Source organism: Heterodontus francisci, chromosome 4 (assembly GCF_036365525.1).
Source record: "Heterodontus francisci isolate sHetFra1 chromosome 4, sHetFra1.hap1, whole genome shotgun sequence".
Taxonomy (NCBI): Eukaryota; Metazoa; Chordata; class Chondrichthyes; order Heterodontiformes; family Heterodontidae; genus Heterodontus; species Heterodontus francisci.
Genome location: NC_090374.1, coordinates 199,057,249 through 199,129,337, shown reverse-complemented (window position 1 = coordinate 199,129,337; position 72,089 = coordinate 199,057,249).

Below are 72,089 nucleotides of genomic sequence, written 5' to 3'. Positions count from 1 at the left end.
CTCAGTAAATGGCAGAACCCTTAGGAGTATTGACAGGCAGAGAGATCTGGGCAAACAGGTCCACATTTCACTGAAAGTGGCAACGCAGATGGATCAGCTAGTCAAGAAGGCATACGGCATGCTTGCCGTCATCGGTCGGGGCATAGAGTATAAAAATTGGCAAGTCATGCTGCAGCTGTACAGAACCTTAGTTAGGCCACACTTGGAATATTGCGTGCAATTCTGGTCACCACACTACCAGAAAGACGTGGAGGCTTTGGACAGGGTACAGAAGAGCTTTACCAGGATGTTGCCTGGTCTGGACGGTATTAGCTATGAGGAGAGGTTGGATAAACTCGGATTGTTTTCACTGGAACGACAGAGGTGGAGGGGCGACATGATAGAGGTTTACAAAGTTATGAGTGGCATGGACAGAGTGGATAGTCAGAAGCATTTTCCCAGGGTGGAAGAGTCAGTTACTAGGGGACATAGGTTTAAGGTGCGAGGGGCAAAGTTTAGAGGGGATGTGCGAGGCAAGTCTTTTACACAGAGGGTGCTGAGTGCCTGGAACTTGCTGCCGGGGAAGGTTATAGAAGCAGGTACGATAGCGACGTTTAAGAGGCATCTTGACAAATACATGAATAGGATGGGAATAGAGGGATACGGTCCCCGGAAGTGCAGAAGGTTTTAGTTTAGACAGGCATCAAGATCGGCGCAGGCTTGGAGGGCCGAATGGCCTGTTCCTGTGCTGTACTGTTCTTTGTTCTTTGTTTTTTTGACTCAGCACCATGATCACAGCCTCTCTCAATTTGATATCTACTGTCTAGAGAAGTAAAATGTCAAAGGAAGCCGACATCCATCTTAACTGTCAGTGCCTTCAGCAGAGGAGAAGAGGAAAGTTTGGTGAGTGGGAGGGATGTCGGGTGGAAGAAGTGTGACATCCCTTTTAAATGTAATATTCCCCAACTAGTTCTAGTATGGATTTACGTATGTGTGTGTGTGTGTGCACGCACGCGCATGTGTGTGTGTGTGTGTGTGAAATATGTACAGGAAATATACAAAATAGGGAAAAACATGGATTATTTCAATGCGTTCTCAATCATTTAATAAAAGCAAAATACTGCAGATGCTGGAAATCTGAAATAAAAACAAGAAATGCTGGAAATACTCAGTAGGTCTGGCAACATCTGTGGAGAGGGAAGCGGAGTTAACATTTCAGGTCTGTGACCATTCATCAATCATACCTGTGTCATGCTTACGAGAAGTGTGATGATGAAAAATTACGGACTAAAACGGAAGAGTTATAAACATTGACTTTGCCTTTTGGAGAAAAATGGGCAATGCTGCAAAAGATGGCCGCATATATATTCGAACATTGCCACACTGTCTGTTTAGAACAAAGAATACCTTCAAAGCTAAGAGGTGTCAATTGCACCCATCCTAAACCCATCCTGAAACATTCCTGAATTGAATGGTTTCTGCTGAAACAAAGGAGGTATGAAGTGCAAACGTCATAACCGGATTATTCTTACTCTGGGCTATTGTGTTATCATCATGGGGGAGAGACCAGAGCGTCTCATACCAGAAGATGATGGGACAAACTTTTTACCTTAAAAAGGCAGCCCTCGAATAGAGAAAGAGACAACGAGAAAGAAGCATCACCAAAGAGCTTTGCCAGCTAAGGGCTGGGAGAAGATCCAACAGACCATAATGGAGGCACCTTGCTGTAAAGTTCTACATTTTGAACTTATGCAGCAGTGAAATTGGAAGTAATCTCTGTCTTCAACTTGAACTTTTAAACAAGAGAGAAATTTACAATCACCTCAGGTCTGCAACCAATGAGAACTTGACTTTGGAGAGAATTCAACAGGTTTACTGTGAACCTTGAAACCCTACCTCACCTGAAAATTGCTTACCTCTTTTCTTCTCTATCTGTCTCTTCTTGTGTGCATGTGCGAGTGAATGCGTGAGTGGGTGCAGGTGTGACAATTTCGGGATATGGAGTATTGCTCAATAAATAATTGATCTTCTGTTTTAAACCTACAAGAAAACCTGTCGCTGTCTGTTTATTTAACAAATAAAACACCAAGGGGGTAAACCCGAATCACAAAAATCACTTGCTGTGGTCAGGTGGGAGTTGAACCGTGGGCATCATGTGGGAATCATGTAGCAGTAACACCTGCAACACAATAACTCATAGGGTTCAGGAGGAAAATTTCAGCTGCAAGTCTGAAATCCATTTGAATGCCCTGTTGTGATCTCTTGGCAACAGTGACTCAGTTCCTGGTCAAAACTGAGCAACATGCTCCGAGAACCCAAGCTGTAACTGGCCACGATTGAATGATACAGGATAGTTAGTGTAGTTCATGCTCTCCAAACTGGGGCTCAGATTGTTACCTTTACTTATGTCAAAGCTCACACTTTAATAGTTTGTAGTAATACAAAGCAACAGCAACATGAAGGTGTTCTTGGTGAGCCAAATGCATCAATGGAGCCTTCACTTTGTGTAAGCACACTGCCATGTCATGTGCAGATGACACCAGTCTTAAAATAGCTGCATTCAGTGCTTGCTTCAATCTTTGTATTTTACTTCTTGTTATCTTGGAGATAGATCAGTGAACATGTTAAGCAGCAGGTCTCACTATCACAAAGCAGCTTGTTTGACTACAAAGAAATGTGACACCCTATCTGCCCACAGAGACTGTGTCAAATCCTACTGGAGGCAAGCTTGTTTACCTTAAAGACCTCCCTGTTTGAACCATGGAACAATAAGGTCTGAGCAGCGATTATAAAGCAGCCAGGCTGACACTTCCTTTCTATCATATTCGTTGGAGGTGAAGTGTTCAAACTGTTTGCCACATCATGGGAAGGATACAGTTCACTGCTTTTTAATGAAGGTTATAGGTAACAAACCAGTTAGTTAACGTGCACAGTGGAATGCAATGCTTTAATGCTCACAACCGTGGAGCACCTTACCTCCCTCACTTTTCCCTTACTTAAGGAATCTACAGGCTTTTAAAGCCCAGGCTTGACCTCAGCTAATAAGTGTGTCTTGATTTACCAGGTTTGTCTCCTACTTCTGTCAACTATGGGTCTTCATTTTAATCTTCTCATAAAAGAAAATTAATCATTTTTTCACATTACAAAGTTATTTACTTTTGAAGTCAGTGTTGACATTTTTGAATGCATAAAGCATAGATTGCATATCTCTGTTGCCATGAATACAGTTTTTAATTTCCACCTGCACACAATTGCATCTTTCAGCAGCCACAATTGCATGGAGATCAGATGTTGTTGCCTGGGCTTTACAATATTGATCACCCTCTCTTGTGCTGTAATTTTGGTTGTCAACAGCAGAAAATGGATGAGTTTGGTGTGCCTGCATTTTGCCTTGTAGTTTCTCAGGGTGGGGCCAGTGACAGTGGAAGCACCCACCTCAAACATGTGAGTGTTGAATTAAATATTAATTTGGGGGCATGCCTGTCTGGTGTTCCATTTCCTGTCTACATTCATGCAGGATGTCAGATCTTAACCATGCATGTGTGGAATGGGCATAAGTACATGAAGGTCATGAAGACAATATCAGTAATATTAATATGCGTGTATTCAGCATTTTGCAACTACCTTCTTTCAGTTGTTTCTTTCCTGCTGCAGCACCATTACAAACATTTCTTTGCTGAGGAGTTTAGAAGAAGCGGACTGGTGAAGAAATACCAGGTAGTTCAGGTTGCATACTGCCTATGGTATCCAAACCACCGGCATTTGTTGACAGAGGTGAATGTATCTCACTTTGGCAAGGAATTAATGCTTTTCAGGTGCTGAGAAACAGCTAGGCATTTACAATCTCTAATTTTCTTTCAGCTTTTCAGCAACTTTTGTCCATCTCCATGCTGATGCCTGATCATTTTTAATATGATCTTTAAAAGTTAAAGATGCTTATGCCATCTCTTATTCAGGAGTACATTTTATGGCCTAATTTTATTCTGAACTGGTTTAAGCTTTTTCAAATTCTACTTGTTTAATGTGTTATGAAAGTGCTTCTATATTTTTTGTGAAGTGTATGTTTGTGAGGACTTATATTTAAATTGTGAAGATAGATTCATTCGAAGGCTGAAGATTTCATAAAAGTTGAACTTTGCTTTGTTGTTGACAGTTCATTGAAAGGACACGGAGATGTTATTTCAAAACAGCCTCGCTAGAAGTCATGTGGTTGAAGCAGTAAACAATAGAAACTTGGTGACCTGGGGAAGATGTTTACAGAGAAGTGCCAGGTCAAGATTTATAGGGGTCAGGAGGCTTGACTTTTGAGAAATTGTTTTAGTTTCCCTTTGGATGTTGCAGTTTGAACTGTTTTGAAAACAGTTGGAGAAAACCAGCCAAGAAAGCATCCACCGTCAGCTCACCCTCTTCCATCTCTTTGAGAACCTCCTGAGAATCAAGTGTAAAGAAATAAAGAAACTGATGCCGCATTTCACAATCACAATCTATTTTAGCATAAAAGTGCAAAGTACAATCTCAACATATCCAGAGATAGATTTTTACTTTTAAAGCCTTTTTGATATCTTATACTAATGATTTTACCATTTGAAACAATTTACTTTTTTTAAACTATTTCATTTTCCCTAGTGCATCTGGTTGTGGTTCCTACAATAATTATTTGTTAATCTGAGTGAAATTGCAATAACATAGTTTTGAGGCAATTAGTTTTGCATCTGTTACTTTGCATTTCATCAGATACTTTCCACAGGTTTGTAACCTATAGTATATCCTATTTGTTTAAGTAAATTAACTCAAGCATATCTCAGGATCTGCTTTCACTAAGCACAGAATCACATTTATATCTCACTATCCCAGACTGCACATCCCCCATGACCCCAGACTCTGAAACTGGAGAATAGTTTTAAATGAGATGCAGCCCTGAGGTATGGGGAAAACAGGTGAATTAAAGACCAACAGAGCTAATCATTCTCAGCTGACAGTTGAAGGCAAGACCTTTCTGCAGCATCCCTGAGAATATAATTACAGTAATATTAAGTTGGAACTGTCAGCAATTGAAATTGGCCAAACCAACAGAACCTTTTCAACATTTATTTCCATTTCATTTAACTGTTAGAACCCAACCTATTCAATTTTTCAAACCTTGCTTAAATTGCTTCTTTCACCTAAAACCATGATTAATGAGAATGGGTAACAACAAGGAGCAGTACATAGAAAGCAATATTATCTCAGAGCACTTCCCAATGTGGAGAGGTGGACACTGAGTGGGAAAAGGAGATATTTAAGGGTGGATGGAGAGGGAGAAGGAAGACTCAGTCAAAGGGTTTCTAAAGACCTTTTGAAGATAGAAAGGCAAGGAGCAATGTTTAATGATTTTGAGAGAAAATTCCAGAGGTCAAAGGAGTAGTCACCAAAAAATTGGAGTCCAAAGATGAGTGGATGTAGCTCAAGTTATAATGTAGAATTAGAGCAGGCAAAGAAGTGGACAGGTAGCTTTTTGTTATTATTCATTTTGAACATTACTGCCAAGACCAGCATTTCTTGCTCATCCCTACTTGCCCTGGGAGGGTGGTAGTGGGGCCTTTCTCTTGAGTGGCTGAACTTTTTCTTTGTAGCAGTTTGATACAACTGAATGGTTTACCAGGCCAGTTCAGAGGGCAATCAAAAGTCAATCATGTTTGTATGAGACTGGATTCACCTATAGGCCAGACATTGTAAGGACAGCACTTTTCCTTGCTGAAGGACAATAGTGAACCAGTTGGGTTTTTATGACACTCTCTCAGCTTCATGGTCACTATTACAGATACCATTTTTTATTGTAAGCTTTTTTAAAACCAAAGTTCAAACTGATGGCATGATAGCATTTGAACTCAGAAGCTCTGAGTTATTTGTGTAGGAGTTTTAAGTATTATACACCCATGCATGGCTCAAGAAGTGCACTGAGAAAGGATGGCACAAGACCTTACAGTAGTGATTCAAGAATATCATAAACATCTAGCTTTTTACATGACAATGAATTATTTTCAATAATATTTTTCTTCAAACATAACTACACGGATATGTGTGTCCTGAAAATAAAATAACAGCAACGCCTTCAGTGCTCGAAGGACTACTGAATTCAGAAATGTGTGCAAGATTTAGCGTTTTGGTTTGGAACCCTGACATCAGGGTCAAATGTGGTTCCCAACCCTGCACTGAGTCGAGAACAGTCACCCAGCAACGATTTTCCTATGATTGGCCAATTAGTGGCCAGAATTAGTGGGCCTGCTGTCCAATTAAGGTTGGCAGGCAGGTGCTCGAAGCTGGATGACCAATAGGAGACCCTCCAGCAGCAAAGGAGCTGCAGCCTGTCATTTCAGGTATGACAGAGCGAGAGGGTGCCTCCACCTTGAGTCTCCCTCTCAGCACTTTGAAAAAATCTGAGCTAAGAAATGGCCAAAGCTGCCAGGCCACTATTGTGGAGGAGAAATCCCTGTTGGTGTGTTGGTGGGTGGGGGCGCCGCAGGCTGACTGGAAAGCTGGATTTTTATGATATTTGTGAATTGTTACTGTAAGAGCTTGTTCCATTCTTTCTTAGTAAATTCCCAAGCCATACTGGTATAGTAGTGTCCTTGTTAAACTCCTTAATTAATAGTTCGCAGCTTCTGAGTTCAAATCCCACCATGTCCCTTTGAGAACGTGAACATTGTATTTATGCGCCTGCCCGCCTCTATTCTCACCCCCATACCAGAGCGAAAATTCTGCCTGGGGTCTCAAAACAGTTTTTGCAAGGGATTCCCAAAACTCTATTGTTGTACTGCAGGTTCCATACCAATGCTGTATGCTTTCTGAATCATATCAGTATCAAGGCTGCAGTATGACAAGGTGATAAGGTCATTGATCAGTGCACCAAATTCCAACTAGCAGTGTGAGGGTTTGTTAAACTTTATTTTTAAAACTTTTTTATTATTTGTGTGAGGAATTATGGTAGAGAATGCAATAGCTTCTCTCATGCTTTTCCGAGCTGTGATTACTGAAGAGTTGAACCTGGTATCTGTGTAAACAGGCATTGTGTTGACCTGCACTGCATCTGACCAGTGATTGGTAGATAGCCAGAAGTGTAATTCAGCACTGCACGTATTACAGAGAATATATTAAAACAATTCTCAAAATACCTATCTATATAAACCAATACGCTTCTAAACAGTTACTTCTAAATGGAATTTCACATTGATCTTATCATAATAACTTAATTCTACTGCCAAAACTGGCTTATGCTCAAAGATGAACACACAGAGAGCACACTCTATGATCATGTACAGAAAGAGAGCTGTAAATGTCGGAATGAATGAGAATGCAAACAATAATTAATGACTAGGAAAGGTAATTGAGTAGAGACTGAGCTACGTATGGAGACATAACAAATAAGGAACAGAGAGAATGGAGACGAATCAGGTAGTAAGACAGATGGGATCAAAAAGAGAGTGTACTGAAAGAGAACTAACACTGGAGAAAGACGTAAACAGGAAGAAACAGGTAAAAAGAGTGAAGAAGATTGAAGAAAAAAAAACAGCAAATAGTTCTAGTAAAATTAAAGGGTCACTGTCTTTATGAAGAATTGTCAACAATTTAAAGAATTCGGAACAGAAAACTAAGACTTTGCTTTGATCACAATGTCAGAGGAAATGATGCAATGGAAATTTTGATTCTTTTTAGAACATTGCATTGTTTTTAAAGTCACCACATTCTTTTTATCTTCACTTAATTTCCTTTACCTTTTTTTTTACCCCTTTCTTGAAGTTGATAACATTAGCAATGACCACTGTTTCTCTCTAGATGGACACTGACCACCAGTCCTGTATCATACTCCATTGACATTTACAATCACTGTTGTATCTCTCTCCATGGGGAATGACAACCATATCGGTACCTCTCTCCATGGGGAATGATAGTCACTCTTGTATCTCTCTCTCCAGGGGGAATGATAGTCACTCTTGTATCTCTCTCTCCATGGGGAATGATAGTCACTCTTGTATCTCTCTCTCCAGGGGGAATGACAACCATTCCTGTGCCTTATGCAGGTAGCCAATTTTCAAATGAACTCAATCAGAATGTGTTGACAGAATAGTCAACTATGATTAGCATTGCAACTGAAATTAATAAGGTCCAAAGTTAATTTTATTTTGCTTACATATACTATTTCAGGAAGAGTGTGTCGATTTAAAAAACGGTAAGTGGACCCAGGCAGGTGATTAGCAAAAAGTCTAAAGAGAAGCAAAAAGACACTCGATGTGGCAAAGGTAGGTGGGCGAATATGGGGCAGAGAAGTACAGCTTAAGAGGCACAATGGTTTGGCATTGATTCAGCCTGCTATTTTCCTGCTTTGCCTTTTCATATCTACACTCCTTCTTAAAGTAGATCGGAGATTTCTCTGTGTCATTCTGAACTTAAACTGTGTAGCATAGATCATTCTGCTGACTTTTTCTAATCCTCATTTGAGGCACTCAATGAGAAAATATGTTAGTTTGTGACCATTACTATTAATTAATAAAGGACAACCACTGGTTGTATTGACATTGGAACCTGCATTCTCTTGAAGGAAATTTAATGTCTTGCAGTTTGGGCCATATAAATATAAAAGTAGAACTGTAGCGTCAGTGCTGCAGATCTATTATGCAATACTGATTACTCCCTGAACATCTCTCCAATCTAATGAGCCATTACATGTAAGTAAACGTTATTTATGTAAGGGACAATAGACTATTGTCAAGAAAACATGCTATGCTGAATGATGACTTTTTAATTCATCGGTTGGAAACCTACATTAAACTTTTAAAAAGAAAAGCTGGGATCCTACATTTAGCTTTTAAAAAGCTGGGAGCCAAGATGGCCGTCACAATTTGCATTGAAATACCTCACATTCCAGGACATCGAATTGGAGACATATGTCTAACAAGACTCCCATCCAGGACAATGGCTTGGATAGCTGAGTAGATTATCCAGTATCGCCCTTGTTAACGGGACATTCAAAGCCATCTTGGAGCATTTACGAACAAAGACATACCTCCAGATGGTAAACACTGACACAATACAACCTGCGAGAGATTTTGTTTTCGACTTTGGACCACGTAACAGTCTTCCCAGTCTGTGTAAAACTTGGAGTTTTGTTACACACAGCAGACAAGCTTTGAGAGCTAACTGTGCAATACCCCAGTGGGCCTGTCTCTCTCTCTCTCTTTCTCCAGATATACTGCAAGCTGCAAATCGTGTCCAAGTCTTTCATCGCTACAGGCCCCGGGGAAGAAAGTCACCTACATCACTGTCTCCAAGAAAAACCTGAACCAGGTGGGCCAGCTGCAAAGTGCACTTCTACCAGCCAGTGACTTCAGGATCACAACCTCAGCCAGAAGGCAACTGAATTACCAGACCCCATAGACTGTATATTATTTTTATTTGCTCTAGACTCTAATCCAACCCATGATCAATTGGCAGATATCCATTCACCAAAATCAGGAATCAGGAGACATTCTGTGATCAACAACTGTTTTATTCTCAACCCACAGTTCAGTACAAATACCAATTTCCACTCTTCCCATCTGGACTAACTCCCTGTCCAGAAGTAACTCCCCTGACTGGGGAAAAACCCAGCCCTTAAGTACAAGCTGCAATGAGCATTAACTGCTCTCTATTAACTCTGAAGTAAGTCATGGTTAATTAAAGAGACCAGCATTTTCAACATTGTCAACCTAAACTGTTATTCATCACTTTGTAACCTATTTGTGTGTGTGTGATTCTCGTGTATGTGTGTGCTTGTGTGTGTATGTGAAAGTTGGAGTACAGTTTTACTATTTTTACCCAGATTGGGTTTAGATTTTCAATACAATAAACTAACCTATTTCTTGTTTAAACTCATGGAAACCTGTCCGATTGGTTCTTTTATGAAGATAGCACATAAGGGGTTAAACACTCACTGAATTGATAAGCACATCCATTGTTTAAAAGATATAAACCCTATTGCAGTCAAACAAGGAGAGGGACAAGAGGGGAGCCTTGAGACCTCTCCTCACCAGATTGTAACACCATACAGTGACAAACATGTTCATGCTGTCGTGTTGGTACAGACATACACTTGTGTTATGTGGGGTGTTTGTTTACAGTTTCATTTTATTTGGAAGAAATAAAAATTCAATTTCTGCTGTTGGTATGCAAATATAACGTTAATATTATTCGCTGTAACAGCATGATTGTGTTTGCCGCCAATCCCTGTGTTGGGGTGATATTTTAATATGGAGCATTGGGTTTCCCTCCAGAGTTGACTGGCATGCCTCCTCAACCCAAACACTATTGGTAATAACAAATTAGAGACTCCCCTCTTTGTCTTTGTCAACTTAGTAAAGGGCTTCCTCAACCTGATCTTGCCAATTCTGATGAAGGGTCTACACCCAAAGAGTAAATCTGTCTTTCTCATTACAGATAGAGACTAACCTGCCATGTACAGTCAGCATTTTCTATTTTTATTTCGGATTAATAGCATTCACTGTTTCCTTTTCATCTTTACTAACAGGAGAATTTGAGTCAGCCATTTGTCTCTGGTTCAGTGGTGTCAGTTATTCTCCTAAACGATTTGAAAATCTTACGTTTTGGGAGTTGACTCACATTGCTCTTCATCTAATTGTATGACAGTGTACATAACAGGCACATAACAATGGAATCCCCCAGTGATATGGGCAGGATATTTAAGTCTTTTGACGTATGCTTCTTCAATCTCTCAGAGGTGGAACAAGTGAACACTTGTTGAGATGAGCTCACTACAAATCATTAAGCTACTTTATTTCACAGCAAGGTAAACATGTAGAACAGTAATTATGATCGTACACACTTATTTCAAACTTACCTTCATATAATAATAAATACAGTAAAAAGCATGCAACATCTTACTTGTTCAAATGAGATGGCTTGTAACTATTCTGCAGCATTTCTAATCTTCTGGTCTCTGCAAAAACCATCACAGCTTTCTATTTAACAAACATGTCTGTTTTCATGGCCTTCTTATATCAATTATCTCCTCTGCTAGTCTGTGTCCAGTCTCTGTCTCAACTCCCTCTGTTCAGAGACAAAATTGGATCAAAGACTTCAATGCACAAGTTAGGAGATGTTTTACGGTTGGAGAAACAGTCTATCGAACTGTTTGTTATTTACCTTCGGTGGGAAAACAGCATCAACACTAGCTACTTAGCAACTTAACTACCTGTTGTCTCAACATTCCCTAAACTTATCTGAATATGCTATGCTTTTAAAAATTCAACAGTAAAATAACACTTTTTCCAAATCCTTTCTGTGGAAAAATCCTGAAACTGACATTAACCCATTCTCTCTTATTGAGGGAATAGCTTTTAAATATTTGTCAGCCTTTCCAAAAGCTGTACTGGGTAAAGAAGTGACAGGATAACAAAAAATGAAGCCAAAACATAAATAAGACATGAATTAGATGCCTAAAAATTGGATTGTGCAGGAATCGAGAAATCGGATCACTGTTTGTGAATTACCAGCAAGCTGCAGGCATTAGTTGTGGTTCCAAAGGCAGCTCACTGGTAAAGGGAGGCACTGAAGAGTCGGGAGGATGGAGAGGGAGGTAATCAGGAGAGAACTCTGTAGTAAGCAGCAGTGTTGGCCCATGGATTTAATATGGAGCCAGAAGAACACCACTCTTCACTGCTGCTCCACAATTAAGTAAAATAAGTAAGAACAACTGGTTTGGCTGCGATGTGCCTGAAGAAACTGACCACAACATGCACGCCATGCATGCTGCATGAGGTCATACATAATCCAGTTTATTTATTTATTTATTTTATTTAGAGATACAGCACTGAAACAGGCCCTTCGGCTCACCGAGTCTGTGCCGACCATCAACCACCCATTTATACTAATCCTACACTAATCCCATATTCCTGCCATATCCCCACCTGTCCCTATATTCCCCTACCACCTACCTATACTAGGGGCAATTTACCATGGCCAATTTACCTATCAACCTGCAAGTCTTTGGTGGTGAGAGGAAACCGGAGCACTCGGAGGAAACCCACGCAGACACAGGGAGAACTTGCAAACTCCGCACAGGGAGTACCCAGAATTGAACCCGGGTCCCTGGAGCTGTCAGGCTGCAGTGCTAATCACTGTGCCACTGTGCTGCCCAACAGAGCGCCTGAAATACATATTAGGCCTCATATTTGCATAGGCAAAGGTCCTAACACCAGCTTTAGGTGATTGACCATTCCTTTACTCCTTTTATCGATGTAGTTTTTTCTCTGCCCTCTGTAAAATATCTTAGGATGTTTTCTATTTTGAAGATTCACTGTCTGCCACTATGTGTGTTTTTCTTCATATTACAGCATTTCATGAAAACCTCTCTGCTATCACAACGATTCACATGGCACATACAATGGAGCAGGTGGAGAAGGTCTCAGGAATCATATGCCTTTGACTCCTTTGCTGATGATCACTCTGGACAGACCTGATTTTAAGAACGTGGAAATGGTATGAAAAGGTGACGCCAGCAGCTGCTCAAAGGCCAGGGGCTACAGTTACTCTGTTCAATGTCTTGTAGATACATACACACAAACACCACACAAACTATATTGTAAAGCAAGCCAATATTCTACAGGAATCACTTGCAGTCAACATTCTGACACTTTTTTGGTCATTTTAGGCTCAGAGATCAGCATTCCAACGTCACTAGTGCCCCAGAACGAGACAGCAACACACTTTCTGCATGCCGCACATCAGTATTTGCAAGTTTCAAAACCGTGACATACCTCTTGGAGGATGTGGCCAGTGAGCTTCAGGAGTTAGTATCAGGCAGGTTAAGGGAAGTAAGTGATGGAAGCAGGGGAAGAGCAGGAGCCTGCTGGCCAGGGGTCCACATATTGTTATCACTGATCTGCTGCACTTTCTCCAATGTAGTACATGATAGAATTGAATATCAATCCGTAACATTGCCGGTCTCCACCCAACCTCATCCTACTGGCTGCTGAAATCCTCATCCATACTTTCGTTATGACTATTCAAATGCTCTCCTGGCCAGACGACGATCTCAGAATCACAGGGCCTGATTTTATTCCAGTGACAGGGTTCCCAGCAGTGAGCCTAAAGGTGGGGAGAGAACCTGCCTCGGCCCTCTGTCAGACCCCTGGCGGAATCTAATGGCGAGCAGACAATTAACTGCTTGCCATCGGGGTGCTGCTTCTTTAAGGGACGAGCCCCCACCTCCAGAGCTGCCGGCCGATTGGAGGGCCAGCAGCTCTGCAGTACCAACAGTGCCACCTGGAGTGATGGCAACTGCCGGACCTGAAGACCGGAGGAGACCCTGGGAGAGGTAAGTGGGGTGGGGGTGTCTGGGGTCAGTCAGGCAGGCCCTGGTGACAGGGTGGGGGAGCGGGGATGGTTAGTGAGGGTGGGGTGGTCTTCCCAAGGGATGTCCATCGCTGCTGGTGGGGCCCTCACCTGGCAGCAGCTCCACATGACGGTGGGCTCCTCCGTCCCCCACAAAATTGCAGTGGAGGTGGGAAGAAGCCCTGAAGTGACCATTAATTGGCCATATAAGGGACCCAATTGGCCTAGGGGTCCAGGCAACATTGAGAATAGTACCCCTTGCCATTTTGTTTTCCCTCCACCTCTGTGCCCGTCTCCAAGGGCAGAATAAAATCTCGCCCACAGAATATTACAGTACAGCACAAATCCATCCTGTCCATTCTGCCTATGCTAGATATTTGAAAGGCATCCAATTAGACCCACTCCCCTGCATCCCATAGCCTTGAAACATTTTTCCTTTCAAGTTTATATTCAATTCCCTTTTGACAATTACTATTAAACCTGTTTTCAGCACCCTCTCAGGCAGACCATTCCAGATATAACAACTCACAACGTTAAAAAAATTCTCCACATCTCCCTTTTGGTTCCTTTATAAGTTTTCTTAAATTTGTCTCCTTTGGTTTTTGATCCTCCTCCCAGTGGAAACAGTATCTCCCTATCTACCCTTGAGGCATTAATATGATTAAAGGATTTGAAATGTTAAATGGAGAGAAGCTATTTCCTCTGGTGGCGTGAGACCAGAACCAGGAGGCATAACCTTAAAATTAGAGCTAGACCATTCAGGGATGATGTTAGGAAGCACTTCTTTCCACAAAGTGTACTGGAAATCTGGCATTCCTCCCTCAAAATGTTCGTTGAGGCTCGGTCGACTGAACATTTCAGAACAGATTGTTAGGCAAGGATATTAAGGGATATGGAACCAAGGTGGGTAAATGGGGTGAAGATACAGGTCAGACATGATCTAATTGAATGAATGGTGGAATGATCTACTCTTCCTTGCTCCCATTTTCCTATGTCCAATTCACCTGTTAAACTCAGCAGGAAACCCTTACTTACAGGTTTCCCTTTTGAAAATCCTCCTTTCCCTCTCTCTTCCCGGTTCTGAGTTAATGTTGGACTATATGCAATTCTATATAAAATGGGTTTGAAGTCAGGTGTGGTAGTGCAGTTAGGGCTACAGCATTACAGGCCTGACTGTCTAACACACACTCATCAGTGGTAAGGTTCCATACCAGGAATAGATCGAGCCTTGCAAAATGAGTATATTCATTTTGATTTTTAAACCTTCCATGTTTGGCTTGCAATTTTTCCTCACAGTGAACAAATATCTAATGGGTTTGATAAGGGCAACCACTACTCTGGCAATACATACTTAATTTATAAATTTTTTATTTAAATAGTTTTCCAGACAAGTTTAAACGAAGTTCCATTACCAGAATTTTTCCTCAATTATTTTCATGAATAATGCATAATTACACACTGTAGTTTTAGAAACTGTGGACTATATTTAGCAACTGTCTGAGGTTGAACACCACTGTTTGCAACCTTGGTGTCATCTTTGATCCAAGATCAGCAGATTTCCTCAGCTCACCTGCTGCTGAAACCCTCATGCATGTCTTTGTTACCTCTAGATTTGATTATTCCAATGCACTCCTGGCAGGCCTCACTCATTCTACCCTCCATAAACTTGAGGCCACCCAGAACTCTGCTGCCTGTGTCCTTATTCGTGCCAAATCCAATTCACCAATCACCCCTGTTCCCACTGACCTATGTTGGCTGCCAGTCAAGCAACACCTAAATTTTATAATAGTCCTCGGCTGAAGCTGGTTAAAGTGCGCATTGTGGTTGGCCTGCTTTTCTCAGTATTTTCTGGGAGGCAGAATTGTAGGTGGCTCTCTCCGCCTGGTCGCTGGCTGTAGCAGTTTGTAGGCTTGGAGGATCCACAGTTGCAGACAGTTTTTGAACTTGATGTTTTCTGGGGAGAAAGAGAGAGAGGGAAAGGGAAACAGCAGCCTCCTCTGCTGTTGCACACATAGTTACTGTTTGTCTTCTGTGAGTGAAACAAAACTCCTCTTTTTTCAGAGGTGGACAGGCGGTCACATGGTCTCTCAATCCCCTTTGTTTTTAATGAGGTACAAGGTTCAGAATTGGCTCCACAGGTTCCAAGATGCTAATATTTACATGTGGAGGGGTTTACTCTTTCAAAGTCAGTGGACGGCGGTGGATATGAATAATGGCTGTCTGCCTGTGCGGACCACCTGTCGTGGAGCTGCAGCGATATTAAACACGGCGGCTCATTTAAATGGCTGGGGCAGACCACCGCCCCCCCACCCCCGATGATGTGGAGGGAGCGGGCGGTCCATTCCCGGCCATGGTGTCAGGCACCATTGCGTAGGCACCAACGCCATTTTTAAAGGGCTTCGAGCTCTACACTGCAATTTAAAATTTAAAGGGACGTTGTTTTTAAAAAATTAAATAACTTGATCCTGACCCACTCCCATTCCCCCAAGAACCATAGAATTAAGTACCTGCTCTCTCCAAACCCCAAAACTCTTAGCACATGCGCATGACCTTCCCCCCTCAGTAAAGTTCATATACTTTAAACTTTACCCCTTTCCACCATCCCCCAGACCAATTAAATTACTCTGACGCTGCTCCCCCCACCACCCTGCACAGAGAAACGTTCCTGCTCCCCCCTCCCCACCAGTGTTCCACCTTTGGATCTCCGGACGGAGATCCGAAGACGTGGGAGTGCAGGCCATTGGCACCAATATTGGAGCGGGACGGATGGTGGGAGCTGGTAAGTAATTAATTCATTTATTTGCATTGTTTAAAATATGCAGATTTTGCTCCCGTCGCTGAGCAGCGGGTGGGGGGAGGGGTGCTGCCATGAGGCCTTGTTGCCACCGGCAATATCGGGCTGGACCTTCCCAGCATCGAGGCACGTGGTGGGCCTCTGCTGGAGGCATTTTCTGCCCCTCCCCACCCCTGATGTCAGGGGGGCTGCAAAATCCAGCCCAATGTGTCAGATGGCCTTGACTGCCATGTTAATGAAGCAATCCTAGGTAGCTCAATGACTTACAGCAAGCCATTTTTCTGGGTCCAGGGCTCCTCAGACTTCTGTCTGCAGTTGGGCCTTTGAATGCAAAGGTGTTTCAGATGCAAATTGAGGTGGCCGTCTTGGCTGCCAATTTGTTCTAAAAGTTACTGTAGGCGTTTTTCCATTAAAGGTCTAATTTAAATTTCCAACCGTTGAATTAATATGTCTCATTTGGCATATGGGGTTTTCTTGACACACACCCATTGTTTCTCTTTAGCTTTTCTCATGCCATTCTTCATAATGCAGAAGGCCACATGGCAGGTGGCAGGCAAAAATGGGCAAGAGGTGACAATGGAACAGTGCAATATATTTTATGGTGCATAACATGAAACAGAAGTGTGACATTGTAACACTGTGTTAAACATCCAACCTTTGTGCAGCTACAAATCCTTTAAGTTCCTTTTTCCACTATTCCTATGTGCTGCTACCCCTGTGGCTTCAGCAGTGCTAGAGGCAGGCTGCACATATCCCTGCTCTGCCCTGTTCAGATGCTCTTGGCTGACGTCCTCTGGGTTTTGAAGTCCGTGAGGGGCCCAATAAAGACTGCCATCGAGGCAGGAGACAATGTGTGGAGCATTGTCTAAGGGGGTAGCAAGGGTCATAAATGAAAGACCATCCAGCAGAGCCCCCACTTCCAAGTCCCCTTTCTCCATCTTCCTCCTCACTGCCCACCTGCAGTTGCCTGCTAGTCAGAGCTAGAGAACACTTTGCTGCACTTTAGTGAGGTGCTGAATGGCCAAGGCAAGGTTTTCCTCAATTCTGCTAAAGTTTGCATTCTCGGTGGTCAGGACCAACATGTGCTTGGTGGACTGCCGCATCTGCTGCCCCATGCAGGTGACCACTCTTTCCATGGATGTAGACATCAGTGCGAAGGTCTGAGACATCATGGCACTCAGGCTAGAGAGGGACTCCTCCAATCTCTCTCCAATCATGCACAGTGCAGCTGGAAATGTTGCGAGAACCTCACACATTTTCTGTTGCTGCTTCAGAATAGCCCTCTTCATGGATGCCTCCTGAGACTCAGCATCTGTGTCCAGCTGAACAGAGCCTGGAGAGTCCTGTGCCCTCTGACAGGGACTCTCCACCGCTGTCTCTGTCTCCACCACCCACTCCTGCTCACATGTGATGTACATTGCACCATGTGACAATCCAACTACCTGTCTTGATGGCCCCACCAAGGTGTGTGAATCTAAGATGGAGGAGAGTGCGCATGAATTGTATGACGATACACCATCAGAATTAGGGACCTCCCCTGACAAGCTTTCATCCTCTTCCAACACCATCTTCTGAGGGACACTTGAAGGATCTGTGGGAAATAAAAGACATGAATTAGAACTGACAAAGAAAGGGGATTCCAAGTCATCGCTCTAAGTCATAATTGTGACCATTATTTCATTTCCTGCTGATTGAGTGTTGTATGCCAGGTGATTGTGTAATAGTTAATTCTGTGACCAGGTAACTGGGAGGCCTTCCATCTCCAGTTGCCAGCCATGCCGAGACCTGGCTTATCTCCAGCGACTCCTCCTCTACAATTGTCAAAGTAGAGATGAATGGAGGGCCATCTCCACTTCTCTGCTTCTCTTTGTGCTCTATTCTTCTGCAAGGAGAGAAAGAAGAGACTTATGAGTGTGAGCTGTCAAATGTTTTGAGAGTGATGGAGGACAACATATTTGAAGGGTCACTGTGACATTGCAATAAGATGAGGGTGAGTTTCAGGGTTGGCTGATCAGATGAGGAGAAGGTGCCTCGACAGAGAGGGATGGGTAATCTGCAAGGTGTGTTGATTTGAGGAGTGATGTACAGGAGAAGATTTGGGAAGGCAAACTGAGGGGGTTTGTACTTGAACATGCCATGCAACTCACCTTTCCTTCTCTGGTTATTTCATTGACTCTCTTGTGACACTGGGTGGAATCTTACCAACTGTGCGGAGGTGACTATGGTGGTGGGCGGTGGAGGATATTTTGAGAATGGCATGTAGGGTATTCCCGCGGCAGCTGACCTTGTTGGAAGCAGGTGAGCAATGGAAGCAGCTAACTGCCCAGCAGTGGCAGGTAGCCAATTACTACCAATTATCTGGCCAATTGGGGCCAGATAGTGGATGCCGCTGGGATCTTACCAGTGGTGGATGGGCCCCACTCTGCGGGCGAAGGCCGGCAAGTCCCCAGACACAGCTTCCCGGCGGCAGGCCAAGGGGCCAGCGACGCCTCCTGTATTTAAACTCCCCCCCCCTCTCAGGCAGCTTCTGACCCTCCACAGTGTTGGCCTGGCAGCTGTGGCCATGAATCATTGTAAATAATTTGCACTTCCTCAGACGGAGCCTCCATCTTGAGGTGTCCTCGCATTCTCCTGCCTGCAGCAGCGCCCTGCCGGGAGCCGTCCCTCCTTACAACCCATGGCATCATGTCCAGAGATGCAGTAGTAAGACGTGGTGCTGCTTTGCCATGCTGAGCTTCCATTTCTGCAGCTTCTGTGTTCCTGACCTGCTGCCGCGGTTCTCCATCTGCAGGCAGGTCTGAAAGGAAAATTCAGCCCATCGGGTCAGATTTTACCTTCAAAATAACAATGAGTCTCATGGTGCTTACTGCCATTTATGAGTAAATTGTACAACACCTTCAGGTGAGGAGCAGATGCATGGTTAAACGCCAATATCCAAAAGTTGCTGTCCAAGTTGCACTGATCTGCCATTAACATTGTGAAAACAGCATTACACTGTCTGGTTCAACAAGAGCAGTAACATATATTTATATAGCAGCTTTACTGTAATTAAACAGCCCAAGGTGCTTCACCCGAGCATTATAAAGCAAAATAAGGAGATATTAGGTCAGATGATCAAAAACTTGGTCAAAAAGGTAGGTTTTAAGGGGGGAGCTCAGAGGAGGAAAGAGAGACAGAGAGGCGGAGAGGTGTAGGGAGGTATTCCAGAGCTTCGGGCCTAGACAACGAAGGTGCAGCCACATATGGTGGCGTGACTAAAATCAGAGATGCTCAAAAAGCCAGAATTAGAGAAGTGCAGATATCTTGAAGGGTTGTGAGGCTGGAGGAGATTACAGAGATAGGGAGGGATGAGGCCATGGAGGGATTTGAAAATAAGGATGAGAATTTTAAAATTGAAATGTTGTTTGATCATGAGCCAATGTAGGCCGGTGAGCACAGGGGTGATAGGGGAATGGGAGTTGGTGTGAGTTAAGACATGGGCAGCAGAATTTTGGATGCCCTCAAGTTTATGGAGGATACAATGTGGGAAACCAGCCAGGAGTCCGTTGGAATAATCAAGTCTAGAGATAAGGAAGGTATAACAGAGACAATGAAGATAATGATTGAGAGTTTCAGCAGAAGATAAGCTGAGACAGCATGAAGCTGGGCGATGTTATGGAGGTGGAAATAGGCAGACTTAGTGATGGCACAAATATGTGGTTGGAAACTCATCTCAGGGTCAAATATGACACCAAGGTTGAGAACAGTCCGTTTTAATCTCAGACTGTTGCCAGGGAGAGGGATGGAGTCAGTAGCTAGGGTGCAGAGTTTGGATTGGGCACCGAAAACAATGGCTTCAGTCTTCCCGATATTTAATTGGAGGAAATTTCAGCTCATTCAGCACTAGATAGCTGATAATTTAGCAACAGTGGAGGAGTCGAGAGAGGTGGTGGTGAGGTAGAGCTGAGTGTTGTCAGCATAAATGTGAAAAGTAATGCTATGCTTTTTGATGATGTCACTGAGGGGTAGCATGTAGATGAGATTTGGGGGGCTTGCAAGGATACACTCAGTGCAGGAGCAGGAAGAAAAGCCTGACTACAATTAGATAGATAAGAGTGGAACCAGGTAAGAGCTGTCCCACTGAGCTGGACAACAGTGGAGAGATCTTGGAGGAGGATGGTGTGGTCAACCATGTTAAGGCTGCAGACAGGTTGAGAAGAATGAAGAGGGAAAGGTTACCTTTGTCACAATCACATAGGATGTCATTTGTGACTTTGATAAGAGCTGTTTGGGTACTGTGGCAGGGGCGGAAACCTGATTGGAGGGATTCAAACGTGGAGTTCTGGGATAGATGGGAATGGATTTGGAGGTGACAACATGTTCAAGGACTTTGGAGAGGAGAAGGAGGTTGGAGATGCGACAGTAGTTTGCAAGGATGATGGGGTCAAGGTTTTTTTTGAGGAGGGGGTGATAATGGCAAGTTAAAAGGAGAGATGGATAACACGTGAAAAGAGAGAACCATTAACAATATCAGCTAACATGGGGACCAGGAAGAGATGTTGGGTGGTCAGCAGTTTAGTGGGAATGGGGTCGAGAGAGCAGGAGGTGGGTCTCATAGATAAGATGAGCTTGGAGAGGGCATGAGGGGAGATAGGAGAAAAACTGAAGAAAGATACGAATTCAGGGCTAGGGTGGTGGGGGGAGGAGCTTTAGAAGATGTTTGGCTGGTGGGCTAGAGGAAGGGAGGAACACAGCAGAGGCAGTTGATTGGATGGTCTTGATCTTAGTGACAAAGAAGTCCATGATCCTCACACTTACTGCCTCACCATTCACATGTATTGAATGTTGCAAAGCTGCTGTATTTAAATATGTAACTATTGGGAAGACTTCAGCCGTTGTTTTCAGTCCTCACTGCAAGCTCCGTTCCCGAGCTACCAACTCCATCCTTCTTCCCTTGCAACTATCTGAGACTAAATCAGACATTTAGAGCTTGTAATTACAAGTGTAAGTACCCTTTTAACAACTTGATAAGTGTTAATGACTGCCAATCCTCTTTGGCCCTGAAATGGAATTCACCCTCTTTAATTCCCTTTCCTTCTCAGATCTTTCGCTGTTGTTTTTTTCACTAATCCTTAAATCTCATTGGTTAAGGAGATACCCTGCTGGTTGCCTGCTCACTCAGGTCCCAGATGCCCCGTTTTCCTTGATGTGATGTTATCAACTCACATTTTCAGCAAATATAGTGGGCAAAATAGATTCACTGCATCTCCTGACACTGACTTGAAGGTGTCTTTGTGTGTGCACACATGTGCTGCGCATGTACATCTTTCCCCATCAGTTGGGTAAATGATATTAGTGCCAAGGGGCATTCAAGTTTAAGCAGAAATCAGATGCCAGATTTGATCAATTATTTGGAGTTAATCATTACATTACCACAAAAGGCACAGAATATGCCATTACATAATGGGATATGGGTTTCTGTCCAGCCCACATAAGGAAGTGCGCCCTCTGCAATTGCAGTGCCACCAAATGCAGCTAAATAAATTTGATCTGCAGAGTCCAGAGGCAAGTCCAACACACTGTTAGCTGCTCTGCTACAGCAAAATCTGGCAAAAATTAGCCAGTTTTCAGCAGGGTTAGATTTCAATTTTCTCTGGATAGCCAGGTTACGCAGCACAGCACTGAGTTTACACACTTCAGGTGATGCATTCTGCAAGTCAGCAACAAAGATCAATGTATCAACGTTAGTCCCAGAGAATCCAGAATGATCTATCAATAATGGATTGTGCTCATTTGTATTTTTTTTGAGTGCAGGAAGGGAGAGGTGATGCAGTAAGTCAAAGCCTCAGAAATTCACCACATCAGCCTTACGGACAATGGTCCTGCTTGAATAACCCAGGTCATAAGACTGGCTAACATTACTGTGGGGATCTTGTAGTCCGATAGAGCAAACTGTTCTTGGCACTGCACAAAATAATAGGGGGTGATTTTCAACTTTGGTGGGGCCACAAAACTCATGGTAATGGATCGGATAATCTGCCTGAACTTGTTTGACCCCATTAGCCCCTAAGTTTGTTTTTAGTATGCCACCAGACTGATCATCGCCCCCCCCCCCTCCATATTTTCATATGGGTATAGTCAATGACAACTTGTAGTCTTTGAAATACAGTCAGGACTAACAATCTTTGCTATATGTCTAGATGTTTTATTACGGTTCTGTACAAAATGCTAGTTAGGCCACAGCTGGAGTACTGTGTACAGTTCTGGTCGCCACACTGTAGGAAGGATGTAATTGTACTGAAGAGGGTGCAGAGGAAATTCACCAGGATGTTGCCTGGGCTGGAGCATTTCAGCGATGAAGCGAGACTGGATAGGCCAGGGTTATTTTCCTTAGAGCAGAGAAGGCTGAGGGGAGACCTGATTGAGGTATACAAAATTATGAGGGGCATTGATAGGGGAGATAGGACGAGACTTTTTCCCTTAGAGGAGGGGTCAATAACCAGGGGACATAGATTTAAGGTAAAGGGCAGGAGGTTTAGAGGGGATTTGAGGAAAAAAAATTTCACCCAGAGGTTGGTTGGAATCTGGAACATACTGCCTGAAGGGGTAGTAGAGGCAGGAACACTCACAACATTTAAGAAGTATTTAGATGAGCACTTGAAACGTCATAGCATACAAGGCTACAGGCCAAGTGCTGGAAAATGGGATTAGAATAAATAGGCTTGATGGCCAGCATGGACATGATGGGCCGAAGGGCCTGTTTCTGTGCTGTATAACTCTATGACTCTATGACACTCGAGCCATATACGATCTGACCTGCACTCCATCGCTGTTGCTGTGGGCTCCATGCAGCAGAGTCTAAGTGACAGGGGGATGAGGGACCTGGACTTCCCTCCAGGTGCTCCTTCCCCTCAGGGAGACAGGCAGGTGCCAGATGGGGGAGGAGCACGTGCCAGCTGCCCCAGGGCCTTTCTCTCAGGACATCCCCAGGAGAAGGGTCGTCTCGTCCTCCCTCCGTGACATTGACCCCCTTACCTCCAGCACACGCAGGATACTCAAGCAGCAGTGCTGCAGACCCCAGTAGAATGGAGCCATCAAGGCCCCGTTCCTCCAGAGGACGCCCGCCCCGGTCATCTACAGCAATAGGGCAGCGTACTGAGCAGACTGCCTCCACCTCAGCTGTCAATGTTGGGGTAGCACCTACACGTAGTGGGAGAAAAATGAAATTAAGATGGCATGGGTGCAGTACATATTGTGATAATGGAAAAGAATTATTAACATTGTTTTTTCATACAAAATTAGATCCACTCTCAGCAATGTTTTGCTTGGTTGCAGATGGATACAAAGGTTTTTGTTTAGAGGCCTATGGCAGGAATGGAATGATGTTTGCAAAGCATCTCAGCAAATGTCCAGTGTCCATATCTCATTGGAATTTGAGCCTTCACTCTTCAATGATGGCCGTTTTCCTATTGATGATTATTAACTTTTTCCAATAATGTCATGCCTTGCTTTTGTTTTTCACGGTAATAACGCTGCTTGCAGTGGTGTGCAGTTTCATTCATCATAGCCCATAATGATTTCAAATGCCAATCACATGAACATGTAGCAACGCTTCATTAAGATTGCAGCGATGAATAAGATCCCATACAAAAGGGAATTTCTGTGGGGAATTGTTATGTTTCTTCTCCCAACGTTCCTTGATAATGTGGTTTATTGTTGGCTGAAATGTGCATAAATGAGGTTCTCCCTGGTGTTCCTTGCATGTCTTTCCATGGCCCTCATATCAATAACAGCATGTTGTCATTGTTGTCCTCTTCCTCACCCTCTTCATAGTCATCCTCATCTGAGGACGACTGGTGTTCCTCCTGTTCCTCTGCCTGCGGAATGTTACTGCGTCTAATTGTCAATTGGTGCAAGACACAGCAGACAGCGATTATTCGTGACACCCTCTGTGGTGCGTACTGAAGAGCCCCTCCAGACCAGTCAAGACAACAAAATCATATTTTCAGCATGCCAATGACATGCGCTATGATGGCTCTGGTGGATCCATGTGCAGCATTGTACCTCTGTTCAGCAGCGCTTTGGGGATGACGCATGTATCATCAACCATGTACAAAGAGGGCAACCCTTGTCACCCGGGATCCATCCGCCACTTCAGCTGGTTCCTTGAAAACTGCTGGCAGCTGGGAGTTCCTCAAAATGTAGGAGTCATGACAGCTCCCTGGGAAATGTGCACAAACATGCATGATTCTCTGTATTCGCAAACCAGTTGCACGTTTAAAGAGTGGAAGCCTTTGTGATTGACAAAGACAGCAGGCTGGTCCCAGGGAGCTCTAATGGCCACATCAGTACAGTCAATCACACCTTGCAGTCTAGGAATCCCACGATGCACCAAAGGCCGCAGACCTTGCTGCCTAGTTTCCCTCGTCTACGGGTAAGTAGATGAAATCATTGGCACATTGAAAAAGGGCATTGGTCACCTCTTTGATGCACCCGTGGGTCGCAGACTGTGAAATGCCACATATATCACCTGTGGATCCATGGAAAGAGCAACTGGAACAAAAAATTGAGAGCAGCAGTCATCCTGAGGGCAACTGGCATGGGATTCCCACCGAAGCCGAGTGGCTGCAGGTCATGCTGCAGGATCCGACAAATTTCTGTGACCATTTCACGTGATATCCTTAGGTGTCTCTGGCATTTGAAGGTAATTTGTCCTTGTCCTGAGGATGTGATGACGTACCAGCGCCCGTCTTCGATAAGGATGCTCCTGGATGTTATCTTTCAGAGCATCCTCACCTTCCTGTTCTTCCTGCTCCTGGCACTCAGGCATCAGGAGTTGAGGAAAAAGCACCCTCCTTAGTTGCTCCCTTTGCTCTTCTTCCTGTGGTACTAGACAAATTGAGTGTACGAAACCCATGTTGTGGCGATTCAGCCCTCTGTTGACACTGAGCTGAAACATTGAGACAATGAACTGCTCCCTTTTTAACTGCCTTCAAATTACAGCCAGGTAGAAGGCACACCCACTCTTAGTTTCCCCCTCCCACTCTCCTTGCTCTCCTTGATGTCCACGTGGTTTCATTATAGTTGCGGAAAATAGTTTGTGTGGAATTCAGGGCAAGTCTACCCACTTTCCAACCTCCTCCAGCAATATTCCAGCTTGAACCCGCCACCCTCGCACCCTTGACCCATCCAATGTTACCGTTACCATTGAGTCTTCCCCCATTACCGTGCACACTGTAATCATCAGTGTATTCCTGCCATCCCTCCCTGCTGTTCCTACTCCCATTACTATCGACATACTGACTCTTATCCTTGAACCTCCTCACATCGAACTGACCATTGTTACCGAGTCCCATTCCCCTCCATATGAAGCTGTCAAATACCCACCCATTAGTCTTGACCTTCCCCCCTACAGAATTCATTTGCCCCCATTTACTGTGCCAATTCCCTCTGCTAGCCAGTACCCTTAATTTTCCCCACAGCTCCCTGACGTTGATAGCACTCATCCCTCCCTTTAGGCACTTGCCAAATATCAAATTCACCCACCACCCCCGCAGTCGACAAAATACATCTTCACCATCAACATCAACCATTCAACAACCTGAATGCTCCACTCCACCCTCCCCTGCTCCTCCATGTACCCAGTCACCCAACTCTTCCCTCCCCGACTACCCTGCGCTGTTCCTCCATGTAGCCACCGCCCATTCTTTTGCCACCATCCCCTGAGAATATTCACCCTTTCTGGTGCCGGGCCTGGAGGCAAACATCCATTCCAATGCTGGCATTAGTTTAGCGGATGAGGTAAAGAGAGAAGAGCACCGTCCTGAGACTCAACTGCACAATTCCGACTGCTGCACAACACAGTAAAACATTTGTGAACTGGGTGGCAGAGAATATCGCTTGCCGTTCACTTAATCTGGCAGGCAGGACTAAATTGTAACTATACCTATGGTAATGAGTATTCATGTTCTTTAAATGAATGCAAAGCTGCTATCTGCCACCGACCGCGCTGGGGGAATCCCGGAATGCCACAAACCTGCCACCAACTTAATTCCTCCAAAATATCCCACCTTTGGGAATCCGAATAAATCTTAATTCTATCACCTCGCATGCCACCAAATCTGTTGTGGTGGACAGCATAAAACTCCCCCCCCCCACCCCCGAGAGTCTACTGCACAGAAAGAAGCCATTTGGCCCAAATGGTCTTTGGTGGTGTTAATCTTCCACACATGCCTCATCCCACCTCTCCATCTATCAGTCTATTCTTCTTTTACTTTCTCCCTCATATGGTTATCTACCTTCCCCTTAAATGCATCTATGCTATTTGCCTTAACCACTCCTTGTTCCACATTGGATAAAGAAGTTTCTCCTGAATTCCTTCCTGGATTTATTGTTGACTATCACATTTATGGCCCCTAATTTTGGTCTTCCCACAAGTGGAAACATCTTCCCTATCAAATCCCTTCGTAATCTTAAAAACTTCTAATAGGCCATTCCTCAGCCTTCTCTTTTCTAGAGAAAGGAGCCCCAGCCTGTTTAGCTTTTCCTCTCAATTCTAATATAATCATTGTGAACCTTATTTGCACTTTCTCCAGTGCCTCCATATCCTTTTTTGTAATATGAACCCAGATTTGTACATAGTAGTCCAAGTGTGGTGAGCAGGCTCGAGGGTCCAAGTGGCCTACTCCTGCTCCTAATTTGTATGTTCATATGTATGTTCACATAAAATAACCTTTGCTTTTCGATTCTAGCCCTTGAGAAATGAACCCCAGTGCTTGATTTGCTTTTTTTTAATAGCCTTATTAACCTGCATTGCTTTTAGTGATTTGTGTATCTGTATTCCTAGACCCCCTCCACCTCATTTAGAGGGTGATTTTGCTAAATTGTTTAGGCGCTAAAGAGGTGGCCAAGATGGGATCTTAAACCAAAATGCTGGTTTAGCTTGTGTTTCGCACAAGATGTCATCTTGGTAAAGGTGTTGTAACTTGTGCTAGGAAGAGCCATCTAGAGTCTAATTAAACAGCTGATTGCCACGCAAAATGCCTGCTAGCACTCATTAAAGAGGTTGCATGACATTTCGGTGGCTAGAGCCTCAACCAACTCACTCTCCTAACAGTAACCAGCTGTTTGGGAGTAGACACAGTGTTGATGTTGATTTCTAGTGCTACTTATAGGAATATTCACCACTTAGAGGGATACTCACCATTTCTTGTTCACTTGCTGCTGGAGCTGTGAAGAGGATCTCTGAAACACATCTGGAGACTTTCTGGGACACTTTGTCAAGACTTCACCAACATTAAAGCAACACTTATTCGAGAAATTCTCTGAAGACTTCACCTAAAAAGAGTGTGATGTGCTACTCCACCATATTGGACACCACATAGGAGGCACCAGGCGAAAGGGAGCACTTGGTCATGGGTATCTTGCTAGGGGTTCCTCTTGGTCTGGATGAGGGATGGGAGGAGGACATAGGGCCAGACAGAACAGGACCAGCTGCTACACAAGACAGGGACACATGGGTGAAGTGTTATCCTTTCCTCCTGTGGGTACGGGATATTCCTCCTCCTCTGGAGATCCTCCACCAGAACCTTCAGTGCCATGTCTGAGAGCCTGGGTACCCTCTCCCTGGGCCCCTTAGACATCCTGCAACATGCTACTGTGTGCCAGCCAGTGTACTCCACACCTTCAATGGAAGTGGGTGCCTGGAGCCAACATACATTACTCCACATAAATTGCATGTGATCAGCACTTGAGTGCTGAACCTACACCTGTAGGCACATTCAAATCATGATAATCATCAATTAGCCGATGAATTACATACTAAATCAGACCTTCCAAATAGATGTTTCTGATTAGCATAAAACCCATTTAGTGCCTATTATCACTGTTTGTCTGCAATAACCCCCTTAGTCCCTTATTATCCAAGCAGTATGTGGCCTCCTTATTCTTCTTACCAAAATGTAACACCTCACACTTATCTATACTGAAATTAATTTGCCAATTACATGCTCATTCTGCAAGTTTATTAATATCTTCTTGTAATTTGTTGCATGCTTCCTTGGTATTAACTTTACCCCCCAATTTGGTGTTATCTGCAGATTTTGAAATTGTACTTCTGACTCTTGAGTCCAAATCATTTATGTTGTAGTCATATGAATGCCAGACTGGGTGAAGACGGCAGCTTTCCTTTCCTAAAGGACATCAGTGATCATCTGAATTTTTTCAACAATCTGATAACTTTATAGTCACTAACATTTTTAAAACAAGTACAAATTGGCAGACTTCCATGGTGGGATTTGAACTCATTAGCCACAATTTTAACTGCCCCTACCTGGCAATTGGACAAGGGGCGGGGGTTGGGGGTAGTTAAAAAAATGATAGTCATTTATCCCAACCTGTACCTCTTTCCTTCCACATATTCCCATATTAAGGTGCTCCTTTGAGCAGGTGAGCAGGACACCTGCAGGAAGGAAGTGGCGTCCTGTTTTAAATATGCAGATTGGGCCTGACGATGTAATCAGGAGCCAATCAGCAATTTTAACCAGAGGCCTGAGTATGGGGGGGGGGGGGGGGGGGGTGGGTGGTGGGGGGCAGTGTTGGCTTCCCCCATCAGGCAAAATCCAGAAGAGGCCCAGAACACCTTGCCCCGATCAAGACCAGCCCCTTCCCTGATCACAGTCAGGCACCCCCTCACCGATTGCCATGGACCGTACCCACAGGCCCCAGCTGCGACCTCCTGCTGCTTGTTTGTGCTCCCGTCCACTAGCTAGGCTGTCACTTTGGCCAGCTGTCAGGCAGGAATTTGCAGCAGGTTATTTCAATCTTGCTGGGTTTTTTCCATGCTGCATTGCTAACGTGATTCTCTGCACCCTCCTCACCTCGCCACATGATTTATGTCAGAGCCATGTTCTCTGGAATACTGGCCTAGTAACATAACCACCATGCTATGTGTAAAAACAATAACAGCTGCCATGATTTTTACAGTGATGGGCCATGACAGAACAAGTCTTATTATTGCCTCTAGACCTTTGTGCATATTGGTCAGTAAATACCACAAGGCAACTTATTTAAGACATTACAGTAAGTATCATTTTTTTTTGAACAGAACCTTTTCAAAATTATCTTTCTACTCTTTGCTGTATTCCACGTTGTTACGACCAGGTGAGAAATGTGTCTAGGGGTCTTTTGCTGTCTTCACCTGGTCTTATTGTAACAGGCTTTTATTTTTAAACACACTGTGTTTTGAGCTCCCCCTTTTGTGAGTCCTTGTTCACAGTTTTCCAATTATAAGACAAAGAAACCAATCCACACAGGTTTGAAGAAAGATGAAATTTTATTAAAACTTAAATTTAAACTCTAATACAGTTAACGCCTACGGATAGATGACGTGCCCACACTAGCATGCACACGCGATCTTTTGGGCCTCCTTATCTCGAGAGACAATGGATACGCGCCTGGAGGTGGTCAGTGGTTTGTGAAGCAGCACCTGGAGCGGCTATAAAGGCCAATTCTGGAGTGACAGGCTCTTCCACAGGTGCTGCAGAGAAATTTGTTTGTCGGGGCTGTTGCACAGTTGGCTCTCCCCTTGCGCCTCTGTCTTTTTTCCTGCCAACTACTAAGTCTCTTCGACTCGCCACAGTTTAGCTCTGTCTTTATGGCTGCCCGCCAGCTCTGGCGAACGCTGGCAACTGACTCCCACAACTTGTGATCAATGTCACAGGATTTGTATCGCACACGTGATATACACATACAAAAGGGACAGACAACAGGAGAGGAAAATAGAGGTTTGAGGCAATATCAGAAGAGTTTCTTGTTTACTGTGCTTCGAGCTCACTTGATTGTAGGTAGTCTTGCTGTTCGTTGTTCATGTAGGAGACTTTTCCCTCTTTGAGGTTCATGTATTTTCACAAGATTCAGTTCTGTGGGAAAGAGATGGAGGCAAGCAGGACTGGAGAGGAGGTTCTGTTCCAACTGGGGGCACACGGCTTTCTGAGTTCAAATTCTCTGTTGGAATTTCAAAATTCAAAACCTCCAACAGTCAGTCAATCATGTGACCAAAACTGGTCTGACCACTTCTTCTGTGTAATGGGGAAGTAACGACTGGGTTCCCATTGTTCCAACACTGTCGGTTGCTATGCAAATCTCTTTCCAGTCAGCGGCTTGCAATTTTAAGTTTTAATGTTCACGTGGTGAAATAATGTTTGCCTTGGCAGTCTTGGCAGGTGGGGAGGGTTTGCGTGACACACGTATTCATTATTTTGTTCCTCTGACACAGAAGCCAATACTCCCTACTGGAAGATATTGTTGAAATGGCTCATGCTACAGTCTTGCCTTATTGAATTAATTAAACTAGATCCTGGAAACTAGCAAACTTCCTGAAAGTATTGTTTGAAAATTGGTGCTCTGTTAATGAAAGGCAGTGGGGTACTATATCCTTCCCTTGCCTTCATTAATTCATCTCAGTTAGTCCAAAAACCTGTTTTATCAAAAGAGGTTTATTGCTGCTTCATGTACAGTCTTTGAAATTTGCAATCCCTCACCAACTTCAACCCAGAGACCTTACAGTTCAGATTTTAATTTTTTCATAACTAGCGACTTCTGGTTTACAACTGAGATTTATGCAAAGTCCTTTCATTTTTCTTTCCTCCACATTCCTCCATAGAATTAACCAGTGGAAAACATTGTTTCTCACATTCACCAAAATATAAAACATTCATTGCAACAAGAGAACAAAGATCCTTATCTGACTTTTGGCCTCACGCCCTAAACTTTTACTTAATACGAATAATGGAATTTGGATTCACTTCAACCAAGTATTGAGAGCTCGCAAAGTATCAAGAATATACTGGCAGCATTCCACACCTACCTGAAACTCTTGGAAACAGCTGAATGGGGAAGTATATCAGCGGAATTCCTGCACATCCTTAACTATTATAAACAGTACTTTGTGTTCGTACTGGTATCTTGCATCTTTTCCTTGTTCATGTGCATTAGGATTTAAACAGATAATATCTTCATAAAAGAGTGTTTTTCAAACTTTATGGCCCCGATATTAATGTAAAGCTGGATTATGAGCAGGGTTGAGGGAATGGGTTGCAATTGCCTGGCCAAAACCTGGAAATAAAGTCAGCAGGTCAGTTTGTCCAATTTCAGCTTGATTGAGGCAATACATTTTGACATAGAAACATAGCAAATTTACGGCACAAAAGGAGGCTATTCAGCCCATCATATCTGTGCTAGCTGAAAAAGAGTGAAAGCAATCCCACTTTCCAGCTCTTGGTCTACAGCCCTGAAGGTTACAGCATTCCAAATGCACACTCAAGCATTTTAAAAAAAATATGATGAGGATTTCTGCCTCTACAACACTTTCAGGCAGTGAGTTCCAGATCCCCACCATCTTCAGGGTGAAAGAAAATTCTGCTCTACTCCCCTCTAATCCTTCTACTTTAAATTTATGTCCCCTGATTATGGAACTCTCTGCTAAGGGAAATAGGTCCTTCCTACCCACTCTATCTAGACCCCTCATAATTTTGTACACCTCAATTACATCTCCATCAGCCTTTTCTGTTCAAAAGAAAACAATTCCAGCCTATCCAATCTTTTCTCCTAGCTAAAATTCTCCATTGCTGGCAACATCCTCGTAAATCTCCTCTGTACCCTCTCCAGAGTGATCACATAATTTCTGTAATGTATTGACCCGAACTGTAAGCAATACTCTAGCTGTGGCCTAACTAGTATTTTAGATGTTCTAGCATAACTTCCCTGCTTTTATATTCTACACCTCAGCTAATAAAGGAAAGTATCCCACATGCCTTCTTACCCAACTTAACTACCTGTCCTTAGAACATTAGAACATTAGAACATTACAGCGCAGTACAGGCCCTTCGGCCCTCGATGTTGCGCCGACCATCTGACCTACACTATTCCATTTTCATCCATATGTCTATCCAATGACCACTTAAATGCCCTGAAAGTTGGCGAGTCTACTACTGTTGCAGGCAGGGCGTTCCACGCCCCTACTACTCTCTGCGTAAAGAAACTACCTCTGACATCTGTCCTATATCTTTCACCCCTCAACTTAAAGCTATGTCCCCTCGTGTTTGCCATCATCATCCGAGGAAAAAGACTCTCACTATCCACCCTATCTAACCCTCTGATTATCTTGTATGTCTCTATTAAGTCACCTCTCCTCCTCCTTCTCTCTAACGAAAACAACCCCACGTCCCTCAGCCTTTCCTCGTAAGACCTTCCTTCCATACCAGGCAACATCCTAGTAAATCTCCTCTGCACCCTTTCCAAAGCTTCCACATCCTTCCTATAATGCGGTGACCAGAACTGCACGCAATACTCAAGGTGCGGCCTCACCAGAGTTTTGTACAGCTGCATCATGACCTCGTGGCTCCGAAACTCGATCCCCCTACTAATAAAAGCTAACACACCATATGCCTTCTTAACAGCCCTATTAACCTGGGTAGCAACTTTCAGGGATTTATGTACCTGGACACCAAGATCTCTCTGCTCATCTACACTACCAAGAATCTTCCCATTAGCCCAGTACTCTGCATTGCTGTTACTCCTTCCAAAGTGAATCACCTCACACTTCTCCGCATTAAACTCCATTTGCCATCTCTCAGCCCAGCTCTGCAGCCTATCTATGTCCCTCTGTACCCTACAACACCCTTCGACACTATCCACAACTCCACCGACCTTCGTGTCATCTGCAAATTTACTAACCCACCCTTCTACACCCTCATCCAGGTCATTTATAAAAATGACAAACAGCAGTGGCCCCAAAACAGATCCTTGCGGTACACCACTAGTAACTAAACTCCAGGATGAACATTTGCCATCAACCACCACCCTCTGTCTTCTTTCAGCTAGCCAATTTCTGATCCAAAGCTCTAAATCACCTTCAACCCCATACTTCCGTATTTTCTGCAATAGCCTACCGTGGGGAACCTTATCAAACGCCTTACTGAAATCCATATACACCACATCCACGGCTTTACCCTCATCCACCTGTTTGGTCACCTTCTCGAAAAACTCAATAAGGTTTGTGAGGCACGACCTACATTTTACAAAACCGTGCTGACTATCGCAAATGAACTTATTCTTTTCAAGATGATTATAAATCCTATCTCTTATAACCTTTTCCAACATTTTACCCACAACCGAAGTAAGGCTCACAGGTCTATAATTACCAGGGCTGTCTCTACTCCCCTTCTTGAACAAGGGGACAACATTTGCAATCCTCCAGTCTTCCGGCACTATTCCTGTCGACAATGACGACATAAAGATCAACAACAACGGCTCTGCAATCTCCTCCCTGGCTTCCCAGAGAATCCTAGGATAAATCCCATCTGGCCCAGGGGACTTATCTATTTTCACTCTTTCCAAAATTGCTAACACCTCCTCCTTGTGAACCTCAATCCCATCTAGCCTAGTAGGCTGTATCTCAGTAATCTCCTCGACAACATCCTGTCCTGTTGTCCTGTTACCTTTATGGTTCTATGGACATGCACTACACGTTCTCTCTGTTCCTCTACACTTCTCAGTAGTCTACCATTTATTGTGTATTCCCTTGCCTTGTTTGCCCTGCCCAAATGTATTACCTCAAACTGCTTTGGATTGAATTCCATTTGCCACTTTTCAACCCACCTGACCAGTCCATTGATATCTTCCTGCCATCTACATCTTTCGTCCCCAGCCAATTTTTGTATCATTTGCAAACTTCTTAATCATGCTCCCTACATTTAAGTTTAAATCTTGGATATATACCATGGACAGCTATTGCCTTATCCTATTCTGTACACTCTTTCACATCCAGAGGTGTCCAGATTTGGGCATCCCACCCTTTTATTTTGTGGGAACATATTTGTTCTGAATCCACTCTATCACCTCTTTGGATACCTCCCACTGCTCTGCCACTGATTTACCTTCAAGTAGCTGTTTCCAGTCCACTTTTGTAAAATCACAGCTCAGCTGAGTAATATTGGCCTGTGGAACCCCACTGGAAATATCCTTCCAGTCACAAAAACATCCATCAACAATTACCCTTCAACAATTTCTCCTACTGAGCCAATTTTGGATCCAACTTGTCACTTGCCTTTGGATTCCATGGGCTTTCACTCTTCTGACTAGTTTGTCAAAAGCCTTGCTAACATCAACGTGGACTACATCAAATGTGCTGTACTCATCTAACCTCCTTGTTACTTCCTCAAAAAATTAAATCAAGTTTGTCAGACATGACCTTCCCTCAAGAAATCCATGTTGACAGTCCTTAAATCCGTGCCTCTCTAAATAATGACTTCTTTTTCCAATAATATATATTTCATCTGGGCCTGGCGATTCATCCACTTTCAAAGATGCCAAACCCCTTAATATTTCCTCTCTCACTATTTTATACCATCCAATATTTCACATTCCTCCTTCTTAACTACAATGGCTGCATTGTTCCCCTCTTTTGTGAAAGTATTTAGGAAGAACCATGCCCACATCTTCCTCCTCCACAAACAAGTTACCTTTTTGGTCTCTATTCAGCCTAACTCTTTTGTTAGTTATCCTCTTACTCTTTATATATTTATAAAACATCTTTGGGATGTCTTTGATTTTACTAGCCTATATTTTTTCATGCCCTCTCCTTGCTTTCTTAATTTCCTTTTTAATTTCACCCTTGCACTTTCTTTACGCCTCTTGGTTTTCTGCAGTTGTCAGATCTCGCTAGCTAACACAAGTTGCCCTTTTTTGCCTTATCCTATTCTGTACACTCTTTGACATCCAGAGGTGTCCAGATTTGGGCATCCCACCCTTTTATTTTGTGGGAACATATTTGTTCTGAATCCACTCTATCATCTCTTTGGATACCTCCCACTGCTCTGCCGCTGATTTACCTTCAAGTAGCTGTTTCCAGTCCACTTTTGTCAAATCACAGCTCAGCTGAGTAATATTGGCCTTTCCCCAAGTTAAAACATTTACTCCTGACCTGTCTTTGTCCTTTTCCATAACTATGCTAAATCTAACTGAATTATGATCCCCCTTCTGATGAAAGTTTCTGATGAAGGGTCACTGACCTGAAACGTTAACTTTGCTTCTCTCTCCACAGATGCTGCCAGACCTGCTGAGTATTTCCAGCACTATTTGGTTTTATTTTATTATATATTATGATATTATGAAATTGAAATTAAAATAGAAGGTGGAAAATTAATGGATGAGTCTGGAAGACAGAGGAAACGAGGGTTAGAAAATAAAAAAGAGGGTTTGGCAGTATCCATTTCGATGCAAGGAGTATAGCAAATAAAGCAGATGAGCTGAGGGCACAGATAGACATGTGGCAGTATGATATCGTAGCTAATACAGAAACATGGCTTAAGGAAGGAGAGGAATGGCAGCTCAATGTTCCTGGTTAGAGGGTTTTTGGAGGTGATAGGGAGGGGATAAGAAAGGAGGAGGAGTGACAATTTTGGTCAATGAAACTGTTACAGCTGTGAGGAGGGATGATATGTTGGAAGGTTCATCAAATGAGGCCATATAATTGAGGTAAGGAACTAAAAAGTGGCAATCACACTGCTGGGAGTGTACAATAGACCCCCAAACAGTCAGAGGGAGATAGAAGAGCAGATATGTAGGCAAATCTCTGAGAAGTGCAAGAACAATAGGGCAGTAATAGTAGGGGATTTTAATTACCCCAGTATTAGAGTCATAGAGTTATACAGCACAGAATCAGGCTCTTTGGCCCATCATGTCTGTGCCAGCAATCAAGCACCTAACAATTCGAATCCCATTTTCGAGCACTTGGCCCATAGCCTTGTATGCTATGGCGTTTCAAGTGCTCATCCAAGTACTTCTTAAATGTTGCGAAGGTTCCTGCCTCTACTACCTCTTCAGGCAGTGTGTTCTAGATTCCAACAACCCTCTGGGTGAAAAAGGTTTTCCTCAAATCCCCTCTAAACCTCCTGCCCCTTACCTTAAATCTATGCCCCCTGGTTATTGACACCTCCGCTATGGGAAAAAGTTTCTTCCTATCTAACCTATCAATGCCCCTCATAATTTTGTATACCTCAATCAAGTACCCCCTCAGCCTTCTCTGCTCTAAGGAAAACAAGCCCTAGCCTTTTCAGTCTCTCTTCATAGCTGAAATGCTCCAGCCCAGACAACATCCTGGTGAATCTCCTCTGCATTCTCTCCAGTGCAATCACATCCTTCTTATAGTGTGGTGCCCAGAACTGTACTCCAGCTGTGGCCTAACTAGTGTTTTATACAGCTCAATCATAAGGTGAACCCAAAGATGTTTTATCAATACATTAAGAGTAAGAAGATAACTAAGGAGAGAGTAGGCCCCATAAAAGACTAAAAAGGTAACTTATGTGTAGGGGCGAAAGATGATGGTATGGTTCTTAATGAATACTTTGCATCTGTCTTCACAAACGAGGAGGACAATGTAGATATTGTACTTAAGGAGGAAGAGTGTAAAGTATTGGATGTGATAAACATAGGGAGAGAGGAAGTATTAATGGGATTAACATCCTTGCAAGTTGATGAATTACCAGGGCCAGATGAAATGTATCTTAGGCTGTTAAAAGAAGCAAGAGAAGAAAAAACAGAGTGTCTGACCATCATTTTCCAGTCCTCACTGGATACAGGTGTGGTGCCGAAGGATTGGAGAACTGCTAACATTGCACCTCTGTTTAAAAAGGGAGCGAAGGATCGACCAAATAATTACAGGTCAGTCTGTCTAACCTCAGTAGTGGGCAAATTATTGGAATCTATTCTGAGAGACAGGATAAACTGTCACTTAGAAAGGCACAGATTAATCAAAGACAGTCAGCATGGATTTGTTAAGGGAAGATCTTGTTTGACCAATTTGATAGAATTTTTTGAAGAAGTAATGAGGAAGATAGATGAGGGTAGTGCAGTTGATGTGGTCTACATGGATTTTAGCAAGGCTTTTGACAAGGTCCCACATGGCAGACTGGTCAAAAAAATAAAATCCCATGGGATCCAGGGAAATGGAGCAAGGTGGATACAAAATCGGCTCAGTGGCAGGAAACAAAGGGTAATTGTTGACGGCTGTTTTTGTGACTGGAGAGCTGTTTCCAGTGGCATTCCGCAAGGCTCAATACTGGGTCCCCTGCTTTTTGTGGTGTATATTAACGACTTGGATGTAAATGTAGGGGGGCATGATCAAGAAGTTTGCCAAAGACACAAAGATTGGCCGTGGTAGATAGAGAGGAGGATCGCTGTCGGCTGCAGGAAGATATTGATGGTCTGGTCAGATGGACAGAAAAGTGGCAAATGAAATTCAACCTGGAGAAGTGTGAGGTGATGCATTTGGGGAGGTCAAACAAGGCAAAGGAATACATGATTAATGGGAAAATACTGAGAAGTGTCGAGGAAGTAAGGGACCTTGGAGTGAATGTCCACAGATCCCCGAAGGTAGCAGGACAAGTCAACAAGGTGGCTAAGAAGGCAAATGGAATCCTTTCCTTTATTAGCCGAGGTATAGAATACAAGAGCAGAGAGATTATGCTGGAACTGTGTAACTCATTGGTTAGGCCACAACTTGAGTACTGTGTGCAGTTCTGGTCACTTCATTACAGAAAGGATGTAATTGCACTCAAGAGGGTACAGAGGAGATTTACGAGGATGTTGCCAGGACTGGAAAAATGCAGCTATGAGGAAAGATTAGATTGGCTGGGGTTGTTCTCCTTGGAACAGAGAAGGCTGAGGGGAGATCTGATTGAAATATACAAAATTTTGAGGGGCCTGGATAGAGTAGAGGTGAAGGGTCTATTCACCTTAGCAGAGAGGTCAGTGATGAGGGGGCATAGATTTAAAGTGATTGGTAGAAAAATTAGAGGGGAGATGAGGAAAAACTTTTTCACCCAGAGGGTGGTGATGGTCTGGAACTCACTGCCTGAAAGGGTAGTTGAGGCAGAAACCCTCAACTCATTCAAAAGGAGTCTGGATATGCACCTCAAGTGCCGTAATCTGCAGGGCTACGGACCAAATACTGGAAGGTGAGATTAGAATAGGTGGATCGTTTTTCGACTGGCACAGACACGATGGGCCAAGTGGCCTCTTTTTGTGCCTTAAAACTTCTATGATTCTATGATCTCCTGTCACTCTATCTTGCCAAACATACTCCATCACATCACTTCTCATACCCACTTGAGTTTCAGCTGCACATGTCTTTCAGTTTCTCTGTACACTTCTTCATCTCCCCATGTATCCATCCATTGCTGCCTCTCATCCCAGTTCTTATGCAATGTGATGAATCTGTCTGATAGTTACCTTCACCAAGTGCACTGCATCCATCAATTGAATACCTGACCTTCAGTTGTTTGCAGCTCTGTTCATTTGCCTCTTGCAGAAGAAGACAGCACAAAATGCAAGGGAGAGGGACAGGACTGGAGGTGGGCAGACACAAGCAGAGCAGCTCACAAATGCAGAGGAAGATTCCATTGCATGTCTGCAGCCTTCTCAGTCAGAGATGGAGAGACTGAGAACTTGCAGATGGCTGGTGACAGAATGAAAAATATCTCTGACACCCATATGCTAACTTTACTTCGTCAATGATTGGAGTATCAGAAGACTGAGTATGGTGATTGTAAAGATTATTACTTTCCCACAACTAATTCACCAATTTCAACAGGGGTAGTTGGAAGTGTGTAAGGCTAATTCCTCAGAGATCTCATTTTTCTCAGGACGAATCATCAAAGGACCTACTGCCATCTTCTTCTTCTTCTTTGGCCGCCTTGTCTCGAGAGACAATGGGTAAATGGCCACCTGGAGGTGGTCAGTGCTTTGTGGAGCAGCGCCTGGAGTGGCTATAAAGGCCAATTTGAGAGTGACAGACTCTTCCACAGGTGCTGCTGATAAAATTGGTTGTTGAGGCTGTTACACAGTTGGTTCTCTCCCTGCACTTCTGTCTTTTTTCCTGCCAACTGCTAAGTCTCTTCGACTCGCCATGCTAGCCTCGCCTTTATGGCTGTCTGCCAGCTCTGGCGATCACTGGCAACTGACTCCCATGACTAGTGATCAATGTCACAGGACTTCATGTCATGTTTGCAGACGTCTTTAAAGCAGAGACATGGACGGCCGGTGGGTCTGATACCAGTGATGAGCTCACTGTACAATGTGTCCTTGGGGATCCTGCCATCTTCCATGCGGCTCACATGGCCAAGCCATCTCAAGCACTCCTGGCTCAGTAGGGTGTATATGCTGGGGATGTTGGCCGCCTCGAGGACTTCTGCGTTGGAGATACAGTCCTGCCACTTGATGCCAAGGATTCTCCGGAGGCAGCGAAGATGGAATGAGTTGAGACGTCGCTCTTGGCTGATATACATTGTCCAAGCCTCACTGCCGTAGAGCAAGGTACTGAGGGCACAGGCTTTAAACACTCAGACTTTTGTGTTCCATGTCAGTGCGCCATTTTCCCACACTCTCTTGGCCAATCTGGACATAGCAGCGGACGCCTTTCTCATGCGCTTGTTGATTTCTGCATCGCAAGATAGGTTACTGGTGATAGTTGAGCCTAGGCAGGTGAACTCTTGAACCACTTCCAGAGCGTGGTCGCCAATATTGATGGGTGGAGCATTTCTGACGTCCTGTCCCATGATGTTCATTTTCTTGAGGCTGATGGTTAGGCCAAATTCGTTGCAGGCAGCCGCAATCCTGTCGATGAGTCTCTGCAGACACTCTTCAGTGTGAGATGTTAATGCAGCATCGTCAGCAAAGAGGAGTTCCCTGATGAGGACGTTCCGTACTTTGGTCTTTGCTCTAAGACGGGCAAGGTTGAACAACCTGCCATCTGATCTTATGTGGAGGAAAATTCCTTCTTCTGAAGACTTGAACGCATGTGAGAGCAGCAGTGAGAAGAAGATCCCAAACAGTGAAGGTACAAGAACACAGCCCTGTTTCACACGATAGGAAAAGGGTCTGATGAGGCACCGCTATGCTGAATTGTGCCTTTCATATTGTCATGGAATGAAGTGATGATACTTAGTAGCTTTGGTGGACATCCGATCTTTGCTAGTCTGAAGAGACCACATCTGCTGACGAGGTCATAGGCTTTGCTGAGATCTATGAAAGCAACGTAGAAGGGCATCTGTTGTTCGCGGCATTTCTCCTGTAGCTGGCAAAGGGAGAACAGCATGTCAATGGTGGATCTCTCTGCTCGAGAGCCGCACTGTGCCTCAGGGTAGACACGCTCAGCCAGCTTCTGGAGTCTGTTTAAAATGACTCAAGCGAAGACTTTCCCCACTATGCTGAGCAGGGAGATTCCACGGTAGTTGTTGCAGTCACCCTTGTTCTTATTGGCATCGCGCATGTCCTGTGGTACTGCTCCCTCATCCCAGCACAGGCAAAGCAGTGCATGGAGTGCTGAGAGGATAGCAGACTTGGCACTCTTGATTATTTCAGGGGTAATGCCGTCCTTCCCAGGAACATTTCCACTGGCTAGAGAAACAGTGGCATCACTGAGTCCCGATTTTGTTGGCTGTTTGTCCAGCTCATCCTTGACTGGCAGAGACAGTCATTGAGGGCGGTCTCAGTGACAACATTTTCCCTGGAGTACAGTTCTAGGTAGTGATCCACCCAGCGGTCCATTTGCTTGCGTTGGTCAGTGATCGTTTCTCCTGATTTAGACTTGAGGGGGGTGATTTATTTATTTATTTAGAGATACAGCACTGAAACATGCCCTTTGGCCCACCAAGTCTGTGCTGACCAACAACCACCCATTTATACTAATCCTACATTAACCCCATATTCCCTACCACATCCCCACCATTCTCCTACCACCTACCTACACTCGGGGCAATTTATAATGGCCAATTTACCTATCAACCTGCAAGTCTTTGGCTGTGGGAGGAAACTGGAGCACCCAGTGGAAACCCACACGGTCACAGGGAGAACTAGCAAATTCCGCAAAGGCAGTACCCAGAATTGAACCCAGGTCACTGGAGCTGTGAGGCTGTGTTGCTAACCACTGTGCCACTGTGCCGCCCCAATCTTCTTGATGATTGGCCCAAAACCTCTCTTAATGCGACTTCAGTCGGAGACCAGCTTAATACGACTGCACAGGAGTTGCCAGTAGTCATTTGCACAGCACCTGGCTGTTCTTTCTGCAGCACTTCTGGCTACTTTAAGTGCTAAGGATGTTAACTCGCTGGGGGCTTTCCTGTAGTTCAACAGTGCAGTGCACTTAGTCACGATGACAGGTTCCAGCTCTTCAAGGTGAGATTGAAACCAGTCTGCATTCTGCTTCTCACGTTTGTCAAAGGTGGTCATTGCTGAGTCATAGATGCTGTCTCTGATGTGGGCCCACTTCGTCTCTGCATCCTCTGCAGGAGTGTTTTGAATTGCTTTTCCAAGTGAATTTAGAAACCTATGTAACAGCTGTGGATAAAAAATTCTGTTAGTGTTGATGTCCGGGCGGCCCTTCTGCTTGGAATGATGCAGCTTCTTTGGTTTGAGTCTAACCTTGCTGCACACCAGGGAGTAGTCGGTGTCGCAGTCCGCACTGTGGAAGCTGCATGTGATTTGAACGCTGTTTAAAGAGCCTTGTGACGATGAGGTACAGCTGGTACCAACGACGTGATCTTGGGTGGCTCCATGAAACCTGGTGACAGGGTTTAGTGTGAAAGAATGAGTTGGTGATGCAGAGGTTATGATAGGTACACAACTCAAGCAGTCTCTGTCCATTCTCATTCATCCTTCCAATGCCATAGCGCCCAAGGCAGGAAGGCCATGAGTCATGGTCGGCCCCAACCCTGGCATTAAAGTCCCCCGGCAGGAACCAATGTTCGGTATTCGGAATGCTACTAATGATATTATGGAGTTCCTCATAGAACTGGTCTTTAACTTCAGGTGGGGAGCAGAGTGTTAGAGCATAAATGCTGAGTAGATGTACTGGACCAGAGGCGGTGAGCAGTCGGATGGACAGTATGCGTTCCAAGCCATTTGAAGGTGGCTCTATCATGCTGAGCAAAGAGTTTCTGATGGTGAACCCCACTCCATGCTGTCTTGGTTCTTCAGGATCCCTACCCTAACCTACCCCTGCTCAGGGATAGAAGCTAATAACCCCACTGCTTTGTGGGCATCTCGGGAGAGACCAAGGCTAAGGGAGTAAACCCTAACAGAAAATCCAGAGCAGAACCCCTCAGGCCATCAGAAACTCTTTGCTCAGCATGATAGAGCCACCTTCAAATGGCTCAGAAAGCATACTGGTGCAGGGAATTGTGGGAATGTTTGCCATGTGGTTGCCTTCATGAAGCCTCAAGCAGAGCTTCTATGCAGGCCATGACTATGGCCATGCAGAATTTGGATGCCAACATGTATGCCACCTTAAACATGGTGAAAGATAACTTAGCAGTTGCCTTATGATGTGTCACTGATCTTTACCTGGCTGGTCTGCACCAGTGTGATGGGAACGATGTGGCACTGGCTCAGGAGAAAGATGATGACAAAAGGCAGCGTGGAAGTGGTCACTCCACTCAAAATGCTCCCACCTCTTACCCATTGCACCCCCCTCTTGCACCCCCACTGCCTCCCCAGCCTTCTTTAGCCTGAACCTGACATCCTACTTGTCTCCCGATGGCCAAGTCTTGGTGCAGATGGAGCAGTCCTTAATCAGGGCCTTCAGGGGCTCCACAACCCAGAGGGAGTAGGCCGAACATATTTCTGCAGTCAGAGCAGGGATCAATAAAGCCTGGCTCAACCTCTGCTGAAGCCACATGAGATGCATTACATGGAGTATTGTGTCCAATTCTTGGCACCTTACTTTAGGAAGGATGTTGAAAACATTGGAGAGGAAGGAGAAAAGATTCACCAGAATGGTTGCAGGGATGACAGACATCAGTTACGGGAATAGATTGGTGATGCTGGGGCTATTCTCCTGAGGGATCTGGAGAGAGTGGATAGGGAGAAACTGTTCACGTTGACTGAAGGATCCAGAACCAGAGGACACCGATTTAAGTTGATTAGCAAAAGAAGCCAAAGCGACATGAGGAAAACCTTTCTCACTCAGCGAATGGTTAGGATCTGGAATGCACTGCCTGAGAGTGTGTGGAGGCAGATTCAATCGAGACCTTCAAAAGGGAATTGCATAATTATCTGAAGAGAAAAAAATTACAGGGCTATGGGAAAAAGGCAGGGGAGTGGGACTAGGTGAATTGCTCTCGCAGAGAGCTGGCACGGACACGATGGGCTGATAGGCCTCCTTCTGTGTTGTAAACGTTCTATGATTCTATGATTCTTGAAGCATGATTCTAGAACTGTGTTTGACGTTTTCTTAGTGATCTTTGAGGATGTAACCAACGGGGTGGATAAACGGGAACCAGTAGATGTCGTGCATTTGGATTTTCAAATGGCGTTCGATAAGGTGCCACATAAAAGGTTACTACACAAGATAAGATAACATGGCTTTGTGAAAGGGAAATCATGTTTAACCAATTTATTGGAGTTCTTTGAAGAAGTAATATTTACTGTGGTTAAAGGGGAACCGGTGGATGTATTGTACTTAGATTTCCAGAAGGCATTTGATAAGGTGCCACATCAAAGGTTATTGCAGAAAATAAAAGCTCATGGTGTAGGGGGGTAACATATTGGCATCTTTAGAAGATTGGCTATCTAACAGGAAACAGAGAGTAGGCATAAATGGGTCATTTTCTGGTTGGCAAGATGTAACAAGTGGTGTGCCACAGGGATCTGTGATGGGGCCTCAACTTTTTACAATTTATATAAATGACTTGGATGAAGGGACTGAAGGTATGGTTGCTAAATTTGCTGATGACACAAAGATAGGTCGGAAAGTAACTTGTGAAGAGGACATAAGGAGGCTACAAAGGGATATATATAGATTAAGTGAGTGGGCAAAGAGCTGGCAAATGGAGTATAATGTATGAAAGTGTGAAATTGTCCACTTCGGCAGGAAGAATAAAAAAGAAGCATATTATCTAAATGGTGAGATATTGCCGAGCTCTGAGATGCAGAGGGATCTGGGTGTCCTAGTCCATGAATCACAAAAAGTAATTAGGAAAGCTAATAGAATGTTATCATTTATCCTGAGGGGAATTGAATACAAAAGTAGGGAGGTTATGTTTCAGCTATACAGGGCATTGGTGAGACCACATCTGGAGTACTGTGTACAGTACTGTCTCCTTATTTAAGGAAGGATGTAAATGCATTGGAGGCAGTACAGAGAAGGTTTACGAGACTAATACCTGGAATGGGTGGGCTGTCTTATGAGTAAAGATTGGACAAGCTAGGCATGTATCCACTGGAATTTAGAAGAGTAAGAGGCAACTTGATTGAAACATATAAGATCCTGAGGGATCTTGACAGGGTGGATGTAGAAAGGATATTTTCCCTTGTGGGGGAATCTAGAACTAGGGGCCACTGTTTAAAAATAAGGGGTTGCCCATTTAAGACAGAGAAGAGGAGAATTTTTTCTTTCAGATGGTCGTCAGTCTTTGGAATTCTCTTCCTCAAAAGGCAGTGGAAGCAGAGTCTTTGAATATTTTTAAGGCAGAGGTAGATAGATTCTTGATAAGCAAGGGGGTGAAAGGTTATCGGGGGGTAGGTGGAAATGTGGAGTGATCAGTTCAGCCATGAACTTATTGAATGGCGGAGAAGGCTCGAGGGGTTGAATGGCCGACTCCTGCTCCTAATTCATCTGTTCGTATGTCAGAGCTCATGGTGTTGGGTGTAATATATTCGCTTGGATATGACTGGCTAACAAACAGGAAACAGAGAGTCGGAATACATGGGGCATTTTCAGGTTGGCAAACAGTAACTAGTGGAGTATCACAGGATCAGTGCTGGGGCCTCAACTATTTACAATCTATATTAATGACTTGGATGAAGGGACTGACTCTATTGTGTAAGGCAATTGGATATCTCTTGTATTTCTTTGTTATGCTGTGAGGCATTTGTTAATATCTCCTGTATTTCTATCCGTAAGTAAAATGTAACCAGTTGTGGTATGGACCTGCGTGTGGAGGTCACTGGGTAGTAAAAACGTGGTGATGAAGGAGACGAAGGGAGAAGAATTCTGACTGAAGACATCATCATCAGGAGTTTCGGTGGAGCAGGGACTGCTGGATAAGTAGAAACCTATATATTTGGGCTGTGTAAATTCTCTTACCTTTTCGTTGTGCAGCTTTTCCAGGAGCACAGGCATTGCGAGCGAGGAGTGAACAGCTGGGAAGTCAATTTCATCGGGAGATTCGGTGGAGCAGGGACTGCTGGGTAAGTAGAAACCTATATATTTGGGCTGTGTAAATTTTCTTACCTTTTCGTTGTGCAGCTTTTCCAGGAGCATAGGCATTGCGAGCGAGGAGTGAACAGCTGGGAAGTCAATTTCATCGGGAGTTTCGGTGGAGCAGGGACTGCTGGGTAAGTAGAAACCTATATATTTGGGCTGTTTCTGAACCCGAGACACTACTCTTGTAGTGTCTCCCACCCGCCCTCCTCCTCTTACCAAAAAAAAGGACTCGGTTGTGTGTAGGTAAGGTAAGGCTTTTTCTATTTCTCTTCTTGTTTTATCGTGTGATTGGTTAAAAACTTGGGAATTTAGAATAGTGGGAGGTTAAGGCAGTTGAATGTTCCTCCTGCAGAATGTGGGAGGTAAGGGTCGCCAAGGGTGTCCCTGCTGACTGCATCTGCGGGAAGTGCACCCAGCTCCAGCTCCTCGAGGACCGCGTTAGGGAGCTGGAGCTGGAGGAACTTCGGATCATTCGGGAGGCGGAGGGGATTATTGAGAGGAGTTATCGGGAGGCAGTCACATCTCAGGTAAAAGAAGAAGGTAGATGGGTTACCGTCAGGGGAAGGAGAGGGAACCAGCAGGCAGTGCAGGGATCCCCTGTGGCCGTTTCCCTCAACAACAGGTATACCGTTTTGGATACTGTTGGGGGAGACGACTTACCAGGGGTAGGCAATGGGACACAGGTCTCTGGCGCAGAGTCTGTCCCTGTTGCTCAGAAGGGAAGGGGTAAGAGGAGCAGAGCATTAGTCATTGGGGACTCCATAGTTAGGGGAACAGATAGGAGGTTTTGTGGGAACGAGAGAGACTCACGGTTGGTGTGTTGCCTCCCAGGTGCCAGGGTACGTGATGTCTCGGATCGTGTTTTTGGGATCCTCAAAGGGGAGGGGGAGCAGCCCCAAGTCGTGGTACACATAGGCACCAACGACATAGGTAGGAAGACAGATGGGGATTTAAGGCAGAAATTCAGGGAGCTAGGGTGGAAGCTTAGAGCGAGAACAAACAGAGTTGTTATCTCTGGGTTGTTGCCCGTGCCACGTGCTAGTGAAGTGAGGAATAGGGAGAGAGAGGAGTTGAACACGTGGCTGCAGGGATGGTGTAGGAGGGAGGGTTATGGTTTCCTGGATAATTGGGGCTCTTTCTGGGGTAGGTGGGACCTCTACAAACAGGATGGTCTTCACCTGAACCAGAGGGGTACCAATATCCTGGGGGCAGATTTGCTAGTGCTCTTCGGGGGGGTTTAAACTAATTCAGCAGGGGGATGGGAACCTAAATTGCAGTTCCAGTGTGCAGGATGTTGAGAGTAGTGAGGTCAGGGATAAGGTTACAAGGACACAAGAGGGCACTGGCAAGCAAGAGCTTGGTTTAAAATGTGTCTACTTCAACGCCAGGAGCATCCGGAATAAGGTGGGTGAGCTTGCAGCATGGGTTGGTACCTGGGATCTCGATGTTGTGGCCATTTCAGAGACATGGGTAGAGCAGGGACAGGAATGGATGTTGTGGGTTCCGGGATTTAGATGTTTCACTAAGAACAGAGAAGAAGGTAAAAGAGGGGGGGGGTGTGGCATTGTTAATCAGTGGCAGAAAGGACGTTTGAGGACTCGTCTACTGAGGTAGTCTGGGCCGAGGTTAGAAACAGGAGAGGAGAGGTCACCCTGTTGGGAGTTTTCTATGGACCTCCAAATAGTTCCAGAGATGTAGAGGAAAGGATAGCAAAGATGATTCTTGACAGGAGCGAGAGTAACAGGGTAGTGGTTATGGGGGACTTTAACTTTCCAAATATTTACTGGAAATACTATAGTTCGAGTACTTTAGATGGGTCTGTTTTTGTCCAGTGTGTGCAGGAGGGTTTTCTGACACAGTATGTAGACAGGCCAACCAGGGGCGATGCCATATTGGATTTGGTACTGGGTAATGAACCCGGCCAGGTGTTAGATTTAGAAGTTGGTGAGCACTTTGGTGATAGTGATCACAATTCGGTTAGGTTTACCTTAGCGATGGGCAGGGACAGGCATATACAGCAGGGCAAGAATTATAGATGGGGGAAAGGAAATTATGATGCGATTAGGCATGATTTAGGATGCGTAGGATGGGGAAGGAAACTGCAGGGGATGGGCACAATCGAAATGTGGAGCTTATTCAAGGAGCAGCTACTGCGTGTCCTTGATAAGTATGTACCTGTCAGGCAGGGAGGAAGTTGTCGAGCGAGGGAGCCGTGGTTTACTAAAGAAGTTGAAGAGCTTGTCAAGAGGAAGAAGAAGGCTTATGTTAGGATGAGACGTGAAGGCTCAGTTAGGGCGCTTGAGAGTTACAAGCTAGCCAGGAAGGATCTAAAGGGAGAGATAAGAAGAGCAAGGAGAGGACATGAGAAGTTATTGGCGGATAGGATCGAAGAAAACCCTAAGGCTTTCTATAGGTATATCAGGAATAAAAGAATGACTAGAGTTAGATTAGGGCCAATCAAGGATAGTAGTGGGAAGTTGTGTGTGGAATCGGAGCAGATAGGGCAAGTGTTAAATGAATATTTTTCATCAGTATTTACAGTAGAGAAAGAAAATGTTGTCGAGGAGAATACTGAGATACAGACTACTAGGCTAGATGGGATTGAGGTTCACAAGGAGGAGGTGTTAGCAATTTTGGAAAGTGTGAAAATAGATAAGTCCCCTGGGCCAGATGGGATTTATCCTAGGATTCTCTGGGAAGCCAGGGAGGAGATTGCAGAGCCTTTGTCCTCGATTTTTATGTCGTCATTGTCGACAGGAATAGTGCCGGAAGACTGGAGGATAGCAAATGTTGTCCCCTTGTTCAAGAAGGGGAGTAGAGACAGCCCTGGTAATTATAGACCTGTGAGCCTTACTTCGGTTGTGGGAAAAATGTTGGAAAAGGTTATAAGAGATAGGATTTATAATCATCTTGAAAAGAATAAGTTCATTAGAGATAGTCAGCACGGTTTTGTGAAGGGTAGGTCGTGCCTCACAAACCTTATTGAGTTTTTTGACAAGGTGACCAAACAGGTGGATGAGGGTAAAGCCGTGGATGTGGTCTACATGGATTTCAGTAAGGTGTTTGATAAGGTTCCCCACGGTAGGCTGTTGCAGAAAATACAGAAGTATGGGATTGAAGGTGAATTAGTGCTTTGGATCAGAAATTGGCTAGCTGAAAGAAGACAGAGGGTGGTGGTTGATGGTAAATGTTCATCCTGGAGTATAGTTTCTAGTGGTGTACCGCAAGGATCTGTTTTGGGGCCACTGCTGTTTGTCATTTTTATAAATGACCTGGATGAGGGTGCAGAAGGGTGGGTTAGTAAATTTGCGGATGACACGAAGGTCGGTGGAGTTGTGGATAGTGCCGAAGGATGTTGTAGGTTACAGAGGGACATAGATAGGCTGCAGAGCTGGGCTGAGAGATGGCAAATGGAGTTTAATGCGGAAAAGTGTGAGGTGATTCACTTTGGAAGGAGTAACAGGATTGCAGAATACTGGGCTAATGGGAAGATTCTTGGTAGTGTAGATGAGCAGAGAGATCTTGGTGTCCAGGTACATAAATCCCTGAAAGTTGCCACCCAGGTTAATAGAGCTGTTAAGAAGGCATATGGTGTGTTAGCTTTTATTAGTAGGGGGATCGAGTTTAGGAGCCACGAGGTCATGCTGCAGCTGTACAGAACTCTGGTGCGGCCGCACCTGGAGTATTGCGTGCAGTTCTGGTCACCGCATTATAGGAAGGATGTGGAAGCTTTGGAAAAGGTGCAGAGGAGATTTACTAGGATGTTGCCTGGTATGGAGGGAAGGTCTTACGAGGAAAGGCTGAGGGACTTGAGGTTGTTTTCGTTAGAGAGAAGGAGGAGAAGGGGTGACTTAATAGAGACATATAAGATAATCAGAGGGTTGGACAGGGTGGATAGTGAGAGCCTTTTTCCTAGGATGGTGATGGCAAACACGAGGGGACATAGCTTTAAGTTGAGGGGTGATAGATATAGGACAGATGTTAGAGGTAGTTTGTTTACACAGAGAGTAGTAGAGGCGTGGAACGCCCTGCCTGCAACAGTAGTAGACTCGCCAACTTTAAGGGCATTTAAGTGGTCATTGGATAGACATATGGATGAAAATGGAATAGTGTAGGTCAGATGGTTTCACAGGTCGGCGCAACATCGAGGGCTGAAGGGCCTGTACTGCACTGTAATGTTCTATGTTCTATCAGTGGGGGTCATATTGGACTTTATAAAAATAAAAGACAGCATAAGTGAACAAGGACCACTTCATACACACACACACAGATAGACAAGTCAGGATGTGCCATTGATATGGTAGCCTGGGCTGTTAGAACATCAAACAGCCTGTCTACAACCACTCTCATGGACAATAGCCTTTTGAAATATGTGTGAATGGTTTCCTTATTGCCTTATCAAGATGCAGATATCACATCCATGGGTGGTTTGCACCTAAGACTGCCCTCCACACCCTGCTGAGAGCAGGTTATGACCACATGCAGGTGGTCTTGCATAGCCAGGGTGGGATTGATAATGCATTGAAACCCAATTGGATGACCCAAATCAAAACATTACCTTATATGTCAAGGGGCCAGGGTCAGAAAGGGGAATAAAGCCACAGCTCACAAAGACATTGGTGCTGCAGCTGAGAAGTGTGACTTGGTCAGTCACAGGAAGTCGTGCGGGAGAAGTCATTCAGCGGACCTGACCAACTGGGAACGAGCTCCTGTATGCGGGTCGACTAAGCAACTGGTGTATATACTATTGCTTGGTGAGATAATAAAGATGTTCCACATAAAGTGGAAATTATATCCAAAGTCTGTTTCATGCGATTGATACTCGGTACAGGTCAGGACCATCGAGGGAACTGAGACCCCCTTTTTCAGAGTTTTATAATCGTAGCCAAATTTGCGGACAATACAAAGATAAAACAAGTTGTGAGGCGAGCACCAAATGTCTGCAAACACTGGCAGATGAAGTATAATGTGGGAAAATGTGAAGCTATCCACTTTGGCGGGAATAGAAAAGCAGAATATTAATTAAATGGAGAGAGACTACAGAATGCTGCAGTACAGAGGGATCTGGCTGTCCTTGTACATAAATCACAAAAAGTCAGCATGCAGGTACAGCAAGTAATTCAGAAGGCAAATGGAATGTTGGAATTTACTGCAAGGTGGATAGAGTATAAAAGTAGGGAAGTCTTGCTGCAACTGTACAGGGCATTGGTGAGACCGCACTTAGAGTACTGTGCACAGTTTTGGTCTCCTTACTTAAGGAGGAATATATTTACATTGGAGGCAGTTCAGAGAAGGTTCACAAGGCTGATTCCTGGGATGAAGGGGTTGTCTTATGTGGACAGGTTAGGCCTATACTCATTGGAATTTAGAAGAATGAGAGGTGATCTTATTAAAACATAAGATCCTGAGGGGGTTTGACAGGGTAGATGCTGACAGGATGCTTCCCCAGTGAGCAGTAGAGGCTGGGTCCTTGAATATATTCAAGGCTGAGTTAGACAGATTTTTGATTAACAAGGGAGTCAAGGGTTATGGGGGACAGACGGTAAAGTTCAGTTAAGGCCACAATCAGATCAATCACGATCTTATTCAATGGTGCAGTAGGCTCAAGGGGCAGAATGGCCTACTCCTGCTCCTATTTCTTATTTTTCATGTTCTTATGTAAAGCAATTGTAATTTATGAAGGGTACGCACATGGGTTTTTTGGCAAAAAGCTACATTGTACAATGTGGTGCAGGACGCATCACAGCCACTATCATTCTGGACACGCTGGTGAGTACTGAAGGATGCCTCCAGACTAGGCACATGAAGTGTCTCTTCAGCATTCCAGTAGCTTGCTCTATGACACATCTGGTGTTCATGTGGTTCTTGTTGTCGCACTCCTGCAGCTCATTGGTGAGGTTCTTCATAGGTGTCATGAACCAAGTTTGAAAGGCGTAGCTCTTGTCTCCTACAAGCCAGTCCTGAAGTCGACTTCCAGGAATGAGAAGGCCTGGAATGTTGGACTGCCTCAGTATGAAAGCATCATGACAGCTCTGGCACACACCTACATGAACTTCTTCTTGTGATTCCACACCAACTGCACATTGATGGATGAATATCCCTTGTGTTTACAAAATCCCGTGGTAGCTTTGGCAGTGCACAGAGTACCACGTGTGTGCAGGTGATGGAACCCTATACCTCTGGGAAGCCAGTCAGAGAGGCAGATGTGAGTGCTTGATCATTCTGACTATTGTCATCACAGGGGAAGTTTGCATAATGCTGTGCCTTGGCAAACAATCCATCCATCACTGCCTTCTGCATTCATGTGAAGCAGACTACAAGACCTTCGAAATGTCTGCACTAGTGCCCTAGAAGCAACTAAAGGCAAAACAATGAGGAGAATGGTGACTTTCACAGCCACTAGTAATGCATTGGTGTGAGTTCAGTGGGTAGCAGGTCTTTTTCTAGTAGGCTGCACATGTCTGTGACCACCTGATGTGATGCCTCAGCCTGTGGAAGCATTGCTGTTCTGAAAACTCAAGGACATCTGTGCACCCTGTTTTGTGTGTAGTGCCTCCTGTAGTGATGAGGTGGGGATGGGGGTGCAAAAATGGCTGTTTCACAGGTGGAAAGGGAGAAGTCAAGGGTAGCAGAGGCCCAATCTTCCCTCGTGGAGCCTGGAGGAACAGTCTTTCTCCTCCTAGCCTGTCTTCCTCCTGACTCAGTCGGCTGTTAAAATTCTATTGAAGTCTTATGGATATCATGAGGTCCTGATCAGCATATATTAATGAAGCTACTGCCTGAGCCGGGCAGGGATCTCATCCACCTGAAAAAAAGCGCCCAGTTGAGATGGCAGCAGGTGAAAATCCAACAGGAACAAGGTGATGAGCCTTTGTATGTCTATTTTAATTCCATTGCGACTGGCCAGGTGGGGTAAAATGCCTTCTTTTGTATCAATACATTTTTCCGTGGCAACTTAAATGAGGACACTGTGGCATTGAAAGCACATCCATTCAGGAATATAAAGTAAAGTAGGTGTGCAGATGACCGGAAAGAAAACCCCTCCACTGCAACTGCAATACAAGTCGGTTAGTATCAGAAAGAAAATGAAAAGACCATTCATCAGAACAAAAGAGAGCTGAAAATGGAGAAAACGATTAATGAAAGATGGACATTTAAAAAGTAGAGAGGGGTTTATCCTGCCCCTGGAGACAGGTGGGTGGGGCACACAAATGGCAATGGGTGGCATCGGGTTGCGTGCCCGACATTGTCCTGCCCCCATGCCATTTTTTACAGGGAAGGCTAAGGATGGCCTCCCCACCTGAGGTCAATTGAGGCTCTTAATGGTCACTTAAGGGCAGCTTCCTGCCTCCACTCCCATTTTATTGAAGTTGGAGGGGCCTGCCACCGCACGGAGATTTTTTCTTTCATTTGTTCATGGGATGTGGGCGTTGCTGACTAGGCCAGCATTTATTGCCCATCCTTAATTGCCTTTGAGAACGTGGTGGTGAGCTGCCTTCCTGAACCGCTGCAGACCATGTGGCATAGGTGCACCCACAGGGCTGTTAGGAAGGGAGTTCCAGGATTTTGACCCAGCGACAGTAAAGGAACAGCAATATAGTTCCATGTCAGGATGGTGCATAGCTTGGAGGGAAACTGGCAGATGTTGCTGTTCCCATGCATCTGCTGTCCTTGTCCTTCTAGGTGGTAGTGGTCGCAGCTTTGGAAAGTTCTGTCTAAGGAGCCTTAGTGCATTGCTGCAGTGCATCTTGTAGATGGTACACACTGCTGCCACTGTGTGTCAGTGGTGGAGGGAGTGAATGTTTGTGGATGGGGTGCCAATAAAGTGGACTGCTTTGTCCTGGATGGTGTCATACTTCTTGAGTGTTGTTGGAGCTGCACCCATCCAGGCAAGTGGAGAGTATTCCATCACACTCCTGACTTGTGCCTTGTAGGTGGTGGACAGGCTTTGGGAAGTCAGGAGGTGAGTTACTTGCCACAGGATTCCAAGCCTCTGACCTGCTCTTGTAACCATGGTATTTATATGGCTACTCCAGCTCAGTTTCTGGTAAATGGTAGCCCCTAGGATGTTGATACTGGGGGATTCAACAATTGTAATGCCATCGAATGTCAAGGGAAGATGGTTAGATTCTCTCTTGTTGGAGATGGTCATTGCCTGGCACTTGTGTGGTGCAAATGTTACTTGCCACTTCTCAGCCCAAGCCTGGATATTGTCCAGGTCTTGCTGCATTTCTACACGGACTACTTCAATATCTGCGGAGTCGTGAATGGTGCTGAACATTGTGCAATCATCAGCGAACATCCCCATTTATGACCTTATGATTGAAGGAAGGTCATTGATGAAGCAGTTGAAGATGGTTGGGTCTAGGACATTACCCTGACGAACTCCTGCAGTGATGCCCTGGAGCTGAGATGATTGACCTCCAACAACCACAACCATCTTCCCTTGCGGAGACCTGATGGCCTCCGAGCGGGCTCAGGGGGAGGGGTGGTGGTGGTGTCCCTCCTCTGGGGGAAATCCATGGCCACTAGAGGGCCCCCATCATGGTAATGGCTGCCCCTGTGGCAAGACCCACCCCCACCCTCACCAACACCTCCCACCCTTTCGCTGGAGCATGCCTGACTAGCACCGGCAACTCCGACCCCACTTACCTGCATCCTGGGGTCTCCAGTATCGTGGCCACTGCAGGCCTCCTGAAATACCGGCAGTGGCCACCATTCCTGGTGGCACTGTTGGTACTGCAGAGCTCCCAGCCAGCCCTCTGATTGGCCGGCAGCTGTGGAGGTGGGAGCCTGCCCCTTAAAGGGATACCGTCCCTAATGGCAAGCAGTTAAAAGGTCGCACACTGTGAAATTCCTCTTGGGGGTCTGACAGAGGGCCAAGGTGGGGTCTACCCCACCTCCTTCTTTCCCGCTGTTGGGCCCCGTCACCAGGATAAAGTCCGACCCTATATGCTGGTGACCATGTAGTAGATCAATAGTCTGTTGGAAAATGGGACTAGATATTGAAACAAAAATGAGCAGCTGATTCAGTCAATTACATGGTTGACTTTTGGAAAATACACAGAAACTCTCTCTTCTTATTCAAAGGGCAAAATCATAGGAACAATATCACTGCACAGTAGGGCTCAGTAACTCAGTATTTTCAATGGAATACATGGATCTGTGCTTCACAGAAAAAGCTTGTTCACAAATTCAAGAATTTGCTCACTGCAAGGTAGCTGTAAAATAATAGTCCCTCATATCAAGCCTACATATAAAGAGCCTGTAATTATACATTGCTCATGGAACATACAATTTGTGGCGAGCCTTGACATGTCTTTGGTTATGTATGATTACATGTTTCTACATTTGCTTCCAATTTAAATTTTGCTTTATTACACAGTGTGTGATCAGAAGAAGGAAAGCTAATGAGCCCTGATTTTGTGAGAATGGCAAAACTAGAATTGAGCTCATCTATGGTGAAGGCTAACCTGAAAATCATGATGGTAATTTCCATGCCGGTAATTTCCCCCACCCCACCCCTGCCGTACTAAATCTGAACAACCAATTAGTACATGAAAAGATTGACTGTAGAGCTTGACTTGTAGTCTGCTTATTTCCAAAGTATAAAATCTGATAAGGAAGCAACACTTTAAGGGCTGCAGTTCACGATTAAAGGAAAAGTTGTGGTGCTCGTGGCAGGATTGCTCACAATGGCAGAGGGAAGATATATAAGCAACACTGTTCCTGTTGTTATGACCGCTCAGGGCAAAGCCCCTAATTAAAATATATGATTCTGATTGCGGTGGGAGCAACGCACTGTCAATTCAGTCCCGTCACTCCACAGGTCGCATTATATTTCTTTAAGCTTTCCAAATTGAAGAAAGCAGCAGTCGAATTGATTCAATCCAGTAACCCCCAAATGAGGCGAACCAAACCAGATATCTTTAGATATCAACAAATTAATTGTTTATTAAAAAACTGAAATCTTAAAAACTACTAAGATAAACCAATATCTAAAGACCTTATAACTTCTTATTTGAAAACACTAACTCCTGCATTTGTATACAAATACTCAAACTAACAGTAGTTTGGTTTTTAATTAGCTGCCCGAAAAGATAGAAAAAACAATAAAGTCTTTGCAGATTACACTTCCGATGAATGGTCTTCAAATTCAACACAGTCCAAGTTCACTTGCAGTCTTCCAAGGTCCGATGAGAAAAGGATCCTTCCAAAGATAGGAATTCAACAGTTCAGCCCGGCAGTTGCAGTATTAAACTCTTCTTTTTTCCAGCAATGAACACAGATCAATAATTTGTTATTTGTTTAAGGAATTAATTTGGCCTGAAGCTTTTTAGAATTTTGAGAGAGTATGATAAATCAGTTTCTCTTTCTTCAGTTTAAATTGTCTCTCAGAGAGCTCTCCTCCCTTCACTTGCTGGCACAGCTGTCAACTGTATCTGTCTGTCTCTGTAAAACCAGTTTTTGCCAGCCAGTTTCAAAGTCAAACTTGATACATTGAATGTCTGTTCTCCGTCTCTGTGTGGCTGTTGCTTAGCAACCAGAATGCACCTTGGTTCTCTGAGCTTCTGAAGAGATCTCTTAAAGATACATTGATCTCCTTACACTCTTAAAGGTGCACTGCAATATTTACGGGAAGGAAAAAAAACACAGGACCGTGACACTATTATGTTGGAGAGTTGAAAATTCCTGCAACAGTCAGTGCACCAAAAGTAGGTGGTCCTACTTAGGGTTGAAAGTTACCCTCCATTAAAGATGCTGGTGCAAACTGCATGGAGGGAAGTCAATGACTGAGTCAATGCAGCCACTCAGGTCCTTTACACCTGCCTATAAGTGAAGAAGAGTTCGCTGATTTCAGGAGAACATTTATACATTTCACATGATGCCAATTAAGCATGATACAAACTTAAATTGTGAATTACCATTTCCTCTTAGATGTACTACGTACAGCAATATTCACAACCATTGTTCTTTTGCGCACATTCTTTCATTGTGCCAAAGCTGGATGGCACACTATGCTTGCTGGTGGAGGTGACATATATGGAATAACAAAGCACTGCTGAGGCTGCTGGCTTTCCACTCTCATCCGTTGTAAAGGGGTTTTTCAGTGAGGTCAGAAGCCATGGGTGCAGAGACTTGTCCTGGTTTCCTAAAAGTCATAGTTCTTCTCCTTCCAAGAAATGTGGGTACAATGAACTATGTTGCAATGAACTATGGGTTCTTTTTTTATATTGAAGGTATATTGGGAAATTGGCATTGGCATTCATAGTGATGCTTCTGTAGTAGAATATCACCTGAACATTCGTTGAGCTCAAGTCCTTGCTGTTCTTACAGATTATGGGGTTAATCTGAGGACCACTGATGATTACTTTGGTGCCATCTACAATACCTTACATTCAGGGGATCCTTGGCACAAGTGACAGTTTTGCTTTGTTGATTTTATGCTTCCCTTCCATGGAGAAAATGATAAAGATGTTGCTCCTTGCAAACAGTGCATTTGTCACTTGCTTGATAGATGTACAGGCTGCCTGATGTAGCAGATATCCTATTGAATGGCTTGGAAAGACGCTATACCATGAAATGTTCATGCAATGGTGAACCTAACGCTTCTTTGTCTGCAGGCCACTCTGCAGCAGCTGGCATGTCTGTGTGACGCCTTGGCTTGTGGAACGGAAACAGCCAAAGCAGAGCTTCTCTGACATGCCCAGATAGCAGGGTGGGGTCTATAAACATAGGTCCTGGAGCAATGACAGATGTGGACAAAACACAGCAGGTCAAGTGTTTCGCCATGAGCAATTGGGAGGGGGAGAAAGAGGACCAGGCAATCGGAATTGCTCTTGTTCCTCTCCTCTGTCCTGCTTTAGAGTGGCATTGGCAGAGTCTCAAATTTAACCTCTCAACATGAGTGGTCTGGTCGTAGGTGAGACTACAGAAATAGAAGGAAGATAATAAATGCAAGAGAAAACCTTTCTAAAAATATTAAGCAAGGTTTTCATTTTCTAGAAGTGAATGACATTAGGTTGTCAGAAACTGGGAATGTGGTATACAGTAGAGACTGATAAAACCATGTAATTTCCTACATTCACTGTTTAGGGTTCAAATGATTAGTACTTACAGCTTTCAGCCCCAAATAGGGCTACCCTCCTTTGGTTCACCTCCTTCAGCAGGTAATGAAACTATTCAATATCAAAGAGAGCAATGTTACATATCTTTGCCACTGTGAACAATTCGTCTGCCATTCTGCCACCACAACAACTTCCCCTTTAATAGCAAGATGCAGCCCAGTTTAATCTGCTGCTTCATCAAATTTTATATCCTTTCCTTTGTTACCCCTCCAGTGCGGCCAGTGGGGAACTAAAGAAAACCTTTCATAGAAAATTTATGTCCGTGTATTTGTAGCAAACTAAACCAGTAAAATATGGGAGCATCATAACAGACTGTTAAACATCAGGAATCTGATTTTAATTTGCAATTATGCACTGCAAAATGACAGCTTGAATGTAGGGAAGACAATGTTGCCTTTATGAAACAGAAAGGACATCCTGAACTGTACCTGAAAGTGGAATCCCCAAGAGACTCAGATTTCTATAAATTAAAATGGAAAATTTATTTAATTATATGATGAAAGTTTATCTGCTTCCATCGTAAAGGAAGTTTGGGAGGCAGTATAATTATTACAGTAGATTGAAATCTTGTTACCCAGCATAAAGACCCTTCCCATTAATGTATGCTCACATTGCATGTTGAGCATACCTGTTGGGGGAGGGTCATTAAAGGATCACTAACAAGCAATGACAGATGTTTGGATACTATGGAACATCCTACATGCATGGGCACACTTTCAAAAAAGCAGCTGCACCATCTGTCTCAGAAAATGTCACAGAAGCCTTCCTGACTATAACAATAGTGAGCTTTAAATTCTCTTTTCCATCGACATATACCTAAGGTTATGTTGAGTTAATCAAATTCAGAGTGAAATTAAATTAACTAATAACAAGAACCATCCTGATAACTAGAGAACCTTTCTTGAGACTGGACAAACAAAATAATGGACTGTAGGATTATAAAGCCATTTTTAAGTAGACGATTGAGACACTTGAAAGACTCACAATAACAAAGCTACTAGCCTTTTCTCATGCAGTCCTGAATTCACAGCCTATCTCAGTCCTGGAGACAACTGGATTCAACAATGATTCACAGAATTAATATAACTTTTCCAGCTTTATAATGGCATATAAAGAAAGAAAAATAAAAAATACATGGTAGGTATTTCATAGAAATAATGCCCTGCACTTATATGTGACCATCGAAAATAAATCTGTCAACTAATTATTATGCATTAATCTCACATTGTGGTGTTATCAGAAATATAATGCTGCACCATAAGAGACCATTGAAATGTTATAAACTGTGTTTGGTACAGCTCTGCATTACTACAATATTTTGAGTAAATCTGATCTTTTCCCAAAGGCCTTCGTTAAGTAACCTGTAATGAAGCTGGAGTTTACAGTAGGATAAAATTGTTAATATCATTTAACTGCTTACCAAATACACAATATAAATTTCTTTCAAGTCATCTAATTGAAGCAAAGTTGTTGATAAAAATAGATTTTTTTCAGAATGCAGTTGAAAATTCTGTTTATACCAATTTGTTGCTCATTTGTGGAGGATTGCATCTAAAAGCATTGTCTTTTAATTGATTGATGTCAGATGTGTCAAGTGATTAGACATTATTACATTACTTAGAAAGATAGAGTGGCACTGGATGCATATGGAACACTGACACAAGTGTCGAATTGTTTTTATTTATCCTGTTCTGGCAGTCACTGGCATTGAAAATTGCTGACTTCTGATCTTTTGTAAGCATGAACTTTAACCAACTGCATGTACGCTCTGAAGTCTTCTTTAATAAGTGTCACTATTTTCTACAAGCAATATCCAGATGTATTTCATTGCAATTTATAGGGTACAACAAATCTGTCATTCATTTTTATTTTGATATTACTGTGTCCAATTTCCTAAACCACTGTGACATGCAGGCCCTCACCTGCCAAGAATGAGGCACATTGGTTTTTGTCATATGAACATTGATTTTTAACTGTTTCTGGAGCGAGGAAATTACTTGTTGAACAGATCAGCCGTGGCTGGAAAAAATATTTGCATACTAACAGATGGTGCTTGTGTAGACAAAGGACCATTCCCTCACACATTCAACCCACAATGGATGTTGATCACTGGGCAGTGAGGGGGTGGGGAAGTGCATTCCAGGGCCTGCTGGGGTGATGCAATTGACAGGGGCCAGAACTGGTTGGACCAGCTGGTTGGACCAGCTGGTCACATGACTAACTGGCTGTTCCAGGGTTTTTTGAACTAGCCACAGAGAGTTTGAACTCAGAGACAGTCTGTTTGCTCCTGGACTGAGATCTCTCCTATCTGCTCCCATCTGTTTCTCACAAGCCTCTGAATTGACTGAAGACACATGAACCCCAAGAGAGAAAAGACTCCTACAGCGAACAAGGTTTAAGAAGAATACTGGACCCCAACGAAATGCAGGATCTACCTACAACCAAGGATTCTACAGTGAGCTTGAAGAACTGTAACAAAACCTCTTCAGATATTGCCTCAAACATTTCTGCTAAAAAGTGTGTTTAAAAATAAAACCCTGTTATGGTAAGATCAGGTGAAGGCTGAAAGGGACCCCTGGACACCTTTCTCACCTGTTTGTAACAACTGTCATTGACCTGAACAGTCTTTTCTCTCACTTTCCTTTTTAAAAATTACTAAGACACTCTGGGCTAGATTTCCTGATGTCCTGTTTTGATGGGGCTGTGAGATTTAAAGACCTGTAGCAGCTGAAAGGAGGAGTGGCATAGATGGAGCATAAGAGAGGGGATGAGAAGTGAAGGCAGCCAGAAGACTTGCATCAAGCTTCATTTATGCTACATTGGCAGCTCCCTGGGAAGCAATGGAGACAGGGTGAGCAGGACTCTGGTACACAGTAGAAGAGACCATCTGGTGCCGCAATAAAGGCACAGTGGGAGGGAGGCAGCTGCATCAGCTAGTTCCACCTCCACAATCCCCAGATCAGCAAGTCAGTGCCAGAAAAAAGTTAACAAATTAACCAGGATGGACAAAGTAAGTGACTCATTCATTCCATTAGAATTCTACCATATACCACGTTATATACTGTCCATTTGGTGGAATCAATATGTCAGATTTGCATGTGCTACCAGTAAAGACAAAGTAAAGTTGCCACTCTAGCCACACCCATGATAGATTATACATAATCGCCAGTACCCTGCAGGCTTTCCATTTAAACTATTACTGCCAGGGGTTGTATAAGGGGAGCAGTTTACAAAATTATGTCATCTCTGATCGGACAGATCAGATTCTTCAGATTTTGGCTGAGCAACTTTCGGACACAGATTTCACAGGCCCTGCTTTCAGATATAAGATGTTCGTGAAGCATCAAACCCATGTGCAGTCACTGCTGAAAGTCTCCAACAATGTGAAGCATCTGTTAGCCCTGCTGCAAGAGTCTGTCACCAGCATGCAGAGCACCATTACCTGGAGAGAGTTGCAATTCCGAGGAAATGTGCAAAGGTTTCCCTGTGAATGTGAGCTCTGGAGTAATATCTTCTTCCCGAGAAGCACTGCTGCCTTGGGGGCCTTGTGTGCCAGAATCTCTGACTGAAACCATTTGATCTGCTTTTTAGCCTATCACTGGCTGCTTGGAAAATGTGCCCATTGCCAGTGGCCTGCCAGCCAGCCAACCAGCACTTTAGAGGGTCTAGCTTTCACCAGGTCTAACCCAGATGCAACAGAATATAGGTTGCCATGTTGTTTGATTTGGAAATGAAACCAGCAGCTTGTCCTTCTCAAGACGGTGCCATGAGTCTTAGATACAGACACACAGCAGCCAGTCATTCCTTCCTTCAGTCACTTAGGTGGCACCTGGTATTTGTTCGCAGTTAGCAATGGTAGTATAACACCTATAGGAAGCATTAAGGTGAAGTTTGAGGAAGTTCCATGGTGTATTACACATGCTAGTTAATAAGTTGCAGTCACACTATTTTTCTGCTCAGTCTTAAGGGAAAGTGGGAAAAGGGCACTGGGAAATTCTAAGAGATTGTAAAACTGGGCCTGAAATGTCCTGTGTTGTCTCTGTTAATACATATATATCTATTACTTATTTTCATAAGAGCATGTACCCTATCAGAGCAACTCTGACATTTTTTAATATTCATTCATGGGATGAGGGCATTGCTGGCTAGGCCAGCATTTATTATCCATCCCTAATTGCCCTTAAGAAGGAGGTGGTGAGCTGCATTCTTGAACAGCTGTAGTCCTTGGGGTGTAATACACCAACAGTGCTGTTAGGAAGGGAGTTCCAGGATTTTGAGCCAGTGACAGTGAAGGAACGGCAATATAGTTCCAAGACAGGATGGCGTGTGGCTTGGAGGGGAACTTGCAGGTGGTGGTGTTCCCATATATCTGCTGCCCTTGACCTTCTAGGTGGTAATGGTCGCTGGTTTGGAAGGTGCTGTCTAAGGAGATTTGGTGAGCTGCTGCAATGCATCTGCTGCCACTGTACGTCAGTGGTGAAGGGAGTGAATGTTAGTGAATGGGGTGCTTTATCCTGGATGGTGTCATACTTCCTGAGTGTTGTTGGAGCTGCACCCATCCAAGCAAGTGGAGAGTATTCCATCACACTCCTGACTTGTGCCTTGAAGATGGTGGAAAGGCAGTGGGGAGTCAGGAGGTGAGTTACTCGCCACAGAATTCCCAGCCTCTGACCTGTTCTTGTAGCCTCAGTATTTATGTGGCTGGTCCAGTTCAGTTTCTGGTCAATGGTAACCCCCAGGATTTTGATGGTGGGGGATTCAGTGATGGTAATGCCATTGAACATCAATGGGAAATGGTTGGATTCTGTCTTGTTTGAGGTGGTCATTGCCTAGCACTTATGTGGCGTGAATGTTTCTTGTCACTTATCAGCCCAAACTTTCTTGGGCCAAGCACAAGGTAAGCCTTTGGGCTGCTGTTATCAGCTTATCAGTATCTCTTTCCACATCCTCCTCACTTTCTGTCGTGGTTTCTTCTCTGACAATTGGGTTTCTCTCTTTAGTACATCATTTTGGAGGATGCAGCCGGTGATAACTATCCTCGATGCTGGAATTGTGTTTTTAGCATTTCAAAGCGGTGCTCTTTAATCTGGTGACTCATGGCCCTCATTATACTTGTCCTCGACGTTGCTCTGAGGAATCCTGACTAAGCAGCCTGGTTTTGAGAGGTTAATCTTGTTCTCCAAGAAGCCATCCAATTGACTTGCTTTTGACGAGTAAAAAGGTACCTCCTTATAAATGCATCATGGCAACTGTTAGGCGGATGTGCAGGATTTTATGCCTGTAATCACATACCACCTGCACATTTCGGGAATGCCTTCCCATTCTGTTAATATAGTCCATTGTATATTCTATGAGTGCCATCCACAGCCCTTTGTATCCTTAGGAAGACTTGCACTCTGAAAAAAAGTTACTCCTCGTGTTGAGAAGCTGCATTCATGGGGTATTCCTGGAAGATGGCTCCAGATGTGGTTTATGGATCCTGCATAATTCTGAGTCATATCAGGCACTGCTCTTCAGACAGCTCTATGTTAGAGTTCCTTGCTCTCTGCAGTCTTAGTCACTGGGTAAATCTTTGCTGTTCCCAATCTCCTTAGATGCAAACAGAAACTTCTTTGGCCCTATTGCTTCTGCCCTTCCTGGATGAAGGAAGGCCAGACACAAAGTAGTATCCAGAGGTAAGATTGTCCTCACTGACACCGCAAAGTGAATTCCTCTTTAAGAGGCTGCACAGACTCTTTAAAAACTCTCCCACACCAAATTCACAGCTTCAGGCCTCAGTAATCATAGGCTAAGTTAAAATGCTTAAGCTGACAGCAGTAACAAAATTATCACCTCAGATAAAACCTTTCCTTACAATAGGACAAAATCACGGGCTTAATTTTCAAAACGGGGCCAGGAACTAGACGCCTGGATAGCTTCTGGGTCCTGAGACTGCACTGCAACTGCATCACTCACACAATGCTATCTTCAATTGCAAATTCCCTAATTGGGCTGGCAGTGACTTGCTGCCTAATTATTGGCGTTGAGCATAACCAGGAGGCAGGAGATGCCTGCAAGCAGCAAAGGCTGATGGTAGCCAGGATGGGGCCTGCCACCGCCTTGCAGAAGAGATTAGGCAGTATCTCGGAGGGCTAGCAGCCTCACCAAGCACAAAAGTGACCAAACGGCCAAATGGAAGGTAGAGTGCAAGATCGGGTACAAAATCCCCAGCTCTGGAAATTTTTCAATATCATAAAAAGCTTTTCCGTCTACCCACTTTAAACCTGACAGCGGTGCACTAACGTGCACCAGACTCCTTGGGTTTGGTGATTTGAACTTTGAAAGCTTCCTTCTGGTCCTCCCCGGCCCATTTACAAGCTCCTCAAGCATCCTAATGGGCTGTTAATTGGAGGCAAGCGGGTTTCCCATTCCTGCCGTGGGACAATCTTAAGAGGACCACCTTAAGAAGCTGTAAGTGAAGGTCACCAGAGGAAGTGATGTCCTGTTACACATGACCAGTGAGTTTTGGGCGTAGCATAACAGAGTGAGTCATGTTTATATGTGGCTTGTGCAGTAACTGTTTTATATGTATATTCTAGTTGAGTTATAATAAAAACCCACATTGTCTTTGGACATTACTTATAGTCCTGTGAATCTTACAATAGTTCACATATCAAAGGAACAAGTAATATTAAAGGGTGGCAATGTTTGGGATTTATTTTTCTGAAGACCACCAAATATTACATTGTGGCAACATTTATTTTTTTCTGGAGAATACACTAAGAGAGAACAAAGAACAGAATATTGCTTACCTGGAGTGGCTAAGGATCCTGGAGGGCAGCTGTCAGGAGACTCCACAACCATGTAGTAAGTTGGGACCACAGACAGGACTGTGGGAGGTGTTGAAAATCTGTGAATACAGTAGTCAATTTGCTAGGAGATCGGAGCTTTCAGTTATTCTGGCAGTGAGTTGAAAAATTTGAACAGCAGTAGCTGAAGCCAATATCGTTTAAGTTTTCTTTTTTTTCACTTTGTGTGTGGGGCCTAATCTGAAAAAAGAGTGAAAAACTCAACAGTACCGCTGGAGGTCCACAGCATAGTGAGAAAGGCTGGTTGTGGCAGCTGCCAGTACTGCAATGTGAACTGGCTGCAGATTTAAAAAAAAGATCTGAGCAAACGGAAAGCAGCTGTAGTGTCTCACTCTTAAAGGGCCAGGCCTGCAGAAAATGAATCTGTCTATACAAAAAAACGTGCCTGCGAGAAATAAAACCTATAGGAAGTCCTATATTTATCTTTTTTTTAAAAACGGATTATTAAGACAATGGCTTTCAAATATCCAGTTATAGATTGGAAGGGCTGTTATGGCATCTGAATTTCCACTGTTCCGACAATGAAGGGAATTGTGTTTCCTGGATTAAGAAGTGAGCGAACCAGAGAAACAAGCTATCAAGATTAAGATCACACTGGGCAACGAGGGCCTGCGATAGATTAATACATCAAGGTTGTCAGCTGAGGATCAGAAGAATGCTAGGGACATTCCTGGAGTAGCAATTCAAGGTGAATGTAAATTTCTGAGTACATAGGCTTGAGCTGATGACCTACCAGTAAAGGCAAAATGAGTCCATTGGCCAGTTTGTTGCAAGGTGCCAAGACAATGATCAGGAATGTGACTTCACAGATATTGAATTGTCGGACACAGGTTATAGAGCTAGTAATCATGCCTACCCCACTGGAGGCTTTTCAAAAAGACCTGCTGGAAAAGAAGAAAGGACACACTATTGATACACTGCTCAATGATGGAAGGAAAGTTCAAGCCACCATGGCTGGCCGCCAACAGTTAAAAGCCTTAGGGATGGCTACGACAATTGATATGGTAACCAGGGCTCAGATGTCTGTTAAGCCTTGTGGCAAATATGGCCTGACTCACCCAGTTCGCAATTGTCCGGCATACTAGGAGCAGTCCAAAGCTTGTGGCATGCAAGGACATTGGGCAAGGCAGTGCAGAAGGCCGAGTTCAGATACTGCACACAGGAATAGTGGCAGATCACATGCAGAGAGAAAGTTTGCAAGACAGGATGGCAAACACAACAAATGTTATGCCAACACCCAAAAGCCCAAGCAGATATGTCAGGTCAGCAGAGAGACAGATTGCCATGAGGACACAGACGAAGAATACACTCGAGCGAACAGTGAATAAGTATTTCACATAATTAATTTGGATCAACATGTCAATGCTGAAGATGAACCTGAGGCACTCACCATGATCAAGATTATATGTCCGCAGAAGAGTGGCAAGCATAAGCTCAGAGTAAAAATTAGCACCGAAGCAAGTGCAAATATTCTGCCGATTCACCTGCTGAGGATATGTATTTAAAGAAATGGGAATCTATGGTACAACCCACCATGGCTAGGCTGGCTGCCTACAATGGTTCTCCAATCAAGTGCATTGGAAAGATAACCTTACAATACAGCTATGAGAGCTCCAAATGGCTACCACAAATACTTTATATTGTAGACACAACTGGACCAGCTGTCGCACGACTTCTAGAATGCCGAGCTCTACAAATTATCACAATACATGGAGTCAGTAACGCCCTGAAGATGGTAGAAAATACCCAGGTTGAATGTATTGGGTCGGTCCATGTAAAGGATGACGCAAAGGCTGGAGATCTTAACATGAAGAGACGTTATGACCGGGAGTCTCTCCCCGGGCTTCATTTCGTTGCAGCAAGTACCCGGAGGCCAGAGGGATTGCCGGTGTTTGGTGATGTTGCCAGTCATCATTTTTCTAAGCTTTCTTAACAAGGGAAGATGAAGGAATCATATGACAGGCAAGGAGGACCACAGTTAGCTCAATTGTGAGTAGGACAAAAGGTCAGAGTCCTCAATCATGCATCGGGAATTTGGTATCCTGCAAAGGTTGCGAGGATATGCAACCAGCCCAGATCGTACGAGGTCCAGACATGCAATGGTGTGATTCTCAGATGAAACTGAAGTCAACTCAGACAACTGTATGACAACACTACATGTGACAACACTGTGGCATCGTGGATACGTTCAAGACAAAGTCTGAAGATGAATGTACAGAGGCTACGAGCACAGAGGAAGAACATGCTAACCGGAGTTCTGAATCACCAGAGTCTCAGAGGAGTCATCAGACGAGCTCATCTCTGGGAAGAGGTTGATGATAACAAGATTGGGACAAATAAGCAAACCTCCTTTATGTTTGAGAGTGTTAAACATGCTTACCTGTAAATAACATTTTGTTTTAATCATGTATAGATAATCCAAACCTCAACATCATTGTATATTGTACCTATATTTTTATCTTCGGAAAAAAGAGGGATCTTGTGGGACAACCTTAAGAGTGGACCACCTTAAGAAGTTGTAAATGAAGGTCACCAGAGGAAGTGATGTCATGTCACACATGACCAGGGAGTTATGAGTGCAGCCCAACAGATTGAGATGTGTTTAGATGTGGCTTGTGCAGTAACGGTTTGTAAATGTATGTTCTAGTTACGCTATAATAAAAATCCGCGTTTTCTTTGGATATTTCTTCTAGTCCTGTGAGTCTTACAATATTTCACATAACAAAGGAAGGGGTAATATTACAGTTCCCCCCCCCCCCCCACCACCCGCCCTCCCTTTGAAAATTGCATCGTGTTTGAAAGTGGCAGGATCCGGTGCACACACCCCTTCCCGATCCCACTGGCATTGAAAATATTTTGCATTCTTCATCACAACCTTTCCACATTTTTTTTGTATAATTAAAAGCATAATTATTTTTTAACTTAAATTCCAGTAGATGCGATGACATTGGTTCAGTGATCAGAAGAGGTGTTTGAATCTAGCCTAGTTCTTTAGGGGTTAATAAACCAACATTCACACAGAGGCACTGTTTTTCTGCTGAATATATTTCTCGAGAGTTAGCTGAACAAACATTAGCTTTTCACAGTGAGTTGCTGTTTTTCCTGTCGCTAAGCAACTTGGTAGAGTGCGCTTGGTGCCATTATAATGTGATGCCGTGAAAGGGTTAGTGCCTATTTCTGGAGAATCAAACACAAAATGCGTATACAAATAAGCCATATACAAGTAACTAAATTAATAATTTACCTGGCTTGCCAAGAATGTGGTAAATAGTTACAGAAAAGTGTATTGATTCAGTGATGCTTAGTACCTTCCGTCATAGAATCATAGAACAGTTCAAGCTCAGAACGAGGTCATTCAGCCCCTTAAGACTTTGTTGCCTCTTTAGAAGAGCAGTCCAGTTAGTTCTGCTCCCCTGATCTTTTCTCACATCCTGCAATTTTTTCTCCTTCAAGTATTTATCCAATTCCCTTTTGAAGGCTATTATTGAATCTGTAGCCACTGCCCACTAAGGCAGTGTATTCCAAATCCTAACCACACATTGTGTAAAACAGATTTTCAGCAGGTTGACTCTTTTTGTTTGTTAATAACCTTAAATCTGTGTCTTATGGTTCTGGACCCTTTAGCCGCTGGAAACAGTTTCTCTTCATTTACTGTGCCACAACCCTTCATGATTTTAAACACCTCCAATAAATCTCCTCTTAATCTCTGTTCTGCAGAGAACAAACCCAGCTTCTCCGGTTTATCATAAATGTAATCCACATCCCTGGAACCATTCTTTTTTTTTATTCATTCACAGGATGTGGGCGTCACTGGCTAGGCCAGCATTTATTGCCTATCCCTAATTGCCCTTGAGGTGGTGGTGAGCTGCCTTCTTGAACCACTGCAGTCCATGTTAGGAAGGGAGTTCGAGGACTTTGACCCAGTGACAGTGAAGGAACAGCGATATAGTTCCAAGTCAGGATGGTGTGTGACTTGGAGGGGAACTTTCAGGTGGTGATATTCCCATGCATTTGCTGCCCTTATTCTTCTAGTTAGTAGAGGTCGCGGGTTTGGAAGGTGCTGTTTAAGGAGCCTTGGTGCATTGCTGCAGTGCATCTTGTAGATGGTACACACTGCTACCACTGTGTGTTGGTGGTGGAGGGAGTGAATGTTTGTGGATGGGGTGCCAATCAAGTGGGCTGCTCTATCCTGGATGGTGTCGAGCTTCTTGAGTGTTGTTGGAGCGGCATCCATCCAGACAATTGGAGAGTATTCCATCACACTCCTGACTAGTGCCTTGTAGATGGTGGATAGGCTTTGGGGAGTCAGGAGGTGAGTTACTCACCGCAGGATTCCAAGCCTCTGACCTGCTCTTATAGCCACGGTATTTATATGGCAACTCCAGTTCAGTTGCTGGTCAATGGTAACCCCTAGGATGTTGGGGGATTCAGTGATGGTAATGCTGTTGAATGTCAAGGGGAGATGGTTAGATTCTCTCTTGTTGGAGATGGTCATTGTCTGGCACTTGTGTGGCACGAATGTTACTTGCCGCTTATCAGCCCAAGCCTGGATATTGTCCAGGTCTTGCTGCATTTCTACACGGACTGCTTCAGTATCTGAGGAGTCGCGAATGGTGCTGAACATCGTGCAATCATCAGCGAACATCCCCACTTCTGACCTTATGATGGAAGGAAGGTCATTGATGAAGCAGCTGAAGATGGTTGGGCCTGAGACACTACCCTAAAGAACTCCTGCAATGATGTCCTGAAGCTCAGATGATTGACCTGCAACCACCACAGCCATCTTCCTTTGCGCTCAGTATGACTCTTCGTCTAGGTATGTCTTTGCACTAGTAAATCTCTTCCATACCCTCTCTAAAGGCTTCATCTCCTTCCTAAAGAGTTGTGCCCAGAATTGGACATAATACTCCAGCTGGGGCCGAACAAGTACTTCTCTAGGTTTCGCATAACTTCCTGACTTCTGTACTCTGGCGGGAATTTTACCAAAGCCCCGGTTGTCCTGCCACCAGGATTGAAAGCAGGACCTGACCCTGTGTGGACAGGCGGCTGGAACCTGAGCAACATTTTACTGGCCGGGCCAATTAAGAGGGCTACCCTGACACCACCACCGCCCTGCTCCCAGCGCTGATAGATGTGGTGCTGCTGAGGCTATAGGATGAAGAAGAGGGTGTCTCCATGTTGAGGCAGCCTTACAGTCCAGATAAGCTTTTCAATTTAAAATGTGTCAGAGCCAGGCAGACAGGTCCCGACAATTGGAGGGATTCATCCTCCAGCTGTCATGCGGTAGCTGCGGGGGTGGCCATTGTCATGGGGGCCCCTCTGTGGACAATGGAGCAGCTGTAAAGGAGAGCCCCAACGGCAGGAAACTGCTGGGAGGTCACCATGGTTTACCTGGCAGTCTTCACGTGTGACAGTGACCCCTCTCGACACCATTAAAATGCCAGGGGTGGTGGGGGGGAGGGGTGGGGTAGGAGGAAGTGGCTGATAATTGGCCAGTTAATAGGTGTAGCTGGCTGCCAGCCTCTGATTGGCAGGTGGTTGCGCTGCTGAGAGTCCCACCCCTGAGAATATCACATGGCACCTGGAAGACTTTGGGCTCCCCTCTTGAAGCCTTCTGTCACCATTTTATGAGGACTGCCACCTCCCAGCCCATTTTCAGAGGGCTGGGACAATCCAGCCCTCTGTCTCTATTTATAAAATCCAGGATCCCATACGTGCTGTGATATTGCTTTCCCTGCTCGTGTACCAGTTAACATACTGTTGAATATAGATTATTATCGTTTGATATAGATTATCACAGGAAGCGATGCAAACCAACATGTGAAAAAACAGTTGGAGCAGTGTTAATCAACAGTCAGCACATGTATCTGACAGCTCTCCTGCAATTCTGAAATAAAAGCAAAAGACTGCTGAAGCTGGAAATCTGAAATTAAAACAAAAAGTGCTGGAGATGCTCAGCAGGTCTGGCAGCATCTGTGGAGAGAGAAGCAGAGTTAACGTTTCAGGTCTGTGACCCTTCATCAGTTCATGATTATTCTGTAATCATTCAGCTTACCATTCTTACTCAGATTGTTTGGTATGTTTGTGTAGTGTTACAAAAGTGCTTCCATTTTTTGTTAAATTTTTTTGAGGACTTGTGTTTTAAAACTGAAAAGATTCCATGGATATGTTTTTTTACAAAGTTCACTACAAGGACACTTGAGATGTTGTTTGAAAAAAACCTTTGCTGGAAATCATGTGCTTTAAGCTCAATAAACAACAGAATCCTTGGTGACCTGAGGAAGATGTTTACAGAAAAGCCACATGTCATGGTTTATGGAGGTCAGGAGGTTGACTTTCTGTTTGGGGTTTGGATATTGTTTTCATTTTAGTTGGGCTGTGAACTGTTTTGAAGGCAGTTGGTGTTGTGCCCGCCAAGTAAAAATAAACCCCAGCTTATTTTGCCTGCACCTCTCTAAAAGACCCTTAGAAGGCCAGTGTGTCAGCTCCTCTTTCATCCTGTCGTTGGAAAAACACTGCGATTCAAGTGTGGGTTGACTGAAAACCCTAATGCCACATGACTCCTGGAAAGCCTACCAGACGATTTCTTGACATTTCTAGAATGAATTGCTTCTGAAAAGATCTCAGTGACCCATCTCCATATACCCAGATGCCAGACCAAAAAGGACAACTGATTTCTTTCCATATCTTCTCTTTTTTCTTCAAGAATTAGCAAATATTTGGCCAAAGTAGTATTTTGTCTTTTTTTTTGTAACAGAGCTCGGCAGACAGAATTTCTATATTTTTTTCAGTGTGTGTGTGCGAGTGTGTGGGGGTGAATTTAAAAAGGGAACTTTGATGTTTCAATCTGTGTGTTAATGCTTTGCTTCATTACCGAATAAGTCTTTTTTGACAATAAACTGATCATTTTGTTGTTGATTAAAGAAACCTGGTTGGTGTATTTTGTTCTGGGATAAAGGGTAGAGTATATGATCGACCACATCAGTAACTGGGTAAACATTTAAATATATGTTGTCACCTGTGGAGAAGTGGGACCAGAAAACACAGTGCACTCTTCCCACCTCAGTCATAACAGTTGAGAAATCAATAACACAATCGGGTGGCAGTGGATCACAACAGGGTAGCAGCGATGCAGAGGTAGTCAATATGCCAGCAGTGGACTTTAACAGGAGACAGCGATCAGAAGTGATCAAGGACGATGGATTCCCCCGTGAAAAATCATAAAGCCTGGGATAACACTGCAGATCATTGGAGGAAGTGGCATTGTCGCGACATAGGGTCAGGTTCGAAGACTACCCTCAAAGTCAGTTCTCCGGGAGAGTGTGAATAAATGAAGGGGGTAATTTATTTGAATTGTGGTTAGCAGGAAAGGCAGTAATTGGGCAGAATCAGGCTCGATAAAAGGAAAGAGATTTCGTTCGAGTTGGGGCTGTGATGCTGCACCTCCATTACGTGTCGGTGGCTTTCCTGCCATGAGATCTGCATGTGTGGAGTCTCACTGAGCAGAGCCTGAAAGCCCACTCTGTAGCCACAGAGCTCAGAGTGTAGCAGTGGTCCAGTGCTGCAGGCACAGTAGACCTGCACTGTTTTTTTCCTTCAAGGAAAGCTTTTAAAAAGTAAATAATTAAAGGGGAAAGCTCTGGCAGAGAATTCTTGTAAACAAGATGTTTTGGCATCATGATCAAAAAGTACCCAGCGATGAACTGGAAGGTTCCAGATATCCACCACGGGTT